General features: G+C 46.8%; 2 protein-coding genes across 2 annotated transcripts in view; one reads left to right on the top strand and one right to left on the bottom strand.

The window, feature by feature from the left end:
* The window catches only part of rimbp2b (RIMS binding protein 2b), a 40,721-nt gene extending 11,415 nt beyond the window's left edge, over positions 1–29,306 (top strand). The window contains 18 exon segments of the mRNA XM_055655536.1: positions 300–409; positions 742–942; positions 974–2,005; positions 2,988–3,139; positions 3,849–4,247; positions 6,672–6,830; positions 7,962–8,113; positions 8,115–8,118; positions 8,533–8,650; positions 10,237–10,389; positions 10,809–10,993; positions 12,125–12,290; positions 12,887–12,940; positions 17,561–17,631; positions 17,633–17,665; positions 18,116–18,187; positions 20,186–20,320; positions 28,090–29,306. Of these exon segments, the coding sequence (XP_055511511.1) occupies positions 300–409; positions 742–942; positions 974–2,005; positions 2,988–3,139; positions 3,849–4,247; positions 6,672–6,830; positions 7,962–8,113; positions 8,115–8,118; positions 8,533–8,650; positions 10,237–10,389; positions 10,809–10,993; positions 12,125–12,290; positions 12,887–12,940; positions 17,561–17,631; positions 17,633–17,665; positions 18,116–18,187; positions 20,186–20,320; positions 28,090–28,278 (3,385 nt within the window). The 3' untranslated portion in view covers positions 28,279–29,306.
* A 6,107-nt stretch (positions 29,307–35,413) lies between these two features.
* piwil1 (piwi-like RNA-mediated gene silencing 1) lies at positions 35,414–70,586 on the bottom strand. Its single transcript, XM_055655499.1, has 20 exons — positions 69,496–70,586; positions 67,424–67,526; positions 66,562–66,687; positions 61,859–62,073; positions 60,784–60,905; positions 59,987–60,067; positions 54,099–54,296; positions 53,681–53,789; positions 53,456–53,579; positions 51,522–51,639; positions 50,230–50,344; positions 49,151–49,338; positions 47,164–47,236; positions 46,201–46,401; positions 43,391–43,494; positions 41,989–42,059; positions 40,801–40,951; positions 40,596–40,721; positions 40,350–40,497; positions 35,414–39,402 (listed from the first exon to the last, which is right to left on the bottom strand). The coding sequence occupies exons 1-20, from the start codon at positions 69,574–69,576 to the stop codon at positions 39,286–39,288; spliced, it is 2,571 nt and encodes an 856-aa protein (XP_055511474.1). The 5' UTR covers positions 69,577–70,586; the 3' UTR covers positions 35,414–39,285.
* Positions 70,587–72,089: the final 1,503 nt, after the last annotated feature.

Genomic DNA, 72,089 nt, shown 5'->3' with positions numbered 1-72,089 from the left:
TAGCGGTAGAGTTGCTGCCTCACAGCGCCAGAGTTCTGAGTTCAATCCTGCAAAGGGGCAAGATTTTCTCACACAGGGCGGGTGGTGGGTGTATGGAACGAGCTGCCAGAGGAGGTAGTTGAGGCCGGGACTGTCCCAACAACGTTAGGCAGGTACATGGATAGGACAGGTTTGGAGGGATATGGACCCAGCGCAGGAAAGTGGGACTGGCGCAGATGGTGGGCATGGGTGAGTTGGGCCGAAGGGCCTGTGTCCGTGCTGTGTGACTGACTCAGGTCCCCCTCCCCCCCCCCCTCCAGCTACAACCCGTACAAGGGGCCGAATGAGCACCCGGAGGCGGAGCTGCCGCTGCGGGCCGGAAAATACCTGTACGTGTATGGAGATATGGATGAGGACGGCTTCTACGAAGGTCAGCACATTGACGGGGACTTTGCAGTGACCGCTCGGGCCCAAGGGGGGGGGGGGGGGAGGTGGGGTTCGGTGAGGTGGGGGGGGGTAAGGGGGGGGGGAGGGGGAGTGGGGGGGGTGAGGTGGGGGGGGTGAGGTGGGGGGGGTGAGGTGGGGGGGGTGAGGTGGGGTGAGGGGTGGGGGGTGGGGGGGGTGTGGGGGGGGGGTGAGGTGGGGGGGGAGGGGTGAGGTGGGGGGGTGGCGTGGGGGGGGGGGGGTGAGTTCTCCAGGACACTGCGTTGGCTCTGGTGATGGTGGGGGGTGAGTTCTCCCACCCTCTCCCCCCCCCCACAGGGGAGTTGATGGACGGTCGCCGGGGGCTGGTTCCCTCCAACTTCGTGGCGCTGCTGGTGGCCGGAGACCCGGCACTCGACCCGGAGCCGATCAACGTGGAGCCGCTGCCGCCGCCACCGCCAGCCGGGGACGCGCCCCGGGAGCCCGTGTATCCTGGCAGCGGGACGGTGCAGAGGGAGCCCGGGGCCCCGGTATTTACGGGTGGGGAGGGGAGGGCCCCCGGTATTTACAGGTGGAGGCGGGGGCCCCGGTATTCACGGGTGGGGGCGGGGGCCCCGGTATTTACGGGTGGGGGAGGAGGAGGGGCCCCGGTATTTACGGGTGGGGGAGGGGCCCCGGTATTTACGGTGGGGGAGGGGCCCCGGTATTACGGGTGGGGGAGGGGGAGGGGCCCCGGTATTTACGGGTGGGGGAGGGGCCCCGGTATTTACGGGAGGGGGAGGGGCCCCGGTATTTACGGGTGGAGGCGGGGCCCCGGTATTTACGGGTGGGGGAGGGGCCCCGGTATTTACGGGAGGGGGAGGGGCCCCGGTATTTACGGGTGGAGGCGGGGCCCCGGTATTTACGGGTGGAGGCGGGGCCCCGGTATTTACGGGAGGGGGAGGGGCCCCGGTATTTACGGGTGGAGGCGGGGCCCCGGTATTTACGGGTGGAGGCGGGCTACTACAGCGCACCGTAGACGAGGTGGGCGAGGACGTGCTACCGTATCCACGCCGGATCAGCCTGATCAAACAGCTCGGCCGCACGGCCATCGTGGGCTGGGAGGCAGCGGCGGTGCCACCTGGTGGCGGGACGATCCACACCTATAACGTGCTGGTGGACGGGGAGGTGCGGGTGTCAGTGCCGGCGGCCGCTCGGCCCAAGGCGCTGCTGGAGAAGCTGATGCTGGCGGAGCGCACGTACCGGGTGTCTGTGACGGCGCTGGGCGAGCGCGGAATCTCTGACCCGTTACGCTGTTCGCTGCTGATCGGGCGGGACGTGTGTCTGGCCCCCACCCACCTGGCACTGGACACCGTGTCCCACAGTTCAGCCACCGTCAGCTGGCGGCCCAGCGACACCAACTACCGACACGCCATCATCCTCAACGGACACGAGCTGGACGTGGTCGCGCCGGCTTGTTACCGCTATCACTTCTACAACCTGGCGCCGGGACAGACGTGTCGTGTCCGAGTAGCTGCCCATCCGCACCAGGTGCCCTGGCAACTGCCCCTCGAACAACGGCAGCTCAGGGAAGCCCTCATCGACTTCTGCACCTTGCCCACTGGTAAGAATCGCCGCCACATCCTGTCCTGTCCCTCCCCGCTCCCTTACCTTCCCCCCCCCATCGCCCCTCTGCCCCCCCCTTAAATAACCTTGCCCACAAATCCCCTGTAAGATACATCGCCTCGTGCAAGCAGACACGTCCAAAAGGTCCCAGTCCCCCACTTCCCTAGACAACGGACCTTGGGGGCTACCCCCCAACCATCGCCCTCTGCGCCCCCTGTACATAAAGTATTATTGGCAGTCCCCAACCCAATTACAAAGAGTCCCAATACAATGTTTCTACAGAAGCTTCTGGAAGGAAGTCAATTAATCAAATAACGCAACATTCACCCAGGTAATGTAAAGAATTTAATCAAGGCTTCACACTTCAGCCAATCCTCAAACAGCAGTAAAAACACTTTGCAACATTATTATCATTATTTACAATTTCTTTGCAGCAATCAAATCAAATGCATTTCCAACACCTTGAAGTTTCTCTGCAAAGTCCTCATACATATTATCAATTGGGAGGACATCTGGATCTTTTCCCATCCTGCATATCAATCCAGGGCTCAGACTGGCCGGCGCCATTCATACTCTGTAACGTTCCACAAAGGTTAAACAAACCTTACAGAATGCAGGGATCCTCCATTTTATAGTGTCTTTAATTTGGTCAATATTAACCACCTCCCCTCCCCCTCCCCCCCCCCCCCCACCGCCCTCTCCACTCTCCACCACCTCCACCCCCCCACCGCCCCCCTCCACCACCTCCCTGCCTAACTGCAACAATCGCGGCTGCATTTACATAGCACCTTTGACTTGGGTGCAACCCCCCCCGACGGCCCGCGGGGGGGGAGCGGTGTGTGGGGGTGCGGGATGGTGTGCGGGGGGGGGGGGGGGGGTGGTGGGGGGGGGGGGTAATGGTGTGCGGGGGGGGGGGGGCTATTGGTGGTGGGTGGGGGTGGGGGGCAACGGAGCAGGGGGGTAACGGGCGTGTATTGCAGGCCCACCAGCGCCCCCGCAGGAGGGGACGGTGCAGGTCGGTGTGGATCCCGGGACGCTGCAGATCAAGTGGAAGCCGCCGGTGCTCGGGCCGCTCGGCACGTCCAACGGAGCCCGAGTGACCGGCTACAGCGTGTGCGCCAAAGGGCAGAAGGTGAGGCCGTCCGGGGGGGGGAGAGGGTGTCTGACCCCTGGGCGAGTGTGCGTGACCCTGGTGTTGACCCATGACCCCGGTGCTGCCCCTGACCCGGTGCTGCCCCTGACCCCGGTGCTGACCCTGACCCTGGTGTTGACCCCTGACTGGTGCTGTCCCTGACCCCGGTGCTGTCCCTGACCCTGGTGTTGACCCCCTGACCCTGGTGCTGTCCCTGACCCCGGTGCTGCCCCTGACCCCGGTGCTGACCCTGACCCTGGTGTTGACCCCTGACCCTGGTGCTGTCCCTGACCCCGGTGGTGCCCCTGACCCCGGTGCTGACCCTGACCCGGGTGCTGACCCCTGACCCCGGTTCTGACCCTGACCCCGATGCTGACCCTGACCCTGGGGCTGACCCGGGTGCTGACCCCTGACCCGGGTGCTGACCCCTGACCCCGGTGCTGTCCCTGACGGGACCCTGACCCCTGACCCGGGTGCTGACCCTGACCCTGGTGTTGACCCCGACCCTGGTGCTGTCCCTGACCCCGGTGCTGTCCCTGACCCTGGTGTTGACCCCTGACCCTGGTGCTGTCCCCTGACCCCGGTGCTGGCCCTGACCCGGGTGCTGACCCCTGACCCCGGGTGCTGACCCCGGTGCTGACCCTGACCCCGGTGCTGCCCCTGACCCCGGGTGCTGACCCCTGACCCCGGTGCTGTCCCTGTCCGGCAGGTGGCGGAGGTCCAGGCGGCGACGGCAGAGAGCGTGACGGTCGACTTGGTTCGGATCCAGAACCTGGAGCCGCGGGAGATCATCGTGCGCACGGTGTCGGTTCAGGGCGAGTCCGAGGATTCTTGCGCCGCTGCCATTCCCATGGAGCTGCTATCCCCACCGGCCCTGCCGCCCCGGGCCCCCACCAGGACCCGGCCACCCGACGCCAAGAATCTGCCGCCGCTGCCGGCTCAACCCCGCCGCTCGCTGGAGCCCATCGCGCCCGGTTACCGGACCGGTAACGGGAGGTCGCCGTCGCCACAGAGAATCCTCCCGCAGCCGCAGGGCGCTCCGATCTCCGACACCGTGGCCAAGGCCATGGCCCGGGAAGCTGCGCAGCGAGTCATCGACTCCAGCAAGGTACCGCGTCCACGTCCACGCCCACGTCCACGCCCGGCACCCAGCGTCTGTGGAGGCGGACACATGGTCAAATACACACCCCACTGACCACTCACACCCTCAGGCCGGATCTGTGGCCGCGGGGCACCGCCTGTCACTGTGGACAGTGCGAAGAACAGCCCAGGGTCAGGCCCTTCGACCCACAATGTCCGTGCTGAACACAACGCCGTTAAACTAATCCCCTCTGCCTGCACGTGATCCATATCCCTCCATTCCCTGCATATCCATGTCCCTGTCTAAAAGCCTCTTAAACACCACGATCGTATCTGCCTCCACCCCCACCCCTGGCAGCGCGTTCCCAGCCCCCACCACCCTCTGTGTAAAAAAAACCTGCCCCCCACATCACAAACACAATAATACTTTATTAGCCAAGTATGTTTTGCAACATACGGGGAATTTCATTTGCCAAGTCAGTCATACATATAAAAAAGCAACAAAACACACAATACATTTTAAACATAAACATCCACCACACAGTGACTCCTCCACATTCCTCTCTGTGATGGAAGGCGAAAAAAAGTTCAAACTCTTCCCTTTGCTCTCGAGCCTCACGTGAACGGGACGATCTTGACCCGTAGCTCCTGCATCGGGGGGGGGGGGGGGGGGGGATGTCAGCTTTCCCACGCCGGGCGATCAGACCCCGCGTCGGGGCTAGTCGAACATTCCCGACTCGGCCTCTCCCGAGACTGCGAGCTCCCGATGTAAAGTCCGCGCCCCGCGGTGGGGCCCAAGGTCAGTCTGACGAGGCCTCCAGCCCCATGGATGGTAGGCCGCAGACTGACCGGAGATGCGACTGGAAAAAAGTCCCCCCCGACCCCCACATAAAAAACTAACCGGAGAACATTCACTTAAACTTTTAACACACACTAAAAATTAAAATACAGACGCAAAAACAGACAGACTGTTGGCGGGGCTGCCAATCCTGCGGCACCCCCTGGTGTAAACTTTGCCTCTCTCACCTTAAAGCTACGCCCTCTAGTCATTGACATTTCCACTCTGTGGGAAAGGTTCTGACTGTCTACCCTATCTACACCTCTGATCATTTAAAATATTTTTATCAGGACTCTTTGCAAACATTGTCTCGGGGGAAAACATTCCAAGTCTGTCCAACCCCCTGTAGCTAATACCCTGTTATCCAGGCACCCTCTAATACACCCTCTCCAAAGCCTCCACATCCTTCCTGGAATGGGGCGACCAGAACTGTACGCAATACTCCACATATGTTCAAAGTAAAGTCCAATAAAGGAGCACGGTATCGTCAAAGTATTATCAAAGACCCACACCATCCTGACCACACACTCATCTCCCTGCTACCTTCACGTAGAAGGTACAGGAGCCTGAAGACTGCAACGACCAGGTTCAGGAATAGCTACTTCCCCACAGCCATCAGGCTATTAAACCTGGCTCGGACAAAACTCTGAACATTAATAACCCATTATCTGCTATTTGCACTTGATCAGTTTATTTATTCATGTGTGTATATATTTATATCATGGTATATGGACACACTGATCCGTTTTGTAGTCAATGCCTACTATGTTCTGTGTGCTGAAGCAAAGCAAGAATTTCATTGTCCTATACAGGGACACATGACAATAAACTCACTTGAACTTGAACTCGATGATACAATAGGGATCCTCAAGTACAAGTGGAGGTGAGGATAGGCGTCTGGACATGTGGGGGATAGAGGGATGTGCCGGCTCTGGAGAGGGTCCAGAGGAGGTTGACAAGAATGATCCCAGGAATCAGTAGTTTAACCTATGATGAGCGTTTGTCGGCACTGGGCCTGCACTCGCTGGAGTTTAGAAGAATGAGGGGGGGACCTCATTGAAACGTACAGAATAGTGAAAGGCCTGGATAGAATGGATGTGGAGAGGATGTTTCCACTAGTGGGAGAGTCTAGGACTAGAGGGCACAGCCTCAGAATTAAAGGATGTTCCTTTAGGAAGGAGATGAGGAGGAATTTCTTTAGCCAGAGGGTGGTGAATCTGTGGAATTCTTTGCCACAGACGGCTGTGGAGGCCACAAGTCAGTGGATATTTTTAAGGCAGAGATAGATAGATTCTTGATTAGTGCAGGTGTCAGGGGGTTATGGGGAGAAGGCAGGAGAATGGGGTTAGGAGGGAGAGATAGATCAGCCATGATTGAATGGTGGAGTAGACTTGATGGGCCGAATGGCCTAATTCTACTCCTATCACTAATGACCTGTATGGGTCACATGCAGGCAGAAGAGATGAGTTTAACTTGACATCGTATTCTCGCACTCCATGCCCTGACAAGCATCACACACACCATTGCCCTCCACAGAGGCTGCTCGGTCCGCTGAGTTGTTCTGTCTGACTTGCCCCCCACCCCACCCTGTGTGACCACTCTGCCCATCGCTAGCAGGCGGAGCGGAGAAGTGTATTCTCCAAAAGGAGCAGCACTCTCCAGCAGGAGAACTCTGACGAGGAGGATGGAGAGGGGGAGGGTTACGATGCCCAGAACAAACGCCCAGGTGCGTCCGTCGACGACTTCCTGCGGCGCTCGGAGCTGGGCCGACAGGTGAGCGTTGACACGTCTCGCACACACCTGTCCCCGCCAACACACACCTGTCCTGGCCAACCCACACCTGTCCCCACCAACACACACCTGTCCTGGCCAACACACACCTGTCCCGGCCAACACACACCTGTCCTGGCCAACACACACCTGTCCCCACCAACACACACCTGTCCCCGCCAACGTACACCTGTCCCCACCAACACACACCTGTCCCCACCAACACACACCTGTCCTCGCCAACCCACACCTGTCCCGGCCAACACACACCTGTCCTGGCCAACCCACACCTGTCCCCACCAACCCACACCTGTCCTGGCCAACACACACCTGTCCTCGCCAACACACACCTGTCCCCACCAACACACACCTGTCCCCACCAACACACACCTGTCCTCACCAACACACACCTGTCCCCCAACCCACACCTGTCCTCGCCAACACACACCTGTCCCCACCAACACACACCTGTCCCCACCAACACACACCTGTCCCCACCAACACACACCTGTCCCCACCAACACACACCTGTCCCCACCAACACACACCTGTCCTCACCAACACACACCTGTCCTCACCAACACACACCTGTCCCCACCAACACACACCTGTCTCCACAAACCACACCTGTCCCCACCAACACACACCTGTCCCCACCAACACACACCTGTCCTGTCCCCACCAACACACACCTGTCCCCACCAACACACACCTGTCCTGGCCAACACACACCTGTCCTCACCAACACACACCTGTCCCCACCAACACACACCTGTCCACACACCTGTCCTGGCCAACACACACCTGTCCTGGCCAACACACACCTGTCCCGGCCAACACACACCTGTCCCCACCAACACACACCTGTCCCCGCCAACCCATACCTGGTTATCAAATCCGGTTCATTGCATAACACTAGATGGGACCAGTGTAGATGGGTCATGTTGGTCAACATGGACAAGATGGGCCGAAGGGCCTGTTTCCGTGCTGTAGGAATGTTGGAGCAGCATGGACAGGGAGTGGGTGGGGGGTAGTTAGTGAGGACCCTCCCCTGGGTTTGGGGTGGGGTGGGGACGGGGGCATCCCAGGCGCTACAGCAATGCAGTGACCCTCTCTCCCCCCGGGTGTGTGCAGCAGTTGGTTCACGGGGAGAGTTACCAGTCGGAGAGCAGCCGCGGGTCGGACCTGAGCGACATCATGGAGGAAGACGAGGAGGAACTTCACTCCGAGATGTTGCTGGACGCGGGCGGCCGGCGGAGGCTCAGCGGGAACGCACACACCCGCGCTCAAGGTGCAGCCGGGACCCCAGCCTCCGCTCACCTACCCACCCTTCCCCAACCTTCTACCCCAGCCTCCCCTCCCCCACTCCATCCACCCCTTCCCCAGCCTCCCTCCACCCCCTCCTCCCCTCACCCACTCCACCCACCTCCTCCCCACACTTCTCCCCACACTCCCTCACCTCCGCTCACCTACCCACCCCTTCCCCAGCCTCCCCTCCCCCTCCTCCCCTCACCCACTCCACCTCACACTTCTCCCCCACTCCCCCACCCCCCTCACCCACCCACCTCCCACCCCTCACTCTTCCCCTCCTCCTCCACCATCCTCACCCACCCCCTCCCCTCCCCACTTCTCACCCACCCACCCCTCCTCCTCCTTCCCCCTCTCTCTCTCCCTCCCCACTCACCCCCTCCGTGTTTCTCTCTAGATGTTGGGCTACAGTTCGGGTTCAGGCCGCGGACCGGACAGGATGGAGCACTCGGGCCGAAGGGCCTCCCACGGCGGCGGGGGGCATCGGGCGAGGCCAATGACAGTGCCGTCCATCGGTGAGTGGCGGAGACACTGATCGCGGGATTAACCAGCAGGTCGGGGGAAGGGAGAGGGGTCGGGCTGGGCAGTGTCTGATAGGCGTGGGGTCGGGACCCTTCTTCAGACTGATTGTGGGGGGGGGGTTAACACACACACCTGGCGAGTGATGGGTGGATACAGGTGGGCAGAGGATCAACAGACAGTTGCACAGTTGAGACATAGAAACATAGACAATAGGTGCAGGAGTCGGCCATTCGGCCCTTCCAGCCAGCACCGCCATCCAATATGATCATGGCTGATCATCCAGAATCAGTACCCCGTTCCTGCCTGCTCCCCATATCCCTGGATTCCATTAGACCTCAGAACTAAATCAAACTCTTTTTGAAAAGATCCAGTGAATCGGCCTCCACTGCCTTCTGTGGCAGAGAATTCCACAGATTCACAACTCTCTGGGTGAAAAAGTTTTTCCTCATCTCAGATTCAATTTCAGATTCAATTTTAATTGTCATTGTCAGTGTACAGTACAGAGACAACGAAAAGATCTGCCATTAAAGATCTGTCCAAAATGGGCGGCCCCTTATTCTTAAGTGACCCCTGGTTCTGGACTCCCCAACATGGGGAACATGTTTCCTGCATCTAGCCTGTCCAATCCTTTAAGAATTTTATGTTTCTATAAGATCCCCTCTAAACCTAAATTCCAGTGAGTACAAGCCTAGCCGACCCATTATTTCATCATATGTCAGTCCCACCATCCCGGTGATTAACCTGGTGAACCTACGCTGCACTCCCCCAACAGCAAGAATGTCCTTCCTCAAATTAGGAGACCAAAACTGCACACAATACTCCAGGTGTGGTCTCACTAGGGCCCTGTACAACTGCAGAAGGACCTCTTTGCTCCTAAACTCAAATCCTCTTGCAATGAAGGCCAATATGCCATTAAAGATACAAGGTGCATAGAACTGCAGATGCCGGTTTACAAAAAAGATACAGAGTGCTGGAGTAACTCAGCGGGTCAGGCAGCTTCTGTGGAGAACATGGATAGGTGACGTTTCACAGAGTGCTGGAGTAACACAGCGGGTGCAGGCAGCATCTATGGAGCTGGATAGACGTTTCACAGATAGGCCAGTAATCAGTTTCAGGCAGAAGGGTTTTTGACGTTTCACCGAAACGTTGCGGGTAGGCAACTTAGCTCCATAGATGGTGCGTTTCACAGAGTGCTGGAGTAACTCAGCGGGTCAGGCAGCATCTGTGGAGAACATGGATAGGTGACGTTTCACAGAGTGCTGGAGTAACTCAGTGGGTCAACACATGGATAGGTGACGCGGAGTAACTCAGTGGGTCAGCAGCATCTGTGGAGAACATGGATAGGTGACGTTTCACAGACAGTGCTGGTCAGGCAGCATCTGTGGAGAACATGGATAGGTGACGTTTCACAGAGTGCGGCAAATCAGTGGGTCAGGCAGCCGGAGGATGGATAGGTGATGCAGAGGGGAGGCCCGGTATAAGGTGGACGGAGGGAGGGATGGGGGGGGAGGGGGTGGATGGGGGGGGGGGTTTGGCCGACATGATCACCTGTCACCTCTACCCCCCCCCCCCCCCCCAGAGATCACAGTGGACAGTAACAGCGAGGGCGGCCGCTCACACTCGGAGAGTGAAGGCACCGGATCACCGGGCAGGGACGACGCTTACTACCGGCACGTCACCGGGAGGAGGAAGTGGCCACAGCAACGCAGCGCGCCGCCCAACGGCCGATACGGTGGGGAGCGGAGAGGGGGGGGAGCGGGGGGTGTGGATCTGGGGGGTGGGGGTGGGGGTGGGTGGGGAGGGGTGGGTCAAGGGTGGGGAGGGGAGGGGTGAGGGGTGGGGGGGGTAGGGGGGCTGGGGGGGGGGTGGGGGGTGGATCTGGGGGCGGGGTGGGGAGGGTGGGGCCAGGGTCGGGGAGGGTCAAGGGATGGGAGGGGTAGGGGGGTGGGGGCTGGGGGAGGGGTGGGTGGGCGATGTGGTGGGTCTAGGGTGGGGAGGGGGAGGAGGAGGGGAGGGGTTCGGGGGGTCTGGGGAGGGGGGGGGGCTGGGGATGGGTGGGTGGGATGGGTGGGGGAAGGGTATGGTGGGGGCTGTGGGTCTGAGCCGGGCTGCCCTGCCTCTCACACCGAGCCCGCCCCCCCCGCTGTACAGAGCGCCCAGGCGTGAGGGATCGGCGTGGACCGGACGTGTACGAGGACTGCGATGCGGAGTCGGGCGCGGATGAGTCGCCGGGACGCGTGTTCGTGGCGCTGTTTGACTACGACCCGCTGTCGATGTCGCCCAATCCTGACGCTGCCGTGGAGGAGCTGCCCTTCCAGGAGGGACAAATCATCCAGGTAGCGGGGTACAGGGGGTACATGGGTTAGTGGGGTACAGGGGGTACAGAGGGGTACAGTGTGGGGTACTGGGGGGACCACAGGGTATAGGGGGTTCAGGTAGGTATGTTACAAAACCTACCTGAATCGTCATTGGGAATCTGCCCTCAGCCATGTCGGCGATTTTGGCGCTGTTTGGAGGGGGCGGGTTTAAAACGCGATTTTTACTAGGCTGTACTAATCGCAGATGTTCAGCCTAGTAAATCATTAACGAAAAATCGCTGCAAGACCCGGTCGCAAAAGGTATTATTAGTTTTATAGGCCTCGATAATATAGTTATAATAGTTTAAAATTACTCTCTGATTCCGCAACATCTCGCAGCCCCAGGGTTTTATAAAGCAAACAATTAAAGGTATGTACCTTATTTTTACATTAAATGGGGCATATATATAACCCTATATATCAAGTTATCTATAGCGAGTAGTTCATTTTGGGCTTTTTATATCCCGCAGTATTTTTCTCGGCATTTGAGGGCACTAATCCAGCGCTATGTCAACGTTCTAAACCGGCGCGTTCCACATGAACCCACTAGAAAGCCGATTTAAATGGGCATTTATTTACAGCAATTGAACACTAAATTCCTTCCATTTGGCCTATAAATTAATGTAAATTAGATATAAAAATCATGTTATATTGTGAATTATTTGTGAATAATCTTTGGACACTTAGGCTATTTAAAAATGTTAATCTTTCCTTAAGAAATGGGCGTTTGACTATCCAAGATCACAGCTTTTTTGTAATGTCCATTGAAAATCAATAGGGAACAAGATGCTAATTTCCGAGTATGAAAATGGTCATAACTTTTTTAATACTTGAGATATGAAAGTGAATTTGGTGTCAAATTAAACTTATTGTTATGCTTTATCTGATGGGATAAATTGCAGACTTGATTTTTTAAATCTCAAAATTTTGTAACATTGCTAGTTCAGGGGGGTAAAGGAGGGTGTGCAGGGGGTAGTGGGGTACAGTGGGTACAGGAGGTACAGGGGCGCAGGGATTCCATGAGCGAGAGGGTCCGGGTCGGGCCGGGTCAGTGCGGGGTTTGTTCAGGACGGCAATAACCCCCCCCCCCGTGTGTGTGTGTGTGGGCAGGTCCACGGCTGCAAGGACGCGGATGGTTTCTATCACGGAGAGAGTGCGGGCCGCGCCGGTCTCATCCCCTGTAACATGGTGTCGGAGATCGAGGCGGGCGGAGACGAGTTGGAGCGGCTACTGGACGCCGGCTTCCTGCCGCTCAACACCCCCGTGCAGAGGATCGGTACGCCGGGATGGGATGGTGGTGGGGGGGGTTGGGGGGGGGGGGGGGGGGGGGGGGGGGGGGGGGGGGGGGGGGTGTGGGGGGGGGTGGGGCATGGGGGGGGGGGGGGGGGGGGGGGGGGGGGGGGGTGGGGGGGGGACATGGGGGGGGGGGGGGGGGGGGGGGGGGGGGGGGGGGGGACAGGGGGGGTGGGGGGGGGGGGAGATGGGGGGGGGGGGGGGGGGAGAGATGATGGGGGGGGGGCGCGACCTCGGGCACCAGCAGCTCCTGACCTGGTGTCCGTCACCTGTCCACGTTCCCCACAGACGCTGCCTGACCCACCGTGTCCTTGTGGCCGCAGCTGCTGCTCCTTCACGGGTCCGGGGGCGGGTTCACAAAGTGTGACAGAATCTGTCCCCTCCCTCCCTCTCTCCCCCCATCTCTCCCTGACCCCCCACTCTCCCCTCCCTCTCCCCCCCCTCTCCCTCCCTCTCCCTCTCTCCCCTCTCTCCCCCCCCCTCTCCGCCTCTCTCTCCCCCCCTCTCCGCCTCTCTCTCCCTCCCCGGGTCGGGCTTTGTTTCACCTCTCTCTTCTTTTGTTTCTGTCTGATGCTGAAGCCAAAGCCGACAGTCCCGGCTCCAGTAACCGCAGGTCCCGAAAATCCAAACGAGGTCTGTCTCAACTAAACATGTTACCTATCACTTGTGCTGTCGAGTGAGTGGGTGAGTGAGTGTGTGGGTGGGTGAGTGAAGCAACTGCAGATGCTGCTTGACACAAGGGTCAGACACAATCCTTGGACAGTCGAGGGGGGGAGGGAGGTAAAGGACAGGTGTTGCATCTGCTGCGGTTGCAGGGGAAAGTACCTGGGGAGGGAGTGGTTTGGATGGGAAGGGACGAGTTGACCAGGGAGTTGTGGAGGGAACGGTCTCTGTGGAATTCCTTGGGCCTCATCTACTGTATCCGCTGTTCCAGGTGCAGACTTCTGTACAACGGCGAGACTAAGCGCAGGCTCGGCGATCGTTTCGCTGTGTCCACCTTAAACCTACCTGATCTCCCCCTCCCATTCCCACACTGACCGTTCTGTCCTGGACCTCCTCCATGGTCAGAATGAGATCCAACGCAAATTGGAGGAACAGCACCTCATATTTTGCTTGGGCAGCTTACACCCCAGCGGTTTGAACATTGACTTCTCTAACTTCAAGTAGCCCTTGCTTTCCCTCACTCTCCATCCCCTCCCCCTTCCCAGTTCTCCCACCAGTCTGACTGTCTCTGACTACATTTTATCTGTTTGCTTTGTTGTCAACTTCTCCCATCCAACAACTACCATTCCATTGATCTCCATCTCCTTTGATGTCTCGACATAGAAACATAGAAAATAGGTGCAGGAGTAGGCCATTCGGCCCTTCGAGCCTGCACCGCCATTCAATATGATCATGGCTGATCATCCAACTCAGTATCCTGTACCTGCCTTCTCTCCATACCCCCTGATCCCTTTAGCCACAAGGGCCACATCTAATTCCCTCTTAAATATAGCCAATGAACTGGCCTCAACTACCTTCTGTGGCAGAGAATTCCACAGATTCACCACTCTCTGTGTGACAAAATGTTTTTCTCATCTCGGTCCTAAAAGATTTCCCCCTTATCCTTAAATTGTGACCCCTTGTTCTGGACTTCCCCAACATCGGGAACAATCTTCCTGCATCTAGCCTGTCCAACCCCTTAAGAATTTTGTAAGTTTCTATAAGATCCCCCCTCAATCTTCTAAATTCTAGAGAGTATAAACCAAGTCTATCCAGTCTTTCTTCATATGAAAGTCCTGACATCCCAGGAATCAGTCTGGTGAACCTTCTCTGTACTCCCTCTATGGCAAGAATGTATTTCCTCAGATTAGGAGACCAAAACTGTACGCAATACTACAGGTGTGGTCTCACCAAGACCCTGTACAACTGCAGTAGAACCTCCCTGCTCCTATACTCAAATCCTTTTGCTATGAATGCTCAATACCATTCGCTTTCTTCACTGCCTGCTGCACCTGCATGCCTACCTTCAATGACTGGTGTACCATGACACCCAGGTCTCATTGCATCTCCCCTTTTCCTAATCGGCCACCATTCAGATAATAGTCTACTTTCTTGTTTTTGCCACCAAAGTGGATTACCTCACATTTATCCACATTATACGGCATCTGCCATGCATTTGCCCACTCACCCAGCCTATCCAATTCACCTTGCAGCCTCCTAGCATCCTCCTCACAGCTAACACTGCCCCCCAGCTTCGTGTCATCCGCAAACTTGGAGATGTTGCATTCAATTCCCTCGTCCAAATCATTAATATATATTATAAATAGCTGGGGTCCCAGAACTGAGCCTTGCGGTACCCCACTAGTCACTGCCTGCCATTGTGAAAAGGACCCTACTCCTACTCTTTGCTTCCTGTGTGCCAGCCAGTTCTCTATCCACATCAATACTGAACCCCCAATACCGTGTGCTTTAAGTTTGTATACTAATCACTTATGTGGGACCTTGTCGAAAGCCTTCTGAAAGTCCAGATATAACACATCCACTGGTTCTCCCTTATCCACTCTACTAGTTACATCCTCGATAAATTCTATAAGATTCGTCAGACATGATTTACCTTTCATAAATCCACGCTGACTTTGTCCAATGATTTCACCACTTTCCAAATGTGCTGCTATCCCATCTTTGATAACTGACTCTAGCAGTTTCCCCACTACCGATGTTAGACTAACTGGTCTGTAATTCCCCGTTTTCTCTCTCCCTCCCTTTTTAAAAACTGGGGTTACATTATCTACCCTCCAATCCTCAGGAACTACTCCAGAATCTAAATAGTTTTGAAAAATTATCACTAATGCATCCACTATTTCTGGGGCTACTTCCTTAAGTACTCTGAGATGCAGCCTATCTGGCCCTGGGGATTTATCTGCCTTTAATCCAATCAATTTACCTAACACCACTTCCCGACTAACCTGAATTTCACTCAGTTCCTCCATCTCATTTGACCCGCGGTCCCCTGCTATTTCCGGCAGATTATTTATGTCTTCCTTAGTGAAGACAGAACCAAAGTAGTTATTCAGTTGGACTGCCATGTCCTTGTTCCCCATGATCAATTCACCAGTTTCTGACTGCAAGGGACCTACATTTGTTTTAACTAATCTCTTTCTTTTCACATATCTATAAAATCGTATGCAGTCAGTTCTTATGTTCCCTGCCAGTTTTCTTTCATAATCTATTTTCCCTTTCCTAATTAAGCCCTTTGTCCTCCTCTGCTGGTCTCTGAATTCCTCCCAGTCCTCTGGTAGGCTGCTTTTTCTGGCTAATTTGTATGCTTCATCTTTTGTTTTGATACTATCCCTGATTTCCCTTGTTATCCACGGATGCACTACCTTCCCTGATTTATTCTTTTGCCAAACTGGGATGAACAATTGTTGTAGTTCATCCATGCAGTCTTTAAATGCCTTCCATTGCATATCCACCGTCAACCCTTTTAAGAATCAATTGCCAGTCTATCTTGGCCAATTCACGTCTCATACCCTCAAAGTTACCTTTCTTTAAGTTCAGAACCACTGTTTCTGAATTAACAATGTCACTCTCCATCCTAATGAAGAACTCAACCATATTATGGTCACTCTTGCCCAAGGGGCCACGCACAACAAGACTGCTAACTACCCTTCCTCATTACTCAATACCCAGTCTAAAATAGCCTGCTCTCTCGTTGGTTCCTCTACATGTTGGTTTAGAAAACTATCCTGCATACATTCCAAGAAATCCTCTTCCTCAGCACCCCTGCCAATTTGATTCACCCAATCTCTATGTAGATTGAAGTCACCCATTATAACTGTTTTACCTTTGTTGCACGCATTTCTAATTTCCTGTTTGATGCCATCCCCAACTCCACTACTACTATTAGGTGGCCTGTACACAACTCCCACTAGCGTTTTCTGCCCCTTAGTGTTTCGCAGCTCTACCCATATCAATTCCACATCCTCCAAACTAATGTCCTTCCTTTCCATTGCATGAATCCCCTCTCTAATCAGTAATGCTACCCCACCTCCTTTCCCTTTTTGTCTATCCCTCCTGAATATTGAATATCCCTGGATGTTCAGCTCCCAGCCTTGGTCACCCTGGAGCCATGTCTCCGTGATCCCAACTATATCATAGTCATTAATAACTATGCACATTCAACTCATCCACCTTATTACGAATGCTCCTTGTATTGAGACACAAAGCCTTCAGGCTTGTTTTTACAACGCTCTTACCCCTTATACAATTATGTTGAAAAGTGACCCTTTTTGATTTTTGCCCTGAATTTGCCGGCCTGCCACTTTTACTTTTCACCTTGCTACCTATTGCTTCTACCCTCATTTTACACCCCTCTGTCTCTACGCTCACACATTTAAGAAACCCTTTCCCTTTAACTCCATCCTCGACTATCCCACCCCCTTTATTAAGTTTAAAACCACCCGTGTAACAGTGGCAAACCTGCCTGCCAGAATGCTGGCAGGCAGGCAGGCAGGTTACACTTCCTTATCTCTGCTTCCCTCTCCCCTGACTCTCAGTCTGAAGAAGGGTCCTGACCCGAAACGTCACCCATTCCTTCTCTCCACAGATGCTGCCTGTCCCGCTGAGTTATTCCAGCACTCTGTTTAAAAAAAAATGTAAACCAGCATCTGCAGTTCCTTTCATTGCAGTGTGGATTGTGTGTTGCGAGGGGGCAGGTGTGTGGGGGTGAGTGTATATGTGTCAGGGTGAGCGTGCTTGCCGGGGTTTGTGGACACGCGTGTGTGTGTGTGTGCCCGCGTATGTGCGTGTGTTTGTGCGTGTGTGTATGTGCGTGTGTATGTGCGTGTGCCCGTGTTTGTGCGTGTGCCCGTGCGTGTGCGTGTGCGTGTGTGTGTGCGTGTGCGTGCGTGTGCCTGTGTTTGTGCGTGTGCCCGTGTGTGTGCGTTGGGTCTGAGGGCCCCGAGGGGGGGAATCTGACCCCCCCACCCCCCCCCCCCCCCCCCCCCCCCAACGTTTCTGTGTTCTCGCTGCTTCAGCCGACATTATTTCTGAGCGTCGCTCCCCCCCCCCCGGGAACCCTGGGATTGGGCGGAGTTGTCCCGGGGGGTGTGGGGGGGAGGGGGAGCCGGGGGTATAGAGGGGGGGGGGGGTGGAAGTGGGGGGTGGAGTTGGGGGGGGGGGGGGTTAGAGAGGAGGGAGGTGTGGGTGGGGGGGGGGGGGGCAGCTGCGTGTGTGTGTGAGGCTCACTCTCTCTCCCCCCCCCCCACACAGAGAGGAACCGACGCACAGGCCGCCCGCTGCCCATGTTGTCACGGAGGATGGTGGCTCTGTACGACTACGACCCCGCGGGAGAGCTCCCCCAACGTGGACGTGGAGGTGGGGGCCAGTGTCGCCGTCTTAAACCCCCCTTAACTCCCTAGCCCCCCCCCCCAAAAACCCCATCCCCCCCCAAACCCATCGACCCCCTCTGTCCCTGAAACCAACCCCCCTCCTGTTGTTGTCCCTAGCCCCACCCTGGGGGGTCTATTATCCACCCCAGCCCCCACGACTCCCGGCCCCACACACAGGGTCCGTGCCCACCCATATCCTCACCGTTCCCCGGGCCGCTGCTAGCCCTCTGTGGCCGAACGGCCTCTTCCAATGCCAGCGCCCCGTCCCCTTCACCGCTCCTCACCGCCAGAGTAACCCCCAGCCCAGATCACTCCCCCCCCCCCCCCCCCCCCTCAACCTCCTCACCTACCTCAACCCCACCCCAGACCATAGGTCACCTTGCCCCCCGCGGCCACTCAGCTGACCGCTCGCTTGCCCCCTGTGCCTCTGTTCCAGGCGGAGTTGACCTTCTGCGCTGGAGACATCGTCAGCGTGTGGGGGGAACTGGACGAGGATGGATTCTATTACGTACGTGTCTCTCCTCCGCGCCCAAACCTTTATTGTAGTTTAGAGATCCAGCGCGGAAACAGGCCCTTCAGCCCATCGAGTCCGCGCCGACCAGCGATCCCTGCACACCAACACTATCCTACACACACTGGGGACAAGTTTTACATTTACTGAGCCAATTAGCCTACAAACCCGCACATTCGGGTCTTTGGAATGTGGGAGGAAACCGGAGCACCCGGGTAAAACCCACGCAGGTCACGGGGAGAACATGCAAACTCCGTACAGACAGCACCTGTAGTCAGGATGGAACCCGGGTCTCTGGCGCTGTGAGGCAGCAGCTCTACCCGCTGCCCCCTGTAGAGAGGGCACAGAGCCCTACAGCATGGAAACAGGCCCTTTGGCCCATCGTGTCAGTGCTGGCCAAGTGGCATGCTGGGATCATCCCATTTGCTACTCTTCCTACCCACTATCTGTTCAAATGTCTTCGATAGCTTCCTGTGGCAACTTATTCCAGATGTGGACTACCCTCTGAATGAAAACGTTGCCCCTCAGGTCCCTTTTAACCAGGCATGTGCCATCAGGGTAGGAAAGGTAGGCAGCGCCCACCCTGACTAACATTATAAAATGGTCATTAGTTTGTATATATAAAACATATATAAAACATATATAAAATGGTCATAAATAGTAAAGGCACGGGAGAATTACGCTTCCCCAAGAGATCAAGGCAATTTCTCCGGTGCCTTTCATCCGCAGTACATTTAAAACGTGGACGTATGTGCTACTCACGTGTCGTCGACAATACTTCAAGCCTCTTGACCAAGACGGCCATGAAGTTGTGACAATGAATTTGAACAATTCCTGCTACAACAGTTTCTGTTGTGAGATCATTGAAAAGCCTCACCAGGGATAGACCATCCAATGAAAGGCTTTCATCACTTAGAAACATAGAAACATAGAAATTAGGTGCAGGAGTAGGCCATTCGGCCCTTCGAGCCTGCACCGCCATTCAATATGATCATGGCTGATCATCCAACTCAGTATCCCGTACCTGCCTTCTCTCCATGCCCCCTGATCCCCTTAGACACATACTTCAAGCCTCTTAAATTGACAACAGAGTTCCAGAGATTCACCACTCTCTGTGTGAAAAAAAGTTCTTCTCATCTCAATGATTTCCCCCCCTTATCCTTAAGCTGTGACAATTCCTGCTTCCCTAACACGGGAAACAATCTTTTCTGTTGTGAGATCATTTTGTAAGTTTCTAAAGATCCCCTCTCAATCTCTAAATTCTAGAGGTATAAAGAACATCCAGTCTTTCTTCATGAAACAGTCCTGACATTCATCACTGGTGCTTCTCTGCACTCCCTCTATCCTTCCTCAGATTTGGAGACCAATTCCTTTCATTTCTATCGAGAAGGAAAAATTTACTCAGATGGAACAAAGTCCCACTGCTAATTTCTATGACAAAGTTATGGATATTTTTGCTGCAAACAATGAGAGGAGAATGGGTTTTGTGTACAAATAATATGGGAAGTACATTTCTTTGAGCTGTATGTTTGTAAATACTTTATTAAGAGATAGGACCAATTGAAGACAAATTACTTGATAAAAGTCGAGAGAATAATCTGCGCATGCGCGGTTTCCAAGATTTTTAAAAGCCACTGCCTACCCTGATTAAGTACGGCACGTTCTTGCTCATAACTCTCCCCGCTCTCACCTCAGTCCAACGCCCTCTAGTTGTAGCTTTCATGTTTATTATTGTCACGTGTACTGAGCTACAGGAAAAAGCGTTTGTTTGTGTGCGTACACGATGCAAGTGAAACTCGAGGCAGTTTTGAGGAGGTCGTGTGGGAGGGAGAGGAGTTAGGGGGGAGGGGCGGGAGAGGGGAGGGCATGGATGGATGGTGGGATGGAGGAGGGAGGAAGGGCAGTGCCTCTGGTGATCTCTCTTTGGGCTAGCACAGGCCGTGTGGGCAGAACGGCCCTCGTGCTAACACTGTGTGTTTGTGCCATTAACTGCAGGGGGAAATGAATGGCCACAGGGGCCTGGTCCCCTCCAACTTCCTGGAAGAAGTGCCTGACGATGTAGAGGTCTACCTGTCCGACGCCCCGTCCAGGTTTAGCCCCGAGATACTGGCACAGGGCAAAGGCCAGCGGGCAAGTATTCCCTTCCTCTGACCCCTCACCCTCTCATCCAGCTTTGCTTCATTCCACAGTCCTCTGGGATTTCTGTTCTCTTGTCTGGTCCACATTGACAGCGGCCCACTGCTTACACATTGCTCCTCCCGGTCAGTTCCTGTGTGATTTGTTGCACTGTAATCCCTGCCCCTGCTTCACAGACTTCATAGCAGGTAGAACAGGCCCTTCGGCCCACAATGTCCGTGCTGGACATGATGCCAAGTTAAACTAATCCCCTCTGCCTGCATGTGATCTGTATCCCTCCATTCCCTGCATATCCATGTGCCTGTCTAAAAGCCTCTCAGACACCACTACCGTATCTGCCTCCACCCCCACCCCTGGCAGCGCGTTCCAGGCACCCACCACCCTCTGTCCTGGTGCCCACATCCTTGCCAATGAGAGCGTCGGAGAGCCATTCTCTCATCGTTGGCCTTGTACCAGTTGTCCATGGCTTTGACCAGGCCGGCACTAGGGAGGTTGCGATGCCAGGCCAAAGGGCAGGACATGGGTTCAAGGTGAAGGGGAAAAGATTTAATAGGAATCTTGAGGGGTAACGTCTTCACACAAAGGCGGTGGGTGTATGGAACAAGCTGCCAGAGGAGGTAGTTCAGGCTGGTACATGGATAGGACAGGTTTGAGGTGGGTTTGACCAACCAGGGCAGGTGGGACATGTTGGCCGGTGAGGGTAGAGGGGCCTGTTTCCACTCTATGACAAAAGGAGCAGGGCCGGGGACAGTGGTGACGTGTCCAGCTCGCCTCCAGCCCCCAACCGTTCCCATCTGAATGAGTGACCATGCCGATGGGTTGCGGCCTGGAGCAGCAACGGTCCGAGACCCTCTCCCGTCCGTGCTGTGGGCCACACCGGTCAGGTCTACTCCCCATGCCCACTGACCAGTCCTCTTGCCCGGTGTATAGAGGGGAGAGTCACAGATGGACAGAGGGAAGGGTCACTGATGGGTGGGGGGTCAGGTGGAGGGGAATCTCCTGCAGGCAGCGGGTTTGATAACAGACCGTGTGTCCGTGGATCAGGAAGAGATTCTGCTTCTAAACTTTGCTGGGTGGAGCCGGCACTGTCACCATTGTTGTCTGGACGTTGCAGATGTAGCAAGAAGCATCGCCCTCTCCCCTGGTCACTGCTGCCCCGGGGACTGCCCAATTCCCCCTCGATTCACCCCAAATCTCCAGTGATCAGAAGTCTATCCAGGAGGGAAATTGATCGGCCAACATTCAACAAACACAAGATCCATGAAAAGTGATGAGTGGCAAGGATTTGGGGTGGGGAGTCTGTCTACCCCACGACAGAAGGGGCAGGATTTGTACTTTGATAGCCACAGGGAAGAAGGATCTCCTGTGGCGTTCTGTGCTGCATGCATCCTGAAATGTGTGCATTTTCCCCTGGAAGCAGTGACCACAGGTGGACATTGATCTATGTCCGGGACAGTCTGTGGCTCTTGGCCGGTGCGCCAAGACATGTGTCGAGAGGACAAACCAGGCAGTTTTGCTCATTATTGTCACGTGTGCCATCTACAATGAAAAGATTTTTGTTGCATGCTCTTGTTAGTGGAAATAGATGACGCATGATTACAATCGAGCCGTCCACAGTGTACAGTTACAGGATTAAGGGAATAACGTTTACTGCAAGATAAAGTCCAGTAAAATTTAATTAAAGACAGTCCGAAGGTCTCGAAAGAAGTACCGTAGATACCATGCACTTCAACTCCCCCTCCCATTCCGAATCCGACCTTTCTGTCCTGGGCCTCCCCCATGGCCAGAGTGAGTACCACCGCAAACTGAAGGAACAGCACCTCATATTTCGCTTGGGTAGTTTACACCCCAGCGGTATGAACATTAACTTCTCCAATTTCAGGTAGTCCCTGCTTTCTCCCTCCTTCCCCTCCCCTTCCAAGCTCTCCCACAGCCCACTGTCTCCGCCGCTTCCGGCCCCACCCCCACATCAGTCTGAAGAAAGCTCTTGACAAAAATGCTGGAGAAACTCAGCGGGTGAGGCAGCATCTATGGAGTGAAGGAATAGGTGACGTTTCGGGTCGAGACCCTTCTTCAGACTGATGACAAAAATGCTGGAGAAACTCAACGGGTGAGGCAGCATCTATGGAGTGAAGGAATAGGTGACGTTTCGGGTCGAGACCCTTCCGGGTCGAGACCCGAAACGTCACCTATTCCTTCGCTCCGTAGATGCTGCCTCACCCGCTGAGTTTCTCCAGCATTTTTGGTCTACCTACTGTAGATGGGAAGTCAGGACAGCTCTCTTTCTTTCTTTTAAAATCTTTTTATTAGCTTTTTTTCTTACAAATACAGAAACAAAACAAAAAGAATAATGATAAACATAAGAATGATATTGATACACAGGGATCAGGGTTACATTAATAACAGGTCTAACCTAAATATCAGTCCAGTGTCAAAATACATATTGAATATAGACCTCCCGGCCTCTATGTAAATATAGTTAAATGTTTAAAAGAAAACATATATAACAATTACAGCACGGAAACGGGCCATCTCGACCCTTCTAGTCCATACCGAATATATATATATATTTTAAAAAAAAGATAAAAAGAAAAAAAAGAGAAAAAAGGAAAAAACAAAACCTCCTAAACTAGAGAAAAAAAGCAAAATAATCTGAGAATTTCAACAATTAAAGTCCCTGTTTGTCGTCGTCCGTTCCACCGTATAAAGGTAAAACATTTTTATAACGGTTGGAGAGGGGACAATTTATGTTGTGTGAAAATGTTGAATAAATCTTCCCCAAGTCTTATCAAATTTAACCAAGGGTTCAACAATGTCACTCCTGATTATTTCTCAATGTAAACATGATCTCGTGTCAGAATACCACTGGAGTGTAGTTGGAGTCTTTCCATATAAATAAAATAGATCTTCCGATGGGCGGAGCGGGACAAATGAATAGAATCTAACATTGGGAGCCCAAACATTGCAGTAATAGGATGAGTGAGGTTGCCTAAAACTACAGAAATAGGATCAAAAATGTATTTCCAATATTTTTCCAAAAGTGGGCAGGACCAAAACATATGGGTCAGTGAGGCCACTTCAGAATTACATCTGTCACAGGTAGGATTCATATGACCATAAAAACGAGCAAACTTATTTTTTGACATATGAACTCTGTGAACCACCTTGAATTGTATCAAAGCGGGTCTTGCACACACTGAGGAAGTATTAACTCTTTGAAGAATCCTCTCCCATTTCTCTATAGAAATTTGGAGTTCTCTTTCCCAGTCAATCTTAATTTTATGAAATATATCTATTTATTGGTGAGAGGACAGTTCAGTTGCCTGATAACAGCTGGGAAGAAACTGTCCTTGGATCTGAAGGTGTGCGTTTTCACACTTCTGTACCTCTTGTCTGATGGGAGAGGGGAGAGGAGGGAGTGACCAGGGTGATGTACTGTAAATGGGGAGTGTTGTAGAACTGAGACCTAGTGGTTCGAGTACATGGTTTGTTGAAGGCAGCGACATGGGTGGGCAGGGTGGGGCAGCTGTTGACGTGCTTGCCTTCAATGGCCAGGGTATTGAGTGTAGGATTTCGAATGTCATGTTACAACTGCACAAGACATTGGTACAGCTACACTTGGAGTACTGGGCACAGTTCTGGTTGTCTTGATATAGGAAGGCTGTCATTAAACTGGAAAGGATGCAAAAAAGATTTATGTAGCTGTTAGTGGATCTGGAGGGTTTGAGTTATAGGGAGAGGCTGGATAGTCTGTTCCTACATCACTGCCAACGAGAGAACATCTCTGTTTTAACATAGACATCTCACATTTATCTGAATGAAACTCCTTTGCCATTGAACAAAACGTTGTTTTAACCATAGAGCTCTCTTGTATGTCCACAACATTACCTCGTTTACAGGTTAGTGCCAGTGTCAGGGGTTATGGGGTAAAGGCAGAATGGGGTTAAGGAGGGAGAGCTAGATCAGCCATGATTGAATTGTGGAGCAGACGTGACGGGCCGAATGGCCTAATTCTGCCCCTATCACTATTAGTGTCACCTGCAGACTTATGAACCGTGCCAACTACATTCATACTGTATTCTGTATAAAGAGCACCAGAGCCAGCACTGATCCCACATTGTTGACACCATGGTCACAGGCCTCCACTCTGTCTCCTGACTTCAAGCTGAGTTTGTCTAGACTTGGCTAACTTGTCCTGGATCTCATGATCTGACCTCTAGACTAGCTCACTATGTGGTTCCTTGTCAAAGTCTTTGCTAAAGTCCATGTAGACAATGTCTACAACACAACTCATCTTCTTGGTCATGGTCACCGATTCTAATAGCTCAATAATATTGGTGAGACACAAAGCCATGCTGACCCTGGGGACCAACCCGACCAGCGACCAGCTCTCTGCAGCAAAACAGCTTCTCTTGTCTCTTCCCCAGCCCTAACCTAGGATCATTGACCTGAAACATGAGGCGTGCTTCCCTTCCCGCAGATGCAGACTTACCTGCTGAGTATTGCCAGCTTTTTCTGTTTTTATTTCAGATTTCCAGCATCTGCATTTAAAATGTTGTTTTTCACTGAATTGATTCCAAAGTTGTGTTGGTGAGAGGAGGCAGAGGGCGGTGGTGGAACAGTACTAGGGTCCGTGCCGGGACCCGTGATGTGTGCAGCATATATCAACGACTTTGTTGTGAATGTGGGAGGTGTGAGTTTAGTCAGTTTCTGCATTACATGAAGGTTGGTGGAATAGTGGGGATGAAGATTCATTAAAATTATATTAGGATAGAGATCAGATAAAATCTAACCTTGACATAGAAAATGAGTGCAGGAGTAGGCCATTCGGCCCTTCGAGCCAGCACCACCATTCAATATGATCATGGCTGATCATCCACAATCAGTATCCCGTTCCTGCCTTCGCCCCATATCCCTTGATTCTGTGCAAAGTAAAGGGACTTTGGGAAGTCAAATATGGGAAGGCCACTGAGGAATGTCGATGAACAAAGGGACCTTGGAATTCATGTCCATAGTTCCCTGAAATACCGATACAGGTGTGACAGGGTGGGGAAGAAGGCTGATGGCATGCCTGCCTTCATAGGTGTGGGCACAGAATATAAAAGTGTGGTCATTATGTCACAACTTTACAGAATGAATGTCCATGTAGAGTTGGTGTCATTGCCTGTGGTTTTAGTTGTGTATCTGATGTGTATCTCTGTGCCGACAATTATCACTGAGGAACCTCGTAAATAATCACCAACAATGTCTAACTATTGAGATCGTAGATATAAAATTATGAGACTGGAGTAGAGACTGTTCCTATTGGCAGGGCACACGGCACTCACTCCGCAGATTAGTCAACGTGGCTTCCCTTTGTAAATCCACTCGGACTGTTTTGTGCCATTATTCTTTCCCAGAGGATCTGTTTTTCCATCTTTGGTTGTAAATTCCAAGTTTCACTCCTGTAGTTATCCGGCCAATGTGGGACTAGTCCCTAGTTCTCACTTCCTCCTTTCCTGAGGAATAGGATCATACGTACTCCTCTTCCCTCACTGGGACCCCTCCACCATGCATGGTATTCATAGAGTGATACAGTGTGGAAACAGGCCCTTCAGCCCAACCTGCCCATACCGGCCAACATGTCCCAGCTACACTAGTCCCACCTGCCCATGTTTGGTCCATATCCCTCCAAACCTGTCCTATCCATGTACCTGTTTAACTGTTTCTTAAATGTTGGGATAATCCCAGCCTCAACTACCTCCTCCGGCAGCTCGTTCCATACACCCACCACCCTCTGTGTGAAAATGTTACCCCTCAGATTCTGCAGATGCATCCACAATCTCCAGTGCCAATGAGGGTTCCCAGCTGCTGCGGGTTTATCAGCCTTTGGTCTCCCCACTCTGGCTGGGCCCTTGCTTGTCCAATGCTGCTGGGAGGAGACTGCTGAGTACACGCACCCACCTCTCCCACACATGGATGGAAAGATATTTCCGTCTTCAGAACCAGGTGCAATTGCTCCAAACCCAAACCTGAGTAAACCTGGACCCTGTGTCTGCATTCTCTTCAACTGTGTTGCTGCTTATTTGTGAGGTTTGTTGGTGAGAAGTGTAGAAGTGAAGGAACACAGATACACCACGAAACTAAAGCCTCAAGGCGATGTCACCAACTATACACACAGCTTTATTGCTTGGGGCTGGAGTTGGAAAGCAGCGCAGTTGTCGATCGTATTGGTCACGTTGGCAACAATTTGTCTTCACCTCACAATAAATACACGGGCTGGAGAAGGTTGAATAAATGTTTAAAAGGATGAGGCCAAAACTAAAAGATTTAGGATAGATCATGTGGCCCAGGTGAGGGTTGGATAAGATATATGTGGAGGTGGGGTCTGTGTAGAGTGTGCACTATCTCCTGTCTTGTACTCATCATCGGTGTAAGTCACGGATAAACCCGGGCTGGAAGGCGGAAAACTTCAGTGCCCGAGAGTGGGGAGACAGAATGTTGTCCCAGGGTTGACTGGGGCTGATGTTGTCAAGGTGTGAACAATTGGGGGAGCAGGGGGGGATGTGAGAGACAGGTCCCAGCAGGGTGTGGTCTCTGCTCCAGCAGGACAGCAGGTCCCAGCAGGGTGTGGTCTCTGCTCCAGCAGGACTGGGTCCCAGCAGGGTGTGGTCTCTGCTCCAGCAGGACTGGGTCCCAGCAGGGTCTGGTCTCTGCTCCAGCAGGACTGGGTCCCAGCAGGGTGTGGTCTCTGTTCCAGCAGGGTGGGGACACTAACACTGAGTTGAATGGCGTTTACTGTGAAATGTATTTCAACATTCCCAAGAGGTTATCGCCAGATCAGAGAATGGGAACTGGACAAAGAGAATTCCTCTTGCTTTGTAAGTTCATCTCATTTCTTAATTTACCCAAAAAATCAGACTGGCCGAAGCCTCTAGAGCAATTGCAAGCATTTGCCAGTGGGGGGAAAACGCAGCTACTAAGGTGCTGTGTGTGTGCTGGTCGTATGTACAAAGGTAGCGGCACACTCCTGGGCTGGGGTGAACGATGACCCTGGTGTTAATACGAGGAGCAACCTTTACTAGGGTGTCGCCTTTTCCATTTCCGTATCGTCATTGCAAACTTTCTGTGTTTTTTTTCCTTTGCTCATCATCCGGAACAGAAGAAGAGTGTTCATTTCAAATCTTAATAAACGCCTTGTAAGCTCACGTAAGTGCACAACTGAAGATACCGATAGCTGGAGCTGACAGAGACGCTCTCAACTATGAAAGAAAAACATACTTCCCCAAAAGTGGTCTTGAACCAAATTACTGGAGATCCTGGCATTAACCTTTATTCGCTTGTGGTTGGAGGCAACTCATCATCAAACACCTCTCATTGACCCAAACACTAGGTTGATTTGGAACGGTTTTTAATTTAACCTGTTCACTGCCAAGTTTCTTCTTCACTACAGCCCATGACCTGAGGATACTCGGGAGGCACTGAACAGGTTAAAGCAGCTTTTTGAAGACTTTGGGGAACATTTTTTCTTTCTGGACTTTGTGCCTGTTTGTCCTTGTGAGGCTGAAACAAGTAGACGCTGTTGAGTTTGAGCCATCAGATGCATTAGACAAAGCTGGCCTATGGTATCTTCAGGTGTCTGCCCCTAGAGTGCTGTAACTCAGTCACCAGATAGTCTTTGTGCATTGTAGAATTGATGTGGTGCTTCTGGTTTCCTTTGTCCTTTAGCGCAATCCCTTCCTCCACTTACAGTTATACTAACGGAATCGTATGGTGCACACTAGGTCCCCGGCGAACACACGCAGAGGAGAGTTGCGACTCCAACTATCCAACCCCATCATACTGGATCTGCTGTCATAGATGGGCCAAACAGCCCAGTGTGGACCAGAGACATGACTATGGCTTCAAAAAAGAAAAAGGGACTATTATCAAAAGGCAAGAAACTGCTGAGGAAGCTTGGCGGAGTGAAGTGATTCTTGTGTTCTGAATTACCACGCACTTCCACACTCTGTGTAATATTCACCCTTTGACAGTTTTGCCTTAGAGATGCACAGCAATCCTTTCTTTCACACATCACTCAGTGTTGGAGAATGTACACCTTGTATGTGGTATTTGTGTTCATCACAGCACTCTTCACCAAAAAGCCATTAGTCGGAACCTGTGACGTCTTGTGTTTCCTCCCTAAGTCAGTGTCCAATGTTGCCCGTCCCCCACAAAATGACTGTGCCTGTTCATTCCACATCGTCTCAGTGACATAAAGCGCTCATCGACAGAGCAAAACCCCCCCTCCCCTTTGTTACAATTCATCCCACGCTAGCTTCACCATGTGCATGTTTTCCCATCACAAACGTATATTTTATATCGGTTTTTATGTCAGAAACTGGTTAAAATTGGTATATGTTCTTGACAAGTAATGGCATGCAAACTGTGCAACAACAAAAAAAAGCAGGTGAACGACTCGTGCTAAATAAAATGTACCTTTACTGTGTCGATGGATGGCTCCGTGCAGGGGCTTGCACTCTGTACCTGTCCCTCCCCTGATGGGTTGACTTAAGTGCAAAAAACACTCTTTTTGTGCTGGCTGGGCTGTGTGTTCAGAGACTGACAGCAGCGGTCTCTTACACACTACCAGCTGGAGGAAGAGTCCAACTCAACACCCAAAAACCCATTTGGTGCATAATCTTACTTTAGTACAATAGCATTTAACCAATGTTCCTCTTTTTGTACTTTGGATCATTTGTAAATTATTTTTACTGTTTCTATACATTATTTACAGATTGCCTTTTTTTTGTAAAATGTCCTTCCAGTGAAATGAGGCTCCAGATTGTGATATCAATCACTGTAAAGTATTGTAAATGACTGCTGTATTCACGTGCGATCCTTACTGAAGAGAAATTGGCCTTTAATATATTTGTGGTTACAGCTGTGGGTGTGTGCATGTGTAAATTCATTCATGTGTATAAAGTTTTTATAAATAAATGATTTGATCTTTTTTAGAATACCTACCTCCGTTTTGTATGTTATACCTTGCTCATTTACTGGCAACAGGATCTCCGAACAAGTAAAAAGCAACAGACACTTCCACAAGTGTTTAAGAAGGAACTGCAGATGCTGGAGAAACTCAGCGGGTGCGGCAGCATCTATGGAGCGAAGGATTTTGTGGTCGTGGAGTTGGAGGGAAGGGGGAATCGCTGTCTGAAGAAGGGTTTTGGCTCGAAACGTTGTCCATTTCCTTCGCTCCATAGATGCTGCCGCACCCGCTGAGTTTCTCCAGCACTTTTGTCTATCCCAGACACTTCCACAAGACTTGTTTTTTACGTGTAACAAGTTATAAATGATGCTCACTGCCAGGGTTCAGCATGTGAGGCTATTGTACACTTAGCTCTTCACCTAACCTGCTTTCAATTCCTATACAAGGATATGTTTTCTGTTTAAAGCCTGTTATATACAAAAACATCAAAAAGGCCACAAAGTGCTGGAGCAGCATCGTCGGAGAACAGTCACCTATCCATGTTCTCCACAGATGCTGCCTGACCCGCTGAGTTACTCTAGCACTCTGTGAAACGTCACCTATCCATGTTGTCCACAGATGCTGCCTGACCCCGCTGAGTTACTCCAGCACTGACCCGCTGAGTGACTCCAGCACTCTGTGAAACGTCACCTATCCATGTTCTCCACAGATGCTGCCTGACCCACTGAGTTACTCCAGCACTCTGTGAAACGTCACCTATCCATGTTCCCCACAGATGCTGCCTGACCTGCTGAGTTACTCCAGCACTCTGTGTCCTTTTGTGTATTAACCAGCATCTGCTGTTCTTTGTTTCTACAGCTGGCAAAGCATTGCACAGATAGGACAAGACATCTGCAGTCTTGGGACAATTCACTGATTGCTCATGTTTCACTGCATTCATTGCTCTCACCCCAAGAAACTATTGAAGTGATGAAAGTATGTGGTTGTAGTATCGGGAAGTAGGAACCAGATCCATGGGAGGTGTGTGATTATTGCCATGTCCTTGGCATAGCAGAGATGAAATGTGGAATGCTTGGTGTGTAGTGCAGGGGTCCACAGATGTGGAGAGAATCCTCGGCAGGGTGCAACGAATATTCGTGATTACGTGGGGTGGGGGGGGTGTGGACTGACGGGGGAGCTGAGAATCATCTCTCAGAGGGAACATCGTGCTGTTTGACTTGTTAAAAAGGTTCTCACAGAAAAACTAAACACAGATTAATAAACATTCTTGATAAATACTGCACCTACAAGTCATCCATGAATGAAAGTTTGTCCGCAGGCAGTGAACCGCACGCTATTGATCACTCATCTCCTTTCCATGAATCGAATGACTGATTGTAACGGGCATTTTAGATCAGAACCACTTGTTTTGCGGTCAGACCATGACTAATCCTGACTTTTCTATCGCTTTAGGTGGAGGGGACAGTCTGATAGGGAGGAGTTGACTGGAGCACACACACACAAGGAAGAACCCATGGAACTGCTGGCTGACCAGACATGTCCACACAGTGACCACAAAGGCATGCCATATCACAACCTGGTGGACAGAGGATCTGCTGGAGGTGCTATCTTCTCCTTTAAAAAGAACATCGTTTTTAAATATATATATTTTTGCTACAAGTTGCTCCAGGAAAGTCCAACCCCATCGGCTCCATCTCGGACAGAGGAAGAGAGGTGATGCTGGGACCCCGGGTCAAAGTGCATCCTTCCCCATGTCACCCTCACAGGCAGGCTGACCCATGGGGATTGGCAGTGGTGAAAGTGGCCCAACAAGGAGACGGAGAGGAGGAGCTGGAGGCAAGCAGTGAGCCACCATTCATCCCTGCTCTGGGGAAAGCCCAGATGGGAAGGTGCATTCTACACATGGCCCTGCCAACATCGTGCATCAACCAAGTTCAGAGTATCTCCCTGGGCACCACAATGGCATAACTCAGAACACGGTGTGAACCTTCTGGTCTGTCCCTGTGGTTTATAGTCCATTCCACTTCAGTAGATTAAAGGGAAATAACTAATAGCAAAAACCACAGGCAGGTTTGCAGGATCACTGGGAAAGAGCAGGGACTGAGACGGACTAGGCACTCTTCCAAAGAGCCAGTACAGGGTTGAAGGGCTGATTGGTCTCCCTGGCGCTGTGGGACTGTGTAGCCTTTAACTGTCAGACTGATTTGTCTCCATCTTGCAGAACCCATTGGCCGAGCCCGAGTGGCTCTGCTGAGCATCAGAACATCTCCAAACACTGAGCAAGTCTGCTGTCAGATAACTGGACTAAAGGAAGGGATAACAATGGCAGTGGCAGGGATGGTTGCTGGACCTGTGTAGATTGTTGTGAGTATCAGTCACCTTCACCAGTGTGAAGCCTCACTTATCACCACCTGCTACCTTAACTTCTGTGATACTGCCTCTGGTTCGTGAAAGCCAAAACAATCAACATTTTGGTGTTTTGGACTTGCTTCTTACAGAACTAACAGAGAGGTCCACTTTCACCTGAGAAAGTCACTCCTGAATGGTTAATAAATATGTGAATAGTTGGCAGTGAAATAGCTGCTGTTAGTCTGTGGCTTGGAGTGGAGTTGGCAGCACCATGTACATGGAGCCTCTGAGCTGCAGTCCTCTACAGATGATAAACATATCTGGCCATAGTGGTCCTTGTGCCATCAGTCCCACCCCGCTGAAATCTATTCTTCACCTCGATCACCTGAGTCCACCTCAGGGGGGCAGGTGTCAAACATTAATGTCGACGAGCAAACTTCTCGAATGTCTTGTCCCTTCTCCCTGCTTGGCCAGAGTGTGCATCCAGAATAACAATTTGTTCAGAGTTCAAATGGCAGAGAAATAGAAACATCTGGCAAAATTCCACAAGGCGGTAACGAGATGTGATGAAGATTGAACTGTAAAGCAGCAGGCCAGAGATCAACAGCCTCTTCCCTGGCCGAGAGTGCCACACCTTTCACGTCACTATACCCGACTCCAGAATCAGAGCCACAGCGATCCAACATCAGTCCCGTCAGCTCTGCAATGGGGCCACTGGCCGGCAACGTCTCCAGTCACCAACCTGAAGAACAAATTCGGGATTTCCAGATAAATGATGAAACTTAATTTCCATTTAGCCTTTCAAGGCATCAAAGCACTTTAGAACCAACCACAGGTTCGCTGTTAAAGGAGACTTATAGCAGCAATTGTGTCAGCGAGAGGTCTTCAAATGAAGAGGAAGGCCAGTGAACTGGTGCTGGCTGAGCAGTAACAATTGACCTGGATGTTAAAAAAAAGACCCCAGACATTCTTTGAATAATATTATGTGATCACAATTCATGAACTGTCAAGAGACTTCATTCTGAAGATTTAACTGGCATTGGCCCCTCTGTTACACACCATCATGGCCCAATCCTACACATGGGGCTTGAAACTGCAGCTGAGTTACTACCACCACTAACCTGAATTAAAACAACCACCTCCTCCACCCAATGGATCAGTGCATTAAATATATGTCCTTCATCCTCAGAAATTTACCGATAAGCTTCTGGTTGTGTGTCATTTCATCTCTCCTTACCATTCCTACAGAGATCAGCCATGATAGAACGGCGGAGTAGACTCAATGGGCCGAATGGTCTAATCGACTCCTAGAAGATGAACTTGATCTCTCTATCCTCAGTCTCCTCCACTGTCACGGTGAGGTCAAACACAAGTTAGAGGAACAGCACCTCATATTCCATAGTCTGTATCCTACAATGGTGTGAGCATAGTGTGTTTCATTTTCAGGTACCCCACCACCTGTGTTCCCTTTCTCACTTCCACCCGTCCACCCAGGGTCTCTCCCCCCCCCCCCCTCATCTTTTCCATCCCTTCGCCACATAGCTGCTCTTCATACCTAAACCCAACACCTCCACCCCCCCCCACCGCTCCACCACCTGTTTAGTTTAGAGATACAGCATGGAGACAGGACCTTTGGCCCACACTGACCAACACTCACCTCTACACAAGTTCCATTCTACACACTAGAGAACATTTACAGAAGCCAATTAATCTACAAACCTCCGTGCCCTTGCAATGTGGGAGGAAGTCAGAGCATCCAGAGAAAACCCACATGGTCACAGGGAGAAAGTATAAACTCCATACAGACAGCACCCGTAATCAGGATGGAACCCAGGTCTCTGGCAATGTAAGGTAGCAACTCTACCGCTGCGCCAGTGTGATGCCCTCTCGTTTCTTTGTTTCTACCCTACCCCTCCCCCCGTGTGACTCCATCTTCTCGCTTACCCCCTCCCAGTCGGGTTTTACCCACCACCCAAGAGCACACCTTACCCCTCCATCTCACATCTCCACTCACTGTCCTGACGCAGAGTCTTGACATAAAAACCTCAGCACCTCCCTCCCTCCCTTCCACAGATGCTGCCTGACCTGCTGGGTTCTTCCAGTTTGTTCTTTGCTCTAGATTCCATCCGCAGCCTCTCTTCACCATTAACGAGGCAAGGCTTTGGAACTAGAGGCATCTCGGATGAAGCTGTGTTTCTGATTTAGAACCAGCTGCCTGGTTTCGAGGCAAGGATAGTGGCCAGTGAACAATGCCCATTCTGTGAGCTGCCCTAGTGTGGCAAACATTCCCATTGCCGGCGACAACCACAACCCTCATGCTGCTTCAACACAACATTCAGCTTGTGTGGAATATTCAAACGTGAAATGATTGTTGCTACAATTTCAACACATTTCCGGGCCACCCATCTTCAATGGTGCTGATTGGCAACTCATCTTTACTGTAAGAGCAGGATTGGATTCCCCTGAGGCGGGGTGTGAGTCGGCTGCCACACATGAAGAGGATGGGGGGGGTGGGGGAATGGGGCAGCCTCAGAGGGATCAGCTGCTGGCGGATGAGGCAGGGCATGAGCTGGGTAAACGGCTGCTCCTTATTCTCGGGCCGGTCATGTCCCACCGACAAACATCACAAGATAGGAGCAGAATTAGGCCATTCGGCCCATCGTCTAGTCTGCCATTCAATCATGCCTGATCTATCTCTCCCTCCTAACCCCATTTTCCTTGCTTCTCCCCAAAACCCCCGACTCAGTCTGAAGAAGTGTCTTGACCCGAAACATCACCTATTCCTTTTCTTCTGCGATGTTGTCTGACCTGCTGCCCAGTTACTCCAGCAATTACAATTTGTTAAAAAGTGATATTTCCCTGATGATAAATTGGGGAAGGTTTGGCACGGACATGGTGGGCCACAGGGCCTGCTCCAGTGCTGTGCTGTTCCCTGCTCTGTGATTAGGCCCAGATTGTCATTTGGGGAGGTCCAAACGAAATGCCGTTTCTGCAGCCATACATTACAAACAAATAGACCCAAGACACAACATAATTTACATTTGGTTGCGCTGTGGGAAGGCCAAAAAAACGATCAGCCACTGCACTCTACCCCCCCCCCCCGATTGAGAAGACAGGGAAATGTGGTTGCGAGGGGAAGGTAGATCAGCCATGATTGAACGGCGGAGTAGACTTGATGGGCCGAATGGCCTAGTTCTGCTCATGACTTACAAACCACATGTTGATGTGCAGAGGGACCTGGGTGGTCTTACACATGGAATAAGCTGGGTTGACATGCAGGTGAGGGCAGCAATTAAAAAAACCATCTTTATTGAAAGAGGATTTTAATGGAGATCAAGACATTTTGCTCCATTTACACGGGACCCTGGTGTAGCTACATCAGCTAAACCATGTACAGGTCTCATCTTACTAAGGAATGTGAAAGTGCAAGGGAGGGGTGTAGCAAAGACTCATCAGGTTGGATTTTGAGATGACAGGTTTGCTGCACAAGATGTGCAGTGTATGGATCTGTACTTTCCAGTTTAGGAGAATATTAGGTGCTATTAAACTGCATCATATTCTTACTGGATTTAACAAGATAACAACAAAGACAGTACATCCCTTAGCTAGAGTGTAAGACCATGGTTGGTCTGAAAATAATTTGGCCATTTAGGTCAGGTGAAATTTGGTGTGTTACGAATCTCCAATGGGCTGGAAACTCAGCAAAGTCTGATAGATACTTCAGATTTAAAGAGATTCAAGAGACATGTACAGGAAAAGGGCCTCGAGGTTTAAAGTGAATTGGCCATAATCTTAGACTGGGCGAGCTGGCATAGCACTTTGACAACAGGCCATACAACACAACTTGTCCATGCTGCTCACGATGACCATCTAACCTGTCCCATTTTCCTTGCGTTTGGCCCATACCCTCCTGAATCTTTCCTATCCATGTACCTGTCAAAATGTCTTCATTGTCATTCATAGTATCTGCCTCAACTACCTCCTCTGGCAGCTCATTCCATACACTCACCAGGTTGAATACAGATGGAGCCTTGGATTAAATGACTTGAGTGAAAGACTGACTGTCTAGGCAGCAACCGGACAAATATCAGATTAGTTTCTGATTGAAGAATCCACATGACTCTGTGTCATGGCTTTCATGCCTTATTTATGCACTGGCATACAGGTAACCCCAGAGTATGGCTGTTAATTCACAAATCACTATGTAAACATTTGAGATATGGAATAAAAATCACCCAGAGAACTTGTTAAAGAAACGGAGCCAACTCACATTTCTTGATATCTGCTAATGTAACATTGGGTAATCACCACTCATACATTTAGATCACTTCAAAAGTGAATACAATTATTTTCAATAAGCTGAATTGACACAATGGGCACGCAAAGACAAATAAGGTACAAAACAAGTTTACGTGCTTAATAACGGAATCTTTATTTTAATCAATCACCATTAGACAGACACGTGGCATTATTCATGCCAGTAGAAAGCATGACCTAAGCAGAAAGGCAGTCAGAGGCATCAACAATGATCAGAGCCCATCCTCGGAGCAGATTCACACAACAGCTACCCCCAAACCACATGCTGAAGGGATTTCTGGCTGGTTTCTCCAAGAGGCCAATTGATACACCAGCTCTTCTGTGCATCACTTCACCAGGTTAAATAAAACATACACAACCAAAGGATTCTTTATATGATATGGCTCCACTTGCACCTTAAAAAAAAAACTAGCCACTCCTACATTTGCACAGAGTTTAGTTTTACACAAAGCATGCTGTAAATTGGCAGGTGTGCAAAGTCCCAATGGACTGGTGCTGCATGGCAGGTAACAGTAACAGACAAATGCCTAAAAGTATTTAGTGGATGGACATTTGGGTGTAAGGAAATGAGTCTATTTTAAACTCTGAGCGACACAAGTTAGTTTATTATCACCAACCGTGTAGTATCTTGTAACCTGGTCACTTCACAACTGCTGGTGTTGGCCAATACACCATTATACTCCTAAAGCATCCTAACAAACTAATAACTACTTGTGAAGATTTGAGGCTCTTAATTTTGATATGGGCAATATCTGCATTTAACAATTATGCTTTAGTAAAATCGTTATGAAAAACACCATCAGGTACAAATATTTAGAGCACCCCAGACTGTTCCTACCACGTAACCACCTTAGCAGAACCAAATAAACCTTCCCCAAAACGACTGCGACAATTGATAGCCCCTACACGCACAAGATGCCAACATTGACATTTCATCGGGGACATTTTCAAAAAGCCTATTTTAATAACTAATTAAACCAAAACAACATCCAGTAGTTAAAAGTACCACAACCTTCCAAAGTGATTTGAATAAATGTTTTACACAGAAAAAACTAAGATTTATAATGAAATAAAGCACTTCTTGAACAAGATATATTAATAGAACAAAGTAATGGAGTAAAATAAGCTCATCTCAGTAGTTGACACAACTCAAGCTTGACAATCAGCGTCCACGCCTACCATAGTATTTGACGAGGGGGTTCACAGAGTGTAAACGCATCATTTTACAGAGTGGAGCAAGAGGAATCCCTGTACAAGTCCACAACCCTCACTGGATTCATGCGGGAAGGCAGACAACTTTTCTCTCCATGTAGGAAAATCACAAAGACACGGAGTGCTGGAGTAACTCAGGGGGTCAGGCAGCATCTCTGGAGAACATGGATAAACAATTCCGGCTTGAGACCCTTCTTTAGACGGATTGATTGACCGTGCGGTGGGGAGAAGAGGTGAAATCTGGAAGAAAGGAGGGGCAGGACAAAGCTTGGCAGGCAATAGATGAACCCAGGCAGGGGGAATTTTTGATAGCCAAATGTTTGGACAAAGTTCAGAGATGAAACGACAGAAGTTGAGATAAAAAGGATTGCAGTTGTGAATTGTGAAGCAATAGTAGGTGGAAGGGGTGCGGGCGGGGAGAAATAGGTGCGAGCCAAGTGGTGTACAGTGGAGGGGGAAGAGACAGTCTAAAGAAGTGTCCCCACTCAAAACATCACCCATCCATGTTCTCCAGTGATGCTACCTGACCCGCTGAGTTACTCCAGCACTGTGTTCTTTTTTTTTTGCATCTGCAATTCCTTGTTTCTACCATGAAAACTCACATGGTATCTTTTAGCAGCAAAAGCAATAAGTAAATGTAAGGAACTATAACTGCTATAGCCCCTAGTCCCAAGAGGGAAGTTTATAGGATAAGCGCGATATCTAATGGGACTACGCCATTTGTTCAACCTTTTTCCAAAAAATGATTGAAAACGAGTCTCAGCCTGGAACCTTGGAACGTTTAAACTTGAGAACAAAGCCTGTCCAACTTCCAACATCTGCAATTTTGTTTTGCATACGAGGCATCCGTAACTGTAGGGGGTAGAGTAGAGAACACCAAAAAAATCTTCCTGCAAGAAGTGTGCAGTTTGTCTCCAAACCAAACCTAAGATATATTTGGCTCAAGGTGGTGCAGCACAGATTCAGTAGATAGATAAGTGGACACAAAGTGCTGGAGTAACTCAGCGGGTCAGGCAGCATCTCTGGAGAACATGGATAGGTGACTGTTCAGGTCTGAAGAAGGATCTCAGCATGCGAGGGCATTGTACACATGCTGGTCTCATATCTTCTCTGCTACCTAACCCGATTTCAATTCCAATACAATAAATGTTCTCTGTTTAAATTTTTACCAACCCTGTTATACACACGGGTAGTAAAACATAAAAGGACACAAAGTGCTGGAGTAACTCAGCAGGTTAGACAGGATCTCTGGAGAACACGGATAGGTGACTTTTGGGTCGAAGCCATTCCTCAGATCCGAAACATCACCGATCCATGTCTTCCAGAGATGCTGACCAATCCACTAAATTACTCAAACACTTTCTTCATTTTAAGTATGAAGTATCTTCACTTCCTTGTTTCTTCACTGGAAAGATACCAAGAATGAGGGGGTCACCCTGTGACCATGAAGTTAAAGAACAATCAGTTTATATGCACTGACGTTTAGAAGTATAAGAGAGTCCATCTCAAAGCATTTAAGATTCAGAGATAGAATAGATGCATGGAAGCCAATGTCAAAATCAAAATGAGACAACCAAGTTTTCATTAGGGTGTAGGGCCTCAGCATGGAGACAAGAAAGCAATGAATGTTTGTAATTAAAGGCCTATGCAAGCAACAAATTTCTAGTCGCTGTTCAAGGGATCAATTCCTGAATGGCAGAATGAAAAATGTAATTCATATGTTTTTGGATTACACGGTCAGGACTCCTGAAGAAATTCTCAGCCACAGTGGGAGGGCAGCATGTCCCTGTCTTATCAAAGAGCAAGTGGCATCGCAGCACAGTGGCTGTTGACTCAGTGATTATTGCAAGGATGTGAACGTGAAGAACAAGTCCCCCTATCCTCTGCCACACAAGGCCACTCGGGCAACAATCAACTAGGATTCAATTTGAGAGCAGAGGAAGATTAGCCACAAGCACTGAACTTCTGTGGTTGCAGAAGGCATCAAATTAATTAATATGCAGACAGATGGAATGCAAACATTGAACATTGCCCTGATCTACAAAATATATTCTTGATAAATTGCACACTCTTTTAAAAATCCCTTTTCTTTGACAGAGTTCACGACTGGAAACTTGATTGCTTGTGATATTCATAGGTAATAAAGTCGGTCAGCTAACGCCAGACTGGGCTCTCGATGAATACTCTGCCCCACCAAGAATGCCAGCTTGTGGGCATACTGGCAAGGGGCGGGCACACGGATCACACCCTAGAAAACAATAGGTTTGTTCACAATCATTAGGATTTGAAAATATTGAACTTCTAATACAAAATGTAATTGTTTCTTTTAAACTTTAGGTGAAATGAAATCCTTTTGAATAATTTTTAAAAGTGGCCTTTGCACTCCATCTGCAATTGAGAGCCTGCTCCAATCTGCAGCACAGGTTGCTTAAAACATGGTCAATTGCATTCAATCCGTTTATTTGTACTGGCAACTCAGTTTGCATTTTATCCAATTTCAATTTAAATCCTCTGAAATGTTCTTGTTTATGTTTTTTAAAATATGGGTTTGCTTCAACTTTCCAACGTAAACAGCCAACCATTTGCTCTGAAACTATTCCCCCTTGTTCTAGATTTCTTCCACCACCGACAGGGAAATGCCTTCACCTTGTCAAGCCCCACAGAACTGGAATGTTTCAACCGGTTCATCTCCCACACCAATTGGAAGGGTTTAGTCCCAACCTCCCCTCACAGAATCATTAATGTGTTCAAAGAATCAACATAATGAACCTTTAGCTTTAATGAATGGGCATCTCCCCATGCATTGTATTTCATGTAGTCTCACTAACTACTAGTTGTAGAAGGATTTACTAGACCTACTTTTACACCCCGTCCTTGCATTAAGGCCAATTTCATTACACACTAAATTCTGCTTTAAATACTGATACATCTCAGTCTATCCCCATTTCATCTTTCAAGCAACCTTGTCCTCTTCCAATGCACACTGAATATTGAGTGGTGACAGTACACATGGGCAGAGATGAATGGCCAGGAAAAAGTATATTGAAGATGCAAATGACAGAGAGAACTGAGACATGCACAAAGTTAAGTTAAAAATAAGTCTACACTCAATAATTTGCTGGCACTCTTTAAGGAGGACTATTTTAAAACACCAAGGCGGGTGGATTCAGTATTTGTAGTGAGGATTTCACTTACCGGCCAATTGTAATACATGTGGCACAACTTGTAGGTTAGCCGCTGCATATAATCTGGTTTCAGGTTACTGTTGTCAAACACCACGTTATAGTGTGTCGGTGTGACAGTACCAACCTTCACCGACTGGCTAACTATATAGAAGTCGTACCTGAATCATGGGGAAAGAACATGCCAACGTTTGATATTTACTTCCAATATTTTAGCAGCTAAAATCCTAACATTTTGCACAATTCTCTGATACATTACCATTCTGGTCTTGTGACATCTGTATCAATGACAGTTCCGGGTGGCGGGTTCTGTAATCTTCCTCCCGCTTGTGAAAAAAATCTGGCATTGACACGCTTCTTCACAACAATCACTGATAGCTTTGGACTAAAGAGGGAAAATATACACATTAAATCATTACAAAAAACTCAATGAATGAATGTTTGAGAATGTTTGCATAACTTACTTGTAGTCGGGCAGGTATTTCAAACAATCCAGCAATTGTGGAATCTCGTAATTTACCACTGTGTTGAGCTGTCCATCACCAACTCCATCACGGTACACAATGATGCGACCAGGCAGACACTTGTTGCATGCGTGCCACGCCTTTAACGCAGCTAGGAAACAAATACACTCACTTAAGCAACACCACTGAACTTACCAAAAGGGAACTGTTCTAATGCTTTTGAGTTAAACTCAAAAATTTGAATCCAAATAAAATCTGCAGGACATTGAAGTGTCTGTCGTTTTCTGAGAGTTACAGCCATACAGCACATAGCTACCTGGATATTTGCCAACATTAGCTCCACTGGCTTCAATGTCCTGGCAATTCAAAAGCTTGGATGTTGAATCTGTCTCCAAAACCCACAGCTATGAGGTACTGATTTTTGACCGTTTCAAGACTGCCCGACTTCAATGCCAATTATATCAATTTGTGATGATATCAGCAGCACCACCCGCCCTCCAAAACCTCAGAATTACCCTGGAAGATGATGTTTAAAATTGCATTTTTCACTACATAGAAACCCTCATCTCTTCTGTCATTCAATAAGATTGTGTTTGATATTTTACTTGCATCATGTTCTGCATTTCCCACATATCCTTTGGTTGCCCCAGCATCTAACAAATCTATCAGTCTTTGACTCTACACAATAGTTGCATTCATAAGAAAACTAGCATTTATGAAAACTGCATTCTAAGAACAATGATGTCAATGGGGTAAAGGGGGTCGAGAGTGCAGCAATAACTATGGTATTTATCTCCCAGCAGGTCTTCAAAAATAAGGCCTTTCCAACAGCTAAAAGTTTATTTCTGTTATTGCAAGCTAAAAGGACTGAACCCTGTATCTGACATCATTCCGTGTGTAGCAATAGAAGTGAACGGTGGTTACGTGCAGCAAAAGTGGCAACCCTTGGTATTAAAAGTCAATGGGGGGCTTGCCCTAAATGTTCACAACACCGAGGAGCCGACTAGCAACTTCAGGAAGGGAAAGCAGAGGATTCATCAACCCGTCTACATCAGGAGGATGGGGGAGAGAGTCAACAGCTTCAAGCTGTTGTCATAATCATTTATTGTATATTTTCCAGATTATTAATAGGCCAAGTGCATCTCCAAGTCTGGTCAAAAGTTGATGTAAGTAGTATGTACACCCTACCTTGCAAGCAAACTTTCAATCCATCTACAAGTTCTTGTCCACGATCTTGAAAGATACAGCGGGAAAACCACCTAGTCACAAAACTCGGTTAAGCAGAAATTCTTCAATCACAAAAACTGGTAGATCAGTACTTTACCCTGACCATCATGTACTACAATCCATCACCCAAAGTTTGCCAACATATTTGCACTAATGTCAAAAATAAGTTTTGGAAAGCCTGAAAGATATGCATTCAGAATCTCAAAATGATATGTAGAAACAAGGAACTACAAGTGTTAGTTCAGAGACACAAAGTGCTGCAGTAACTCAGCGAGTCAGGTAGCATCTCTGGAGAACATGGATGGTTGTCAGGACCCTTCTTCAGATTCTGATGAGATCCTTTTTTTTCTAGGAAAATGTTCCTGATGGAACAGAGAAGAGATCTGCTACATTTCTGTAACCCCAAAGCACTACTCCGTCTGTTCACAATCCATTCTAAAGCTCAACAGTTACGGGTTAGGTGAAAAAAATTTAAAAACCTGTCGGTACTAAAAGTCTGAAATAAAATTAAATGCTGCAAACCTTTAGCTGGTTAGCATCTGTGCAGAAACAGTTGACATTTGAAATTGAAGATCCTACATCAGAGCTGTGAAAGCTTTAAAAAATTTTTTTTAAAATGGGTTGGTTTATCCCAAAATGCCAAGCAAGCGTAGTGTTAAGGTGCAGGGATTTCTTCTCCGTGGATTGTCACCTTGTCGTGGTGGAGAAGCTTGTGTGGTCCTGAGAGCGATGCCATCTGGAGCTATGCTCCTAGTAGGGCCACCCATGGCGGTAAGGTCGAGGTGGAGGTCCCCGACAAAGAGCATTCCAACCAAGACCTCATTGGTGGAACAGGGGAGGATGATGGCTGACTTTAGTGAAGCGTCACAAAGGCTGGGAAGGCGGATGAAGTCTGCAGCAGAAAAGTCTTGGACTCCACGCCACTGGATCCTGACCCAGATCTGTCAAGGACCGTGGGGTGGCTGTGCGCCAGTCTCCCCACGTTAAACAAAGTCACGCACAGGCATCCACCCAAAAGAGGACAGTCATACTCGTTTCGAGTGACCGCCGATGTATGTATGTATGGGATTGCTGGTCGGTGTGGACTCGGTGGGCTGAAGGGCCTTTTTCTGCACTGTATCTCTAAACTAAACTAAATTTAAATCCTATGCAGGGTTGTAGATGAATAGTTCATATTGCTAGAGTGGCTTCTTCAAAAAGGAAACAGTTAATTGACAAGCTTCTGAAACTGTGACCATTGAATTTTATTTCAACCTAACAACTCAGGGCAGAACTGTGATATTTCAGTTGAGGTGGAAGAATGTTTTGGACAACATTCCCAAATAGTAATAGTTTTCCAATGACAAGTTCAATTAGAGCTCACCTGGTTATTGTCTGATTAAGACTGGCAACAAATCCTGCAATTGATTTTCTTCCAGCAGCATTATCATGGTAACAGTCAATTCCAATCACCATCAGCTGTTTGAGCTGTAAAATATTCACCATGTAAAAATCACCCATGGTTTTAGATACAATTAAGTATAAATAATCTATACTGCAACATTTATCCAAATTCTAAAGTGAGAATCACTACATCTCAGAACCAATCTGCAATCCAGGACCATCAGTATGGCTGGGACAATTCAGAAATATTACAATTTTGAAGCTATTTTCAATTAAAAGAAATTGAGGTGGAAAAAAAAAACAAAGGACAACACTACCTGAAGATGTCAATAACTACCAATGTGCAGTACAGGTTTGTTTCTGCAGTGTTTCACAACTTATCATGCCTAGTTTTGATTAAACAACAACACATGTTGGTGCTGTCTGTATTTCAACTTTTTAATGAAGTGCTGAGCATTTGGGATGTCAATGACTGATATTTCCACTAATGTTCTTTACACAAGTATATCCAGTCAAATATTGGACGAGGGAGATTGATGGTAATTAATAATCCGAGGAATAGCTCTGATGAATAAGTCTCCCAGCTCCTGTTTAGAAGAATAACACAAGTGGACAAGATTTGAAGCATTGTGGCATGTCGAGTCTTGACTAGACAGAGCCACAAGGCTCTTGAGGAAGGACAGTGGAGCATTAGGGACATTTCTTTAAAAAAAATAAATGCAAGGCATTGTTTTTATTTCTGGTCTCCAACAAATTCCATTGTTAAAGTCATAAAACACAGAAACAGGCCCTTTGGTCCAACTCGTCAATGTCAACCAAGATGCCCCATCTAAGCTTGTTCATTTGCCTGCGTTTGGCCCATATCCCTCTAAACCTTTTTTATCCATTGACAATAATTTCACAATTCACAATGTTAGTATCTGAATTCCCACGCACTCAGTCAGTGAGCTTGCACTTGTCCAATGTGGAATTAAAATGCCTCCATAACTATTGCAAGCATCGTGCCTTGAAACATTACTGACTAATTGACACTTCCACTGTTTTCTTGGCTTTGTGGTCATTTGAATCCACGCTGCAGATGGCTTAAACAATGCCTCATTCTCCCGTACCACAATACCAGAAAGGTCTAATATTTAAGGGTGTATGCTGCTTTGATCTTTATGAAAAGCTGAAACTTTCAAGGGATCACTAGACCAAGTGGGACCCCTCACTCACCCGTTCCCCCAACGCAATATTCTACCACTCACCCATAGCCCCCAACTGTGCAGGGGCTGCTCATTTCCCCTTATTCACCCAACCTAATTTTAAACGTTAAAAAAAATGCTATTGCACTTGCTAGGGCTGGCAGGACTCAGTGTCCTGGGATTGCAACATTGTAGCGGGCAGGGCTACAATCCCATTGTGACGTCATAGCTGTAACTGCCAGTGCAGATGGAAGAAATATTTCTCAAAGTGGGATTTTGTGAAGATAAAAATGTGAATAACTTGTAAAATATAACAGGAATCTGAACGAAACTTGATTAAAAAAAACACACCATAATACAATTGTGAATAAGCTGGTGCAAAAATTGTAGCGCAATCGTGTACCGTTTTGGCGTAGTTAAGGTAATTCCTGAATCAGACAGGCAGACTCACAAACAAGTTTTAGTAATATACTAGACCAAGTGCAGACCCGTTGGGTCTGCTCCCCAACGCAGCCGTTCCCTACCCGTAGCCCCCACGGGAGAAGTGGTCCTCCAACTCAAGCCGTTCAGGACTCAGCAGTGACGCTGTCTTTAAATGGCGTCTTTGAGGCGAGCTGCGGGCGCCAGCAGCCGTTATGGTCGCTGGCCAGCAGGAGGCAACAAAATGAGTGAGTGGTGGGGGGGGAGGGGAGAAGGATTTTATTAAAAATGTGTACATAAACATGACAAAATTTAATCAGGAGTGGATACTTGGGAATGAAAAGTGAAATCTCTGGGTCTGGTGTTGGCGTAGCAACGAATCAAAGGCTGGCACCCACAGGCTGGCAACCACGTCAGGCAGAAACACAGCCAGCCAGCAGCCACAGAGTTTTAATATTATATAGATATAATATTAACACTAGACCAAGTGTGACCCGTTGGGCCCCATCCCCCAACTCAGAGGGGGTGGGGTGGCATGCGGAGTCACACGGGAGGGAAGGTCTCTCTGTCAAACCTTCCCATGTGGGAGGGCGAGGTGAAAATCTCACTCTCTCCTTACTCCCCTTGAAGCTGCTGATCCCAATGTCCCTGTCACCTCCTTTCCCCTACCCTCAGTCACTCCCTCCCTCACCTCTCTCCTTTCGCACTCCCCAACTAAAGACAATGTTAAACATTTCTTCTCCAATTCCCCACTCCGTCAACTCTCACAGCTTGTGTATTGGCAGCAGAGATCACATTGTGATGTCATTTTCGGAATCTTCACAGCAGCTTGTGTAAATGAGATCCATTGTGATTGGACGACTGTGAGATGGCATTGTGACATCATCACTAGAAGCTGCTGGAAGAGTCTCCCTGTCAAAGGTGGTTATTCCTTTCAAACTGGGCTTTTTAAAAAACTTTAAACATCAATAACTTGTGAAATATAGCATCAAATCTGAAGGGAACCCGATTATCGCAACGACCGGTAAAACGCGAGTAAGGTTCTGTAAAAATCTCAGCACTATCGTGTAGCGCACACACACATACAGACACATATAACCACACAAAGATGAGAGATTTGTAAGTATATAGATATAGATTTCACCTTGAAATTTTTTTTAAAATCATTTTTTGTGCAAATACGTACCGGTATCTCAACACTCCACAGTTCACCGCCCATTTTACAATTAATCTGTAAAGCAATTTTTGTGGCGATAGCCATCAGTGCCTGAGGCTTGCTCAAGGTCCGGGCAACAACACATTGACTTGGAGTTGGGCATTCAACACACAAGTATTTCTTGATTGTATCGTATTTGTCTTTGCGGTTAGATGGAAGAACACAAACCACCTGTCGAGGGACAGAAAGTTCAAAACAAAGTTTCATACTCCCTGCTACCACTGACGCTTATTCAACAATCAATTTTCCCCATAGATTCTTCCTAACATCTTTATTTTTAATACTATCCGTAATACCATCTTCCCTTAAAGAAATGGATATAGATAGCGCCATGTAACCTCGAAACATGCAAAATCTTCTCAGTGACGTTTCTGGCAGTCATCATCACCTTCTCCAGTAGTCCTCAGGACGGAGTGAACTGTAGCTCTGACACATGGAAGTCACCTGTGAGTGAATTATTTTAACACAAGCTGGCTGCCACACACGTAACGACCAAATGACAGGAGCAAAGAGGACTAGAGACCAGGTGCTAGGGCGGACAGGGTGCATTCATACTGACATGGACACCAATAATCTGCCCGCTGTGTGATTACAAACACGGACGAAGATATACCTACATTTCATCCCTCTCTCAATGTCCATACTATTGTCATCCTGCCACTAAATGCCTCAATTTTTCTCACCAAAAAACATGCAAACCAGCTTCAGTGGCCTAGCCAGGATTGGCACATTGACATGCTCCATAGACTCAGAGCAGGCTGGAAGATTGGTAATAGGTACATGATTAAGCAGCCGATGGAGAATGATTCATTCTACATGGGCAATATTTCACTCATGATATACAATGACCCTACGCTGGAGGGGCCTGCATCTCCAGCTCTGCCTTTGCACTCATTGAAATTAAGTTATGAAAATGTTGATGTGATCTCTTACAATTCTTGTAGACTGAGTAACGTTGGATTGAAGTGCCCTCAAAAATGCCTCGCTGCGATCTTCCACCTCAACCCTGCAATATAAAATGGATATTTTAGCACTGCAAGAGAAAACATTCTTTATGTTGGCAATACAATGACTAGATAATTATTTGGTGTAAAAACAATCTCATCTAAACAGCTAATAGCTGCAGAAATTAGTTACCATCAAGACAAGCATACCACTGTAATCATAAGACAAGTGACTAAAAACAGGAAATGTTAGAAATGGAGGTGGAGTGGAAAAAAGAGCTAATGTCAATGCCCTTCATCAGAAAGTCATAGCCTTGCAACATAGGCTCCACAGAGCCTATCAATCTGAAGAAGGGTCCCGGCCCGAAACGTCACCCATTCTTTTTCTGCAGATATGCTGCCTTACCGTCTAAGTTAATCGAGCACCTTGTCTTTTTTTGGTATGAACCAGCTTTCTGTAGTTCCTAGTTTCTACCAATCTTCCTGCCTAGTTTTTCTAGCATTATGCTTTTATTTCAGATTTGGAAAGCAGATTTTTGCCTTGATTTTAGACAGAACTGCTGGCCCCTCCCCCCCCAAAACTTTCCACCCAAAAAAGTATCCAAACTGAAACCATATGGAAGAAAAATGTATATCCTTCCTTATTTAATTTTGATTGGAATTGAACAAGGTAACAAAAGGGTGTTTTGGATGTGACATTTGGCAGCACTCGCTTGGCCGGGTGCAGAAAAAGTTCATGGGAATCAGCAAAGTAAGATTAGACGTATTACCTCTTGTCTGGGAATGTGTTGAAGGGTGGATGGTAAATGTGAACATGAATTAGATGGGGAGATAAAGAAGCTTGTTGAACTTTCTGTGAGGAGTTACAGTAGATTACCTGTTCCCCCTACAGCTTGTGGCTTAGAAATAATACTGTCAATGGGAGGCTTATGATTGGCTCAGAGAAGGGATGATGGCGTGGGCCACCTGAAAGGTGAGATAGAATAATGTCCAGGTGCCCTTGTATTGTGTTTGACTTGTATTAACCAGAGTAAGATATAACTTGAATAAGATTAACATAAGCGAAAAGTATGTTATGACTAATGAAATAATTGGTACCCATGAAGTAGATAGTATATTTTCGTATTGTTGTATCGAACAAAAAACAAAAGTTGTTTACTGCACATTATAACTGTCGGCTATTTATGCTGTGAAGTCAGAGAGCTGGTGAGCAGTTTTACTGTAGCCATCTCTCCATGATATCATGCAATAAAATCTCCACGCAAATCTAGTCTCCGCTTTACATTTTCCATTAATTTCCCTCTAAATTAATTTCTTCCACACCACCTCATCAGCATGTACAGCCTTCAAGTGATGGGATGAACATTGTCTGTATGTCAAAGGTATGTGGCAGTATTATTTGCCTTGCACTAATTGTGTGACCTGTTACCAAGTAAAGACTGGATTTTCCAGACATAAAAACAGCTTTTTCCACACAAGCAGTAGCTTGACTCAACAGCCAAAAGTCCATAGCCTCCTTTTGCTCTGGTATTTTATTGCATTCCTCACATGTTTAAATTATGTTTTATTTTTAATTTTCTATTGTACATCGTGCTGTTACTTGCGAGCAAAGCACCAAGGCAAATTCATTGTATGTATACATACTTGGCTAATAAAATGTATTCAATTCAATTCTAGAGGGCATGATGCACGTGGATATAGACTGTTTCATCAGCTGAGAAATAGTTTAATGATCAAAGAAATAGAATACCAGGAATGTAAAATAGATATCAATTTGACATTGCTTTCAAGACATGTCTATCCTAGTTACTTTTCCCTACTTAATCCACCAGTAAAATTGGTAACAGTATTTGTGGTATGTTGGGTGCATTACTTCAGAAAATGCAAAGATGCTGCCTGTCCTGCTGAGCTACTCCAGCATTTTGTGTCTACCTCTAGTTATTTAAAATCTACATCTAGAATGTCTGAATACTTACATTAATGGCTTCTCCATCCTGATGCCCATTGCCTTCACTACTTTTCCCAAAGTTTGAAAAAGACTGCGAGCCACATCAGTATTTCTTCGGGTAAAAACCAACACCCAATTTTCCAGCGGAACAGGGTTGATCAGGTAGGAACCTCTGGTTTCTCTGGACCACTCTGCTGCTTGGGGATTATAATCAAACTGAAAGGCAATGAGATTGATGTATTGCACATAAAATACAACTCAAACATATCCACATTGGATGTTGGTGTCAGAAACTCAATCCTATAAAATGTGTCTGGATGTAATTTTGAAGTGCACTGATTTTCGGAGCTGAAAGGCTCTGTTTATAAAAAAACAAAACAGATATGGAACCAAAGCAGATAATGGTGCTCACCCACCCATCGATGAGCCACAATGTGGCTGAATTGCAGAATTAGCTTGAGTATAGCTTCTGCTAGTTCCCAACTTGTGCTACTACAAGTACAACCTCACTCTAGGAACCTGCCACACTCTTGCTAGCAGCCATCCCATCATAAAGACCACATGTTAACAATATATCCCCACTTTTATTCTACCATCTGATCACAATTCATACCACACACTTTTCCCCAGGCTAAATTGGTGTATTGCTGGACAGTGGCTGGAAGTGTTTCATTGCCACTGACGTTCATAAGCCTTGTTATGGTATTCATAGACCAATCACCCACAGGTGTTCTTTATGTTCGCATTTGATTTAAATATTCTTGGTTCTTGGTCTTGATCCTCCAAAATATTCCAAATGGAATTTAAACTGGAGGTGGTACCCTATCTCCCCCCTCCCCCACACCTCTCTCCCCCTCTCCTTTCTTCCCCCGCACCTCTCTCCTCCCCCTCTCAATCTCCCTACCCCTCTTCCTCTCCTCCCTCTCCCATCCCCATCCCTCTCTCTCCCCACCCCCTTCCCTCTCTACCCCACCCCCTTCCACCACTCCCCCTACCCCTCCCTCTTACCCACTCTTCCACTTGTCTCCCTCCCCCTCCCCCTCCCCACTCTTACAGCCATTCATAACCAGTATGCCACCAAATGCCCATTGCACATGACAACATTACCATTTTTCCACCTTGTTGGATCTTCTCTGTAGGTACAACTCTGCCAGAGAGAGAGTGCAATTTGGAATCGAACTGGATGCCCCAATCTGACAGTTCTTTCTGTACATTTTCATCACTGTTTTTAAAATACAAAAAGACATTTAAACCCTTTTTGTAGTTTCCTCTTTACAGCCTTAATTTCTATATTTACTTCGAAATTAAAGAATTAAATCAAAACCAGTTTGCAAAGAAACCTAATCGAAGAATTCCTCACATTATGTTCCTCTTACAATGCAAGCACTGCAAGCCCCATTACCATTCTAACTCTTGCACTGACCGAAATCACAGAAGAAAATGGAAATCCTAGTTAGTTAGAATAATTCAGCATAGAAACAGTCTCTTCCTCCTCCCAACTCTTCCATGTCGGTCAAAATGTCCGTCTAAACTAGGTCCATTTATCCACTAAACCTTTTTTATCCAGACGTCTTAAAATTGTACCTTCCTCCAGCTTCAGATTCAGATTCAATTTTAATTGTCATTGTCAGTGTACAGTACAGAGACAACGAAATGCATTTAGCATCTCCTTTGAAGAGCGACATAGCAAACGATTTTGAATTAAAAAAATAAATAATAAGTGTCCGTGGGGGGGGGGGTGATTGGCAGTCACCAAGGTACGTTGTTTAGTAGAGTGACAGCGGCCGGAAAGAAGCTGTTCCCGACCTGCTGGTTCGGCAACGGAGAGACCTGTAGCGCCGCCCGGATGGTAGGAGGGTAAACAGTCCATGGGTGGGGTGAGAGCAGTCCTTGGCGATGCTGAGCGCCCTCCGCAGACAGCGCTTGCTTTGGACAGACTCAATGGAGGGAAGCGAGGAACCGGTGATGCGTTGGGCAATTTTCACCACCCTCTGCAATGCCTTCCGGTAGACCGAGCAGTTGCCTACCAAAATGTGATGCAAGGATGCTCCGATGGTGCAGCTTGAAGTTCAACAGGATGAGGAGACAAAACCTTCTGCAGTCTTTCAGGAAGAAACACGCTGATGACCTTCTTGATCAAAGTAGAGGATTGTGGGTCCCAAAGAGGTCATCGGAGATTTTTGAACCTGAAAGCTGAGACGTTCCACCTCCGTCTTAATGTGGATGGGGGTGTGCGTGCCGCCTCCAGCTTCCTCTGACAGCTCGTTTCATATACCCAACACCCACAACGTGAAAGATTCCTCTCAAGCCGTTTAAATCTTTAATGAGAAGATCATAAGTGATAGGAGTCCATACTTCTGAAAGCCAAGGAGATTCCCAACTTTCATTCTAGAACATACCTTTGGATGTAGTCCACAAAGCGCCACAACTGCTGCTCCCTCTGTTCTGGTGTTAATCTTGTATGTGCAGATAGGTCTCTCATCACGTTGAAATCCGAACGCATTTTATCCGTCATGCCTACAAAATTAAACAAAGTCTCCAACTTGGTCAACAAGATGAAAAACAAAACTTCTGCACTTTAGTTCAAACACGAAAACCGCGGTAAAATCAAGAGTTAAGAAACTCTTTTTTGAAAAGCTGAGATGCATCTTAACGATTAGCACGAAACAAACATTTTTCATTTTCACGTGACAATAAACAAAATTAAATTGGTCAAAAATGTTTTAAAGTGCAAAGTTTCTCAGAGTAACTCAGCGGGTCAGGCAGCATCTATGGAAAACATGGATAGGTGACGTTTCACAGAGTGCTGGAGTAACTCAGTGGGTCAGGCAGCATCTGTGGTGAACATGAATAGGTGACGTTTCACAGAGTGCTGGAGTAACTCAGTGGGTCAGGCAGCATCTGTGGAGAACATGGATAGGTGACGTTTCACAGAGTGCTGGAGTAACTCAGTGGGTCAGGCAGCATCTGTGGAGAACATGGATAGGTGACGTTTCACAGAGTGCTGGAGTAACTCAGTGGGTCAGGCAGCATCTGTGGAAAACATGGATAGGCGACATTTTGCGCCAGGACCCTTTTGGTGTTACTCCAGAATTTTATGTGCGAACATCACCCAAGTGCTGCTGAGTTACTCCAACACTTTGTGTCCTTTTTTGTAAACCAGCATCTGCAGTTCTTTGTGTTCTAATCCCCAGAAAAATAAGATATTGATGAGGACCAGGGAAACAATTGCCTTGTTCCATCCGTGGAGGACGAGAGCAGAACTATGGGACACAGAGGATATGTGGGTGAAGGACCCAGCTTTGATAGCACTGGGGTAACTATGTTTACTGGATGTCCTAGGATAGAAAGCCTCATATTGGGAGCAGATGCCGCAGAAACAGAGAAATTGAGAGAGGAGATGGCGTTTTTGCAAGGTGCACGGTGGGAAGAGGTGTAGTGCCTGACATAACACCTGTCGCTATACCTCCTCCCTCACATCCATCCAAGGACCCCAGTAGTCCTTCCAATGAGATAGAGGACACGTCACCTTCTCTAACCTCATCTACATTTAGCGTTCCTGATGTGACCTCATTTACATGGCTGAGACCAAGCGTTGACTAGTCGACTGTTTCACTGAACACTTGCACTTGGTACACCAAGGCCTGCAGGATCTCCTGGTCGTTAGCCATTTTTTATCTATAACAAAGTCTACGGGCAACTGGTTCTAACAAAACCTGAATAAAATTGGTAAGATTCCAAATAAATCTATAGGTAAATCTTTCCATCAATTTGCCAGGACAATAGCTGACAATCTGGTTACATGTACCCCACCTTTGCAGGTAAGACACAAGTAATGTTTAGAGATAATCAAGTAGAAGCAGTTATGACAACAGCACTGAACACTTTAGCTGATGGGTTAAATTTGGGGTAGAGATCTTCAGCACTATTCAGGTAGTTATTAGGATCCATCACTCAGGTACAGTATAGAGCATGAATACAAATGCCAAGACAGGTATACATTGGACGTACTATTGCACATATGTCGCATGCTGCAGAAGAAAAGTCCATTGCAAGTTATCAGAGTAGCTACTACTGCATTGCACCAATTCATGCCTGAACCCAAGCCCAGATTCGGGTTTCAATGAATGAACACCTCTTGAAGCTGCTTCCATCACTGCAGCAGCAGGCGACGGCCGATCACAGCAAAGTTCTAAATATTTCACCATGATCAGCAACATTTGCAAAGTTAAATTTACATCAAGTAATGACCAATTTAGAAGTTTTTAAAGTTGCATAATGCATGATTATTACATGCAGCTCCAATGAAGTCACCCGTTAAGATTCTAAATACCTGTAAGATAGCATAGCTCAGGAATGAGGCAAATAGGTCCTAGACTAGTACCAGCAGGTCCTTGCCTTCTGGGCTGGCTAACGAGCACTGGTTGATTCACATCATCAATATCCATACTGTATTGCTGTAAAATACAAAGAGATTGTTTTCTTGGGTAATATTTCCTTAAAAAGGACTTAAATTAGTTTCATAAACTAAAGGATCCATAAAAATATACAGAAGCACCTTTTTATAGTAATCAATGTAGCTGACTTGAGTTCCTCCCTTATTAAAGGTGCTTTGGGGATTCTGAAACCAATCAATGTCATCAATTCGATAAGTCTTGTTATTGTACCTAGATGTCACCGAAATGAATGAGAATATTATATAGTCAGAGTCTATACAGCACAAAAAGTCCAACCCGTCCATAACCCTAACCCTTCTAAGCCAGTACCATTGCCAGTGTCTGACCCCTATCCATTGAAACCCCTCTTATCTGTATACCTTTCCTAAATGTTAATTCTATTTCAGTGCTCGGATAAGGAGCACCAACAAAACAGGTAATCACTTTGTTTCACCGGGTAGTTACAAAGGGCTTTTTTTATGAACTAAAAAAAAAACTAAGTTCAGTTAAACAATTAACACTACATAATTTGTAACATACCTGGTTAGAACTATTACTCCAACCAGTTCCTTGGAGCATGCCTCCTGAAACCGTTGTTCACCAAACTGAGCATATAACTCATGCATGACATCGTGTACAGTATCACTACGCAGGATTTTGTGACTAACATCTGCACAGAGCATGACATTGCTCTCATACTGCAGGATTGAAGTGGTATATCCTGGCCAAACCATGATTCTATTATAGGAAGAAGAACAGTCATGTGTTCATATCGTTCATTAAAATCTTCCTATGTTTTCAGTTTTCCCCACATTTACATTTCAGAGGCAAATTGAGTTTACATAACACATCGAACAGGACAGCACAAAAACAGGCACATTAGCCCAATGTCTACCTGCACATAACCCATATCTCCATACCCTGCATGTTCACATGCCTATCCAAGTGTCTTTTAAATGCCACTAATGTATTTGCTTCAACCACTATCCCTGGCAATGTGTTTCAGACACTTACACCCTCTCCAAAAAAAACCCTACCCGCACATCTCCAGTAAACATTGCCCCTCACACCTTAAAGCTATGCCCTCTAGTATTTGATTTTCCCCATCTTTGGAAAAAGATTCTGACTGTCCACCTTATCTGAGCCTATATATTATATAATTCTATCAGGTCCCCTCACAACCTCCGGTTTTATAGAGATAGCAATCCAAGTCTGCCCAACTTCTCCTTATAAGCGAATACCCCCTAATCTAGGCATAATTCTTGAAAAGAAAATTACATCTAGACAACCCCCAGTTTGTCAGAGTTATAACATTTTTCTTTCAAATTTGTACAAAATACCGTACAACCTTAATGCTGTAATGATACAATCCCACCAATGTAGTTACTCTGAAGATAGACACAAAAAGCAACTCAGCGGGACAGGCAGCATCTCTGGAGAGAAGGAAGGGGTGACGTTTTGGGTCGAGACCCTTCTTCAGGCATATTCAGCTGAAGCGTCTTGACCCGAAACATCCCCCATTCCTTCTCTCCAGAGATGCTGCCTGTCCAGCTGAGTCACTCCAGCTTTTTATGTCTATCTTCGGTTTAAACCAGTGTCTGCAGTTCCTTCCTACACAATGTAGTTACTCCAGTGGGTTGGGGGGGGGGAAGAGAAGAGGGAGCAGGAGTGGTAGAATATAACCATAAAACAATTACAGCACGGAAACAGGCCATCTCGGCCCTTCTAGTCCGTGTGGAACACTTACTCTCACCTAGTCACATCTACCTGCACTCAGACCATAACCCTCCATTCCTCTCCCGTCCATATAACTATTCAATTTATTTTTAAATGGTAAAAACGAACCTGCCTTCACCACTTCCACTGGAAGCTCATTCCACACAGCTACCATTCTGAGTAAAGAAGTTCCCCCTCATGTTGCCCCTAAACCTTTGCCCCTTAATTCTCAAATCATGTCCTCTTGTTTGAATCTTCCCTACTCTCAATGGAAAAAGCTTATCCACATCAACTCTGTCTATCCCTCTCATAATTTTAAAGACCTCTATCAAGTCCTCCCTTAATCTTCTGCGCTCCAAAGAATAAAGACCTATCTTGTTCAACCTTTCTCTGTAAGTTAGGTGCTGAAACACAGGCAACATTCTAGTAAATCTCCTCTGTACTCTCTCTATTTTGTTGACATCTTTCCTATAATTTGGCGACCAGAATTGTACACCATATTCCAGAATTGGCCTCACCAATGGCTTGTACAATTTTAATATTACATCCCAACTTCTATACTCAATGCTCTGATTTATAAAGGCCAGCACATCAAAAGCTTTCTTTCCACCCTATCTACATGAGATTCCACCTTCAGGGAACTATGCAGTTATTCCTAGATCCCTCTGATCAACTGCATTCCTCAATTCGCTATCATTTACCATGTACCTCCTATTTTGATTTGTCCTGCCAAGATGTAGCACCTCACACTTATCAGCATTAAACTCACTGCCATCTTTCAGCCCACTCTTCCAAATGGCCTAAATCTCTCTGTAGACGTTGACTGTTTGAAATTCTACTTTATTATCCACAACACCACCTATCTTAGTATCATCTGCATACTTACCAATCCAATTTACCACACCATCATCCAGTCATTGATGTGTATGACAAACAACTGTGGACCCAACACAGATCCCTGTGGCACCCCACTAGTCCCCGGCCTCCAACCTGACAAACAGTTATCCACCATTACTCTCTGGTATCTCCCATTCAGCCACTGTTGAATCCATCTTGCTACTCCACTATTAATACCCAACAATTGAACCTTCTTAACCAACCTTCCATGTGGAACCTTGTCAAAGGCCTTACTGAAGTCCACATAGACAACAACCACCACTTTACCATCAATTTCCCTAGTAACCTCTTCAAAAAATTCAAGAAGATTTGTCAAACATGATCTTCCAGGCACAAATCCATGTTGACTGTTCCTAATCAGACCCTGTTTATCCAGATGATTATATATTATCTCTAAGTATCCTTTCCATTAATTTGTCCACCACTGACGTCAAACTAACAGGTCTATAATTGCTAGGTTTACTCTTAGAACCCTTTTTAAACAATGGAACAACATGCGCAGTACGCCAATCCTCCGGCACCATTCCCGTTTCTAATAGAAACATAGAAATTAGGTGCAGGAGTAGGCCATTCGGCCCTTCGAGCCTGCACCGCCATTCAATATGATCATGGCTGATCACCCAACTCAGTATCCCATACCTGCCTTCTCTCCATACCCCCTGATCCCCTTAGCCACAAGCCACATCTAACTCCCTCTTAAATATAGCCAATGAACTGGCCTCAACTACCCTCTGTGGCAGAGAGTTCCAGAGATTCACCACTCTCTGTGTGAAAAAAGTTCTTCTCATCTCAGTTTTAAAGGATTTCCCCATTATCCTTAAGCTGTGACCCCTTGTCCTGGACTTCCCCAACATCGGGAACAATCTTCCTGCATCTAGCCTGTCCAACCCCTTAAGAATGTTGTAAGTTTCTATAAGATCCCCTCTCAATCTCCTAAATTCAAGAGAGTATAAACCAAGTCTATCCAGTCTTTCTTCATAAGACAGTCCTGACATCCCAAGAATCAGTCTGGTGAATCGTCTCTGCACTCCCTCTATGGCAATAATGTCCTTCCTCAGATTTGGAGACCAAAACTGTACGCAATACTCCAGGTGTGGTCTCACCAAGACCCTGTACAATTGCAGTAGAACCTCCCTGCTCCTATACTCAAATCCTTTTGCTATGAAAGCTAACATACCATTCGCTTTCTTTACTGCCTGCTGCACCTGCATGCCTACCTTCAATGACTGGTGTACCATGACACCCAGGTCTAGCTGCATCTCCCCCTTTCCCAATCGGCCACCATTTAGATAATAGTCTGCTTTCCCGTTTTTTGCCACCAAAATGGATAACCTCACATTTATCCACATTATACTGCATCTGCCAAACATTTGCCCACTCACCCAGCCTATCCAAGTCACCTTGCAGTCTCCTAGCATCCTCCTCACAGATAACACTGACCCCCAGCTTAGTGTCATCCGCAAACTTGGAGATATTGCCTTCAATTCCCTCATCCAGATGATTAATATATATTGTAAATAGCTGGGGTCCCAGCACTGAGCCTTGCAGTACCCCACTAGTCACTGCCTGCCATTGTGAAAAGGACCCGTTTACTCCTACTCTTTGCTTCCTGTTTGCCAGCCAGTTCTCTATCCACATCAATACTGAACCCCCAATGCCTTGTGCTTTAAGTTTGTATACTAATCTCTTATGTGGGACCTTGTCGAAAGCCTTCTGGAAGTCCAGATACACCACATCCACTGGTTCTCCCCTATCCACGCTACTAGTTACATCCTCGAAAATTCTATAAGATTCGTCAGACATGATTTACCTTTCGTAAATCCATGCTGACTTTGTCCAATGATTTCACCACTTTCCAAATGTGCTGCTATACCATCTTTAATAACTGACTCTAGCAGTTTCCCCACTACCGATGTTAGACTAACTGGTCTGTAATTCCCCATTTTCTCTCTCCCTCCCTTCTTAAAAAGTGGGGTTACGTTTGCTACCCGCCAATCTTCAGGAACTACTCCAGAATCTAAAGAGTTTTGAAAGATTATTACTAATGCATCCACTATTTCTGGAGCTACTTCCTTAAGTACTCTGGGATGCAGCCTATCTGGCCCTGGGGATTTATCTGCCTTTAATCCATTCAATTTACCCAACACCACTTCCCGGCTAACCTGGATTTCACTCAATAAATTTCTGTCATAGACCCTGCTATTTCTAACTTCCCTCAAGTTAGGGAATACCCTGTCAGGACCTGGGGAATATCCTGTCAGGACCTGGAGATTTATCCACTTTTATATTTTTCAAAAGTGTCAGTACTTCCTCTTCTTTGATCCTCATAGTTCCCATAGCTACCCTACGTGTTTCCCTCACCTCACATAATTCAATATCCTTCTCCTTGGTGAACACCGAAGAAAATAAATTGTTCAATGTCTCCCCCATCTCTTTTGGCTCTGCAGATAGCTGTCCACTCTGACTCTCTAATGGACCAATTGTATCCCTCGTTATCATTTTGCTATTAATATAGCTGGAGAAACCCTTTGGATTTACTTTCACCTTACTTACCAAAGCAACCTCATATCTTTTTTTAGCTTTTCTAATTTCTTTCTTAAGATTCTTTTTACATTCTTTATACTCCTCAAACACCTCATTTACTCCATGCTGCCTATAATTATTGTAGATCTCTCTCTTTTTCTGAACCAAGTGTCCAATTTCCCTTGAAAACCATGGCTCTTTCAAATTATTACTCTTTCCTTTCAACCGAACAGGGACATAAAGATTCTGTGCTCTTAAAATTTCACCTTTTAATGTCCTCCATTTCTCTACTACATTCTTCCCATAAAACAAAATGTCCCAATTCACTCCTTTTAAATCATTTCGCATCTCCTCAAGGTTAGCCTTTCCCCAATCAAAAATCTCAACCCTTGGTCCAGTTCTGATCTTCTCCACAATTATATTGAAACTAATGGTATTGCGATCACTGGACCCGAAGTGCTCCCCAACACATACGTCCGCCACCTGACCCGTCTCATTTCCGAACTGGAGGTCCAGCACTGTTTCATCTCTAGTAGGTACCTCTATGTATTGCTGCAAAAACTATCCTGCACACATTTTACCAACTCCAAACCATCCAGCCCTTTTACAGAATGTGTTTCCCAGTCTATGTGTGGAAAATTGAAATCTCCCACAATCACTACCCATTAGGCGGTCTATAATACACCCCTATAAGTGTTGCTACACCTTTCCCATTTCTCAGTTCCACCCAAATAGCCTCCCTAGCCGAGCCCTCTAATCTATTCTGCCAAAGCACTGCTGTAATATCTTTCCTGACAAGCAATGCAACACCTCCACCTCTTGCCCCTCCAATCCCATCACCCATGAAGCAACAAAATCCTGGAATATTTAGTTTCCAATCACAGCCATCCTGCAACCATGTTTCACTAATCGCCACAACATCATCCTTCCAGGTGTCAATCCAGGCTCTATGCTCATCCACCTTTCTTACAATGTTCCTAGCATTAAAATATACACATTTAAGAAACCCACCACCTCTTATTCTCTGTTTATTATCTTTTTCTTCTTTCTCCCCTACATCTCTGCCTCCTGCCTCACACACTGTCTACTAGCTTTCTCAATTCGAGTCCCTCCCCCCCAACCGTTCTAGAATGTGTGACAAGCTAGCAATACAATATGAACACATGGAAACAAGTATTTAAAAATAAAAAATTACTGAGTTACACACAATCCCAATTGCCACTGTTCCACTTGAAGACCACACAAAGTTATGATAACCAAATCCAAGAAAGACAAGGCATTGTTACGCATACCTGTGCTGTGGAATCATTATGGGATCCTTAGGATTGTAGTAATTTCGGCCAATTTGCTGCAAGCACATTATCTTTAAAAGCCTGAAAGGAAAAAAAATCGTGGGCTTCAGGCAATGTGACCATAACAAATCATTTAACGAGCTTACTGAAAAGTCTGCTTATCATCAACCTAGTAAAGTATTGAATGTAAGCATCTTAAATGTTACAAATAAAGAGGAAGTTTAACCTGGCCAGTTTGAAAACAGTATGTTGATCAGACAATCAAAAAATCCAGTGGACAGGTATGTCCCACACTGAGCAACCATGCATGTAGGAACTTAGCTCATGCAAACCTTCCTTGAAAGTGGCATCACAAGTAGAAAGGGTGGTCAAGCAGGCTTCGGCACAACAGTCTTCATCAGTCAGAGTATCGACTTACAGTTGTACAGACATTGGTGAGGCCACATTCAGAGTAATGTGTTTAGTTTTGGTCATCCTGATATAGGAACATTTTGTTAGGCTGGAAAGGGTGCAGAAAAGATTTGAGGATGTTGCCCGGACTTGACGGAATAAAGTTCTAGCCTGCTCAACCTCTCCTTAAGGTTGTAGAGGTTATTTCCTTTGAGTGCAGGAGGACAATGGGTAATCTTTTGGAGGTGTACAAGATCATGAGGGGATTTAATAGGGTAAATGCAGTTTTTTTACCCAGAGTAGGGGAATCATGAATCAGGGAACATAGGTCAAAGGTGAGGGGGGGGGGGGAGAAATTAAACAGGAACCCGAGGGGCAACTTTTGTTTTTGCACAAAGGGCACTTACCTCCTGAACACAATGTTGTAAAACTGCAGACATGTTGGAGATGTGGGAGGCAGTTCGTTGGTCAAGGTAACTGTAACATTCACATTCTGTCCATCACGTGTCTGGCTGCGTAGTTCGGTCACCTTAAAAGTGAGCAGTCTCACATTCAGTCAAAAAATTGCTGCAAATAGATTCAAATATTCTCCACACAAGATCACTACTGCTTTAGATGGAAATTCACCTGTTCAAGATCTTACTGCTCTCTATAGGGCTCTGGTGAGACCACATCTAGAGTATTGTGTACAGTTTTGGTCTCCTAATTTGAGGAAGGACATCCTTGTGATTGAGTCAGTGCAGCGTAGGTTCACGAAATTGATTCCTGGGATGGCGTCATATGAGGAAAGATTGAAAAGACTAGGCTTGTATTCGCTGGATTTCAGAAGGATGAGGGGGCTCTTATAGAAAAATATATAAATTATAAAAGGACTGGACAAGCTAGATGCAGGAAAAAATGTTCCCAATGTTGGGCGAATCCAGAACCAGGGGCCAGTCTTAGACTAAAGGGGAGGTCATTTAAGACTGAGGTGAGAAAAACCCAGAGAGTTGTGCATTTATGGAATTCCCTGTCACAGTGGGGCAGTGGGGGCCAAGTCACTGGATGGATTTAAGAGAGAGTTAGATAGAGCTCTAGGGGCTAATGGAATCAAGGGATACGGGGAGAAGGCAGGCACGGGTTATTGATAGGGGACGATCAGCCATGATCACAATGAATGGCGGTGCTGGCTCGAAGGGCCGAATGGCCTCCTCCTGCACCTATTTTCTATGTTTCTATGCCTAATATCAACAAGAGATTTTTTTTGTGATGGGCAAATCAAAATGCTAGTCATTAAATTTGCAATCTATTCCAGAATCAATAGTGTTTTATTGCCATATATCCCGAAACGGAACAATGAACAACCCAATGGCAAGCCATAAGGTGCACGCAGAAACCATTACTTCAATCTGTTCGACACTTTGATATTCCTTTTTCATTCTACCCCCTACAACAGGTACATTCATTTATTGTCTTTAAAACAATATCACGCTTCAAACTTACTCTTGTTTCCAATCTTTTAGGAAGGAATAGCACACCACCATCAAAAACACGAATTCTGCCAAGAACGTTCTCATGCATAAACAATAGTACAGTACGTAGACGCCTCGATTCCATCTGAGGTTCATAATCCACGTGGTATTGATATAGAAGCCACTGGGCACAAGAGTTCAGGCGAACATAGTTTGTTATCAGACGTATTGCACTTCCAGAAGAACCTGAAGATTAAATCAAATTATTTTCTATATTACCAACCGTGACTACAGATTAAGATTGCTTATTGATTAAAACTCTTTGAGACAGCTCGCAGACAAATGCAAGTAAAATACAAATGTTTGATTAAAAAAAAAAAAAAAATCTAAATTGGGATCTAAAACTGATAATTTACTGAGAGAATTTATATAACTTTCAAATAAGCAGACTCCAGCTTAAGTAAGAGTTTAGATCTGGAGAACTCTCCGTAAACTGATTTCTAATGGGGCTGTCCCACTGTACGAGCTAATTCAAGAGTTCTCCCGAGTTTCCCCGGATTCGAACTCGGAGAACTACGGTAATATCCGCTCGTAGGTACTCGGGGCTCTCGTGGACATTTTTCAACATGTTGAAAAATCTTCACGAGCTTACCGTGTTTCCCGTGTACCTGCCGTTGGCGCTACGAGCCGCTAAGAGACGTCCCGAGCTCCGACGTACCCGCTACGTATTTACCATGAGTTTAATTTTTTTTTTTTAACTCGGGAGAGCTCTTGAATTAGCTTACATGGGACAGCCCCTTCAGCAAGTTAGAAACTACCATTTTCTATAGTAATATCTATCTATATACTACTAAAGGTTTTTTGTGTGTGTGTGTGTATGTGTATGTTTGTGATTGCGCTGGTATCTACACCAACACGGTACAGCAAAGGATTTTGCACCACCTTACGCACCTTTGTCCCGTGGTCGTTCCTGTCAACTTTCCTTCAGATTTGATGCTATATTTCACGTTATTGATATTTAAACTTTAAATATAAATAACTTTGAGAAGAATGACTGTGACACTGCTTTGATATTTTTCTGGCAGCTTCCAGTGATGACGTCACAATGGCAACTCACAGTCCCCCAATCATAATGGGATCTCAGTTACATAGTTGCCAATGACGTTACAATGGGACTGTAGCCCTGCTCGCAACAATATTGCTATCCAAGAACACCGAGTCCTGCTTGCTCTAGCAAGTGCAATTGCATTTTTTTTTAAATCACAAAAAAAGTTTAATAACGAGGGAGGGTGAATAAGGCGAAATGAGCAGCCCCTGCGCAGTTGGGGGCTATGGGTGAGTGGTGGAATGGGTTGCGTTGGGAAAACGGATGAGTGGTGGAGTATTACCTTGGGGAACAGGCCTCCCGAGGGGACTATGGGTAAGTGGTGGAATAATGCTCCCCCCTCGACTCCATTCAAGGACCCAAGCAGTCGTTCCAGGTGCGACAGAGGTTCACCTGTATCTCCTCCAACCTCATCTACTGCATCCGCTGCTCTAGATGTCAGCTGATCTACATCGGTGAGACTAAGCGGAGGTTGGGCGATCGTTTCGCCGAACACCTCCGCTCGGTCCACAAGAACCTACCTGACCTCCCGGTGGCTCAGCACTTCAACTCCCCCTCCCATTCCCAATCCGACCTCTCTGTCCTGGGTCTCCTCCATTGCCAAAGCGAGCAACACCGGAAATTGGAGGAACAGCACCTCATATTCCGCTTGGGGAGCCTGCTCCGGTGGGCATGAACATTGAATTCTCCCAATTTTGTTAGCCCTTGATGTCTCCTCACCTTCCTTAGCCCTCGAGCTGTCTCCTCCCATCCCCCAGCCCTCGGGCTCCTGAGCAGCCCCCGCAGTTGGGGGCTATGGGTGAGTGGTGGAATATTGCCCGGATGAGTGGTGGAGTATTACCTTGGGGAACAGGCCTTCCTACTCCCCCCCCTCGACCCCTATCAGTCGTTCCAGGTGCGACAGAGGTTCACCTGTATCTCCTCCAACCTCATCCGCTGCTCTAGATGTCAGCTGATCTACATCGGTGAGACTAAGGGAGGTTGGGCGATCGTTTCGCGAAACGTCACCTACCTTTCCTTCGCTCCATAGATGCTGCTGCACTCGCTGAGTTTCTCCAGCATTTTTGTGTACCTCTGGTGGAATAATGCGTTGGGTGGAACATTGTCTCCTCTCAACCACCTTCCTTATTGGGGGGGGGGGGGGTGGGGGCTCCTCCTCCTCCCTTTTTCCTTCCTTTGTTGGTGGAACCTGGCCTCCTGTGTGACAGGGCCCACTTGGTCTAGTATATATATATATATTACTAAAACTCTCATCTTGTCTGTGATTTTGTTTGCCAGCTTTTCGTTATCTGAACTACGGCAAAATGGTACACAATATCACTATTTTCTGTTTGCACCACCTCACTCACAATTGTCCTGTGGTGGTTTGTGTCAAGTTTCATTCAGATTGATGTTATATTTTACAAGTTATTAACATTTTTAACTCTACAAAATCCCACTGTGCAAAGGATTTCTTCAAATCTGCAGTCAGTTCCCAGCTATGACGTCACAATGGGATTGTAGCCCAACCGGCTACAATGTTGCTATCCCAGGACACCGAGTCCTTCAGGGGAAGAATCTGCCAGCCTAACCCAGCACACATGTGATTGCAAAGCCTTTTAATTGCTCTCTAAATTGAAAGATTAATTGCTCTCTAAATTGAAATTTTAATTAGATTTGGATAACAAAAGATGGCCTTGTCGGTGTCACCAACATCACATTAAAATTTAAAATGAGGGAGGGTGAAAAAATGAGCCGACCTGCACAGTTGGGTGCTATGGGCGAGTGGTGGAACATTGCGTTGGGGGATCAGGCCTCCCCTGGTGGCTATGTGTGAGTGGTCTAATATTGCTTTGGGGGAAACGGGTTGCGTTGAGGGAACAGGTGAGTGGTGAAAACAGTTTGCGTTGGGGGAACGGTTGAGTTGTGGAATATTGCGTTGGGGAACAGGTTGCGTTGGGGCACCAGGCCTCCCGTGGGGGCTGAGTGAGTGGTGGAATATTCCGTTTGGGGACCAGCCCACACGTCTGACAGGAACCCATCGGTAATATTATATATATATTACTAAAACTCTCACGTTGTTTGCATACAAGCGTGCGTATGTGTGTGATTCCGAAACTACGGCAAAATGGTACACGATAGCGCAACATTTTTTGGCCCACCTTACTCACCGTTGTCCTGGGGGTGTGCTGTGGCAAGTTTCGTTACGATTGATGTTTTGTTGATATATTTTACAAGTTATTCACATTTTAAACTTTACAAAAAACACTTTTACAAAAATAACTTTTCCACTTGCTCTGCGTACAACGTCATGACGTCACAATGAGATCCCGAATGTATTTATTTATTTATTTTTTAATTGCCATGATGTTTTTTTTTTTTTTCGCGTGTACTTACCTGGCCTCACAACAGGGACCCAGCGGCTCTACGGGTAAGTTTCCTTCTACTTTTCAAACGCTTCCACGGGTCCTCCATTCACTTTATTAACTTTAACTTAATTTCAGCCGACAACGGCACAAGTTTCATCGCGGCAGCCACGCATTCGCAATTTGATGGAATATTGCGTTGGGGGAGCGGGGCCCAATGGGAGAGCAGGGGGGAGTGGAGATAGAGGGAGAGGAGGGCAATGGGGGAAGGTGAGGAGGGAGTGTGGGGGGGCTGGGATAAGGGAGATGATGAGGAGTGGGGGATAGAGAGATAGGAGGGGTAGGGAGGGGAGAGGGGTTATAAAGGGAGGGAGTGACTGAGAGTAGGGGAAAGAAGAGGGAGGGTGGAGGAGAGTGTGCTGTGGGGATGAGGGGGAATGGAGGAGGATTGGGGTAGGTAGAAGGATGGCGAGGCGCAGTGGATGGAGGGTTGCCGTGACTCGCGTCACAACGGGGATCTCTGGCATCACAACGGGAACCTATCAGCTGCACCTGCGCAGTTGGGGGCTATGGGTCAGGGTGGAATATTGCGTTGGGGGAACGGGGCCCTGTATATATATATATACAGTCGTTGATGAATATTATGAAACATTATTACAACAAAGTGTGAAACTGCTTTTAAAATGTATGGGTGAAATTGTGTGAAGTTGGCTTTCCATAAGTCAGGTCACTTGTAACTTGCCTCCCTTTTTTGATGACAATGTTTTTTTACTTACTAGTTAAACGATGAATTTTCATTCCGATATACGAGATGCTCCTCTATTCACTCCCCCACCCCCCAACAATGCATAGCTTTCTCCATTGAAGAGATCCGGCATCCATCACCTGCTTAACAATGCCCTCTTGCAGTCTTAAAGGAAGTGTCAATATTTGAACTTGATTCTAAATTCTAAAAATAAAATTCTATGCAATAACGCTAGCAATGATCGCTGTAAGACCTCTGATCTTTTTAAACATTGGTTGTATTTTATTTTTGACCCTCAAACCATCTTCTTCCTGGCATGCATTATTTTTGTTAATTCTAAGTACATTCTTCAGCATGAAGTTGTCAATTAATATTAATATTTCTGCTCTTTAATTCGAATACAAACTTATGCTCAAATCCCTCGCCTCCCACATCCCAATTGCACCTGTATTTCTCAGTTTATTGCATGTATGTATAGGGGTTCCTCGTGGTACAGACATCTTACATTAATCCCTGGACTGTTTCACCTCAGCCTTTACCTGTTTTGGACTCCTTGACATGTTCCATAGTCTTTCTGGTGTTAACTCCAAGATCATGGAAATCTCGCCGCCGCCCACCTCTTTCCGTTAAAGACATCTCTTTAAATCCAGCAGATACCACCTCAACTATCACATTTTCAAGAAACAAGAACAAATTATAAGATATCAAAGTGAGTACAGTGGAACATTATAATTTAAGCGACATTTAGACAATGGGTAAGGCATACTACAATCTGAACGCAGACAAATGGCATTAGTGTAGATGGTAAAAATGTTGACATGGACAGGCGGGTCTGATGCTGCTTAACTATATAACTCCATGGCTCTACAATTATAAAGTTCTGTCAATCTAGCTATTGTCTTGGGTGGTGAGCGAAACAATCACCGACATCGTTTTTTTTAGTCCAAAAAGTATGCTACAGCCATATACGGAGTGAATACTTCAACTGCAACTGGAAAAATCAATAATTGCTTCCAGTAGGTACCTTTCATCAGCATTTACCCATTCTGTGAGACACTCGGGAACCTGCATACTTTGCTACGCAAGTTCTGGAGTCTTAAGAAAATAATAATTTGTGTTACTAATGGACAACATAAAATGGCAGGAAAAAAGTTGTTATGGCTGAGACCGAAGGATTGCGAGCAGTATGTTAATAGTGCCCAAAGACCATCGTTCTGGCTCAACCAACCCCAAACACTGCAAGATTCTCAGGCCTGGATTTACTGGAAACATAGCCCGAGCTCTGACCTTGCAGCACAATCTTTCAACACAAGCAAATAACTCATTATAATCCAAAAAAAGATAAAGGTAATCTATTAAAAGTTTACAGTATTAAAAGTATCTTTTAAATTCAAATCTCACCATCTTTGCGTAGTAGTGCACCAGAGGGACCTCGCTGTCGACCACGACCAAGTAGTTCAGGCTCCCCTGCGCTGGCAGCACGCGGCGGTATTGGAGAAGGTTCCTACATTGCAAAGCAAAGATAGTTCATTTCTGATGCCATGAGTTAAAAGTTATTTTTCAGTCCCACAGCCAGTTTTGAAATTCAAAACTAATTGACCTAACTCTAATTTTGAATTTATGCCCTGATTAAATAGCTAGGATAAAGATCTCCAACATATTACCCGTCAAAATTCTGAACTTGTATTGCTAGCTTATACAAATTGTTCCAAATGTGATGCCAGCAAAACTGCACCATTCCCACTTGAAGACATTTACATGTTAACAGAACCCAACATTGCATCAGTAATGTTTATTCAAAACAGTACTTTCTCAGTTTTATTCACATCTTGTAAAAATTCAATGACACAGTGTCAGAGTACAGGTGATTCCTGTGCTACCAAAGGGAGATGGGAGGAGTGGTAGTCCTAGAATAAAAGTCCCCATCACTATTGTCTGTAATGCAAAGCCACATTATCTGTACTTGCATCAGGAAATGCAAGTTGAAAACAAATTATTTCCCCCATATAAATAGCACGAGTGCAAATTTTATTCTGGATCTCAATTTTTTGCATTGTAAGTAGTGACTTTTGCAAGGCCTTACTTGGAGGTACCCGACCTGCAGTACTAATATGGAATGTCAGTAAATTCAGACTAAAGATTGTAGGTTTCAGCATCACTGATTAATTCCAAGTTGTTTCCCATTCCGCCCTCCCCCTCCCCTCCTTCTATACAAACAGTTCTGCTAGAACATGATAGTTTCGTTCAAAAGAAACCTCGCATTATAGAAAATCACTGTGAAAACAATTGTGTCTATTAGAAAAAGGTGTTAGTGTCACGCCTAACCCTAATGTAAGGTGCATTACAGACTCTCATCAAACATTTTCCTGCAGGATTTCCAAAACTAATTGTTCAATACATCTTTATTTTGTAACTCCAAATGCAAAATACTAAAGATTGTAAGTGATATTACTTAATAAGTATCAATAGATGGGAATGCATGTCAAATGGCCCCCAAATGAAACTCACAGCCTCTGTCCTTACGAGAAAATGACAATTTGATTACCGCAGGGAGGTTACATGGAAATAGTTTTTATTCACAATGCAGTGGAGTCGAGAAATCACTGCCAAAGAATGGCAGAAGCAGAAAGTCTTAAATTTAACAAGGTATACTGAACAAATAAAAAGCCATCATCTACAAGGCTCAGAGCTGATAAAACAAAATAATGCAAAAAAAAAGGTCAACATAAAACTAAATGAAAGGTCAAACATAATACTAACAAATGGAAAAATGCTACAAACACGCAGTTGTAAAATTGGTGGATGGGGAAAATGCTCAGAATACTAATCTGAATATTGATGGAAACCATTTTAAGATTATCTATAACAACAGAAGGACACGAACAACATTCTAATATAAAGCAATACTGCAATTTATAGATAAAACTATTTTAAAATCAAATCACAATAGTGCCACATCAGAATCTAAGCAAGAAAAAAAATCCATATGAAAACCATCTTGCTATCATAAATCAATGCTCAATTCATTTAAGTTATATTAAAGATACTCTGATTAAATACAACAAGCACAGACATTCAAGCAGCTGTTGTTCAGAAAACCACATCAGTGCAAGGCAAAATATTTTGCCCACCACAAACATTATAGCTGCATTACTGAAATCTTTTGGCAAGTGACTGGCCTTATTGGAAACTGGAACCACAGAGCAATTGTATAGTGATTAATTAACACAGGAGCTCATTAAAGATGTTCAGTTCAATTTTTATGCAATTAATTATGGCAATTCTGAGAAAAAGACTCATTTGGATGATTAGTGGTCAGTGCAATAATATAATTTAATTTTTAAAGCTCATGTCAAGTACTTGAAAATAGTTTTATTTTCAAATGGTAACAGATGACAGTAATGACTGCATTTACAGAGTTAAACATCAAACCAGTGTTGCAAAAAAAAAAAGTAACCATCAAAATGACTTACCAGCCTTGGAGCAAGAGGTTGTGAACTTACTTCGGGGACACGTGTTCTGCCACGGGCTCGAGAACGGGCTCTTCCAGTCATTTTTAATATTTATATATATTTCAACTTACTACCAGTTACCTGTGGAAGGAAAACCATGTTAAGTCAGAATGCCAGCTGAAAACTTATGTCAGAGCTCTAAGAATCTATACTAAAACATTTCTGATAGAACAAACCAAGATAAGATATTTCCTGAAGATGTTTTCCATGATTGCAAGCTGCAGTACTTCCTATGATGCAAACTGTTGACAACCCCAAATTTGATTCTCTATGGAGGTTGAAAAGCTCGTTAAAATCATGGGTTTCCATTAAAAACATACTGACTTTTCACAAGAGAGAGTTTTTGGCATTTCTACTAAATCTTGCCTGTTATAGAAACATAGAAAATAGGTGCAGGAGTAGGCCATTCGGCCCTTCGAGCCTGCACCGCCATTCAATATGATCATGGCTGATCATCCAACTCAGTATCCTGTACCTGCCTTCTTTCCATACCCCCTGACCCCTTTAGCCACAAGGGCCACATCTAACTCCCTCTTAAATATAGCCAATGAACTACCTTCTGTGGCAGAGAATTCCACAGATTCACCACTCTCTGTGTGAAAAATGATTTTATTATCTCAGTCCTAAAAGACTTCCCCCATATCCTTAAACTGTGACCCCTTGTTCTGGACTTCCCCAACATCGGGAACAATCTTGCTGCATCTAGCCTGTCCAACCCCTTAAGAATTTTGTACGTTTCTATAAGATCCCCCCTCAATCTTCTAAATTCTAGCGTGTACAAGCCGAGTCTATCCAGTCTTTCTTAATATGAAAGTCCTTCCATCCCAGGAATCAGTCTGGTGAACCTTCTCTATGCTCCCTCTATGGCAACAATGTCTTTATAACAGTCATTGATCTATATATGTTGTTCTCCATTTCCGAAAGGCTGTTCTATCATTTTTTCACAAGTTGTAAAAATGTTTACTTTCCATGCCATCTGTTTATAGGGAGGTTTCACGGCAGTCGGGTCACGACCCATGACCCGTACTGTTGCTACGCTACGCCAAGTGGAGTACACGCAATGAACTGCAGGTAAACACTTACCATTGTTTCCAGCGTACCGGGCCCGTTAAAACCCGCTGTAAATAATTATGGAAATCGGGATAAGCGTGAGAGGCATTTAGCCTACTTCAGAATTCCAAAAGTGAGGAGAAATTACGGTTGATAGAAGCGAGAGCTGAAGGGACAACAACAGCCAGAGTGCTTGCGGAACATTGGTCGTTTGCTCACTGCATTTCATCAACTAAGGCATTATTTGTGTTTTTTCTTGATTCCTTTGGCATCTAAAAAGTTTCAGAAGTGATAAAACTGGCTGTAAATTTTTTAAATCGCCGATGGTTCTCAAGTGGGTTCTTACATACAAAACGAAAACACCTCCGATGCACAATTTACAGCCAGATTTATCACTTCTGAGACTTTTTAGATACCAAAGGCATCAAGAGAAAACACAAATAATGCCTACTATTGATGAAATGCAACGAGCAAACGCGATAATTCCCAATATTTTCAATTCCGATATCTGCACGGCCAATGTTCGCCAAGCACTGTAGCTGTTGTTGTCCCTTCAGCTCTTTACCTTCATTTCGCTTCACCTTTGGAATTCTGAAGTTGGGTACATGTCTCTCACGCTTACCCCAACTTCCACAATTTTTTACAGTGCAAAAATTCAGCATTTTGCCGGTTTTTAACAGGTAGGAAAGTACGCGTTTCTTGCATTAATAACATATACCGGAAGTTACGGATGTCCTCCAGATGGATTAAGCGGCTCCGTGCGCCAAGCCCTATGACCCAGTGACCTTACGTGCACACCCCCTATTCCCCCAACATAATTTCTGCCATTTCAGCTGCAAGTAAGCCACATTAACTCTGGCTCATCTCCTTTTAAAAGAGATATCTTTAGATGCTTTCAGTGTTTTATATTTCTCACACTACTACTTATAATCTAATTTTCCTTTTCCCATCACTTTCATGGTCCTCCTTTGCTAAACTTGGGTTTACTATTTTTGATAACATTTGATGCCTTTACTCGTTATCTTTAATTGGTCTTCTTTATTGTGGCAATGCCACTTTTCAAAGTGGGCCATTGTGCTTAGTTTTAAGAATACCAATTGATGTAAACAATATACTCATTTCTTAAATATCAAGTGTTCCAAAAACAAAACAATGAAATTCTTACAGCATCTCATATTTTACTTGGTCAGCTTACAACTAGAGGTATGACTATGGATTTATCTAACTTCGTTACCCCTGCATTCCCTTACTCAACATCTCTCCACCACCCAAGTCGCACCAGCTTCTCGTTCTCACCTAGCAAACAACTAACAATGGCCTGTTTCCTTTATCGTCGTTACATTTTTACATATCTTTCATTCATTTGTTCAATATCACTATACATCATCGTCTATATCTCTCTCATTTCCCTTTCCCCTAAGATAGCATTTTGTGTCTATCTTCGGTTTAAACCAGCATCTGCAGTTCCTTCCTACACAAAATTCTTACACTGTTTTGGGCCATAT

The sequence above is a fragment of the Leucoraja erinacea genome, chromosome 25 (assembly GCF_028641065.1).
Source record: "Leucoraja erinacea ecotype New England chromosome 25, Leri_hhj_1, whole genome shotgun sequence".
NCBI lineage: Eukaryota > Metazoa > Chordata > Chondrichthyes > Rajiformes > Rajidae > Leucoraja > Leucoraja erinaceus.
Note: the sequence above shows the minus strand (reverse complement) of the source record. Positions and strands in the feature narration are given on the sequence as shown.

Excerpts from the sequence above, each read along its gene's own strand:
- piwil1 (XM_055655499.1), bottom strand. The coding sequence starts at position 69,576 with ATGACTGGAAGAGCCCGTTCTCGAGCCCGTGGCAGAACACGTGTCCCC. Across the intron at positions 49,339-50,229 it reads TCCAACAAGGTGGAAAAATG|TTTGATTATAATCCCCAAGC; the intron begins GTAATGTTGTCA and ends ATTGCCTTTCAG. Across the intron at positions 46,402-47,163 it reads TTACTCAGTCTACAAGAATT|GTGGTTTGTGTTCTTCCATC; the intron begins GTAAGAGATCAC and ends GTCCCTCGACAG.